This window comes from Myotis nattereri (genome assembly GCF_964212035.1).
Source record: "Myotis nattereri genome assembly, chromosome: 9".
NCBI classification, from domain to species: Eukaryota; Metazoa; Chordata; class Mammalia; order Chiroptera; family Vespertilionidae; genus Myotis; species Myotis nattereri.
Window position 1 is genome coordinate 255,104 of NC_138084.1, and position 67,236 is coordinate 322,339.

At 64.4% G+C, this 67,236-nt stretch overlaps 3 protein-coding genes and 1 long non-coding RNA gene across 33 annotated transcripts in view; 2 read left to right on the top strand and 2 right to left on the bottom strand.

The window, feature by feature from the left end:
• The first annotated feature begins 2,688 nt into the window (after nt 1–2,688).
• On the top strand, nt 2,689–41,919 carry LSP1 (lymphocyte specific protein 1). 11 transcript variants are annotated; one of them, XM_081099372.1, is made up of 11 exons: nt 2,689–2,814; nt 25,166–25,303; nt 26,868–26,987; nt 28,694–28,844; nt 29,137–29,229; nt 29,439–29,482; nt 29,645–29,726; nt 30,646–30,780; nt 31,015–31,092; nt 31,240–31,342; nt 34,740–35,180. In XM_081099372.1, exons 1-10 carry the CDS (start codon nt 2,744–2,746, stop codon nt 31,327–31,329), a joined length of 1,002 nt encoding a protein of 333 aa, XP_080955498.1. In that variant the 5' UTR covers nt 2,689–2,743; the 3' UTR covers nt 31,330–31,342; nt 34,740–35,180. The 11 variants fall into 11 exon arrangements, with proteins under 11 accessions (XP_080955498.1, XP_080955501.1, XP_080955502.1 ...); XM_081099375.1 differs by lacking the exon at nt 34,740–35,180 and adding an exon at nt 41,888–41,919 and having other exon boundaries at nt 2,708–2,814; XM_081099376.1 differs by lacking the exon at nt 34,740–35,180 and adding an exon at nt 33,272–33,406 and having other exon boundaries at nt 2,708–2,814.
• On the top strand, nt 31,270–55,612 carry TNNT3 (troponin T3, fast skeletal type). Of its 19 annotated transcripts, XM_081099393.1 has the most exons (17): nt 39,466–39,531; nt 41,888–41,926; nt 42,483–42,500; nt 43,562–43,579; nt 43,722–43,742; nt 44,588–44,608; nt 44,834–44,848; nt 46,802–46,837; nt 47,450–47,468; nt 50,336–50,381; nt 51,306–51,422; nt 51,514–51,591; nt 51,832–51,945; nt 52,087–52,196; nt 52,368–52,458; nt 54,086–54,126; nt 55,381–55,612. In XM_081099393.1, the coding sequence occupies exons 11-17, from the start codon at nt 51,339–51,341 to the stop codon at nt 55,433–55,435; spliced, it is 573 nt and encodes a 190-aa protein (XP_080955519.1). In that variant the 5' UTR covers nt 39,466–39,531; nt 41,888–41,926; nt 42,483–42,500; nt 43,562–43,579; nt 43,722–43,742; nt 44,588–44,608; nt 44,834–44,848; nt 46,802–46,837; nt 47,450–47,468; nt 50,336–50,381; nt 51,306–51,338; the 3' UTR covers nt 55,436–55,612. The 19 variants fall into 19 exon arrangements, 17 of the variants coding, with proteins under 17 accessions (XP_080955522.1, XP_080955513.1, XP_080955514.1 ...); XM_081099390.1 differs by lacking the exon at nt 54,086–54,126 and adding an exon at nt 53,438–53,478 and having other exon boundaries at nt 39,458–39,531; nt 44,588–44,848; nt 55,381–55,607; XM_081099395.1 differs by lacking the exons at nt 44,834–44,848; nt 54,086–54,126 and adding an exon at nt 53,438–53,478 and having other exon boundaries at nt 39,483–39,531; nt 44,588–44,617; nt 55,381–55,607.
• On the bottom strand, nt 32,277–33,728 carry PRR33 (proline rich 33; the record flags this gene model as incomplete). The annotated part of the gene is made up of 1 exon (XM_081099268.1): nt 32,277–33,728. One exon carries the CDS (start codon nt 33,726–33,728, stop codon nt 32,277–32,279), a length of 1,452 nt encoding a protein of 483 aa, XP_080955394.1.
• Nucleotides 55,613–60,482: 4,870 nt separating the features above from the next.
• LOC308524827 overlaps nt 60,483–67,236 on the bottom strand; it is a 13,030-nt gene continuing 6,276 nt past the window's right edge. For both annotated transcript variants that reach the window (XR_013996430.1, XR_013996431.1), the window contains one exon: nt 60,483–60,799. This is a non-coding gene — a long non-coding RNA (uncharacterized lncRNA). The remainder of the gene's footprint in view (nt 60,800–67,236) is intronic.

Here is a 67,236-nt window from a genome sequence, read left to right on the forward strand (position 1 = left end):
GATGGGCTGCTGGGCCTCGTTTCCCCTACGATGAAATGGGCGTGGAGACAGCTCACCTGCCTCAGGGGACAGACAGGAGAGGAGGGACCGCTGGCACCGCCTGGGAGTGAGCGCGCTCGTCCCTGCCCTCATGGGCACGCCATGCCCACCAGAGCCGAGGCCTGGAGTGTCGCCTGGGCTCTCCTGCAGCCCGTCCGCCCCACCTTCAGGTCCCACCACCGTCACCTCCTCCAGGAAGCCGCCCACGATGTCCATTAGCCCCGAGGGCTTGGAGCGTCTGGGCCTCCATCACCATCTATGGAGCGGACGGGGCCCCAGGCGCCGCACACACCGGACCTCCCAGATGAGTTTTCCCTCTCGCTGGGCTGCCTGCTGCCCCTAGGAGGCCCGGCCCCTTGACAACCACACCCCAGCCCCCTGCCTCTCCCCTCCCTGTCTCTGCCCCCATCTCCTAACCACCAAGGTCCTTCCTCCTGCCATCGCCCTGGACACTGCCCAGGCCCAGACGCCGCCGAGGAGGCAGAAGCAGGGATGGATGTTTGCCCGAGGTGAGGCCGTGAGGCTGAGTCCCGATGGCACCGGGTCTAGGCCTGGCCCCTGGACCTCTGCCACCCTCAGGCCTCAGCCCTCTGCCCTGCCCGCTGGACACAGAGGACAGCCGGGACTCTGGTTCCCCGGGACTCTGGGATCCGGGGTCCCAGAAAGGCCGCAGAGCCCCCTCCCCACTGCACGGGCCTGATGGCTGCTGGAGGGAGACCGGAGCTGCAGGCAGAGGGTTTTGTCACAGCAGCTGGTCCGCCTTCCCTGGCTGACACGACCCCGTACCAGGGTCCCGAGTCCCCATCCAAAAGCACCACAGGTCCTGCTGCCTCCCGGGGGCTGCCTGCCCACAGGGTGGACTCCAGCCTGGCCTGGCCAGAGCCGCTCCCTGGGCCTGAGGACTGGGCTTGGTCTCACTCCCCTGTGTCTGGCTTGAACATTTTTTTAAATTTATTTTTGTAAATCCTCACCCCAGGACAGAGAGAGAGAGGAGAGAGAGGGCTGAGAGGGAAACATCAATGGGCTCCCTCCTGTGTGTGTCCTGCCTGGGGATCAGGCCTCTGTGTCTGGGTGCAGGACGACGCCCCATGTGGCCAGGCTGACGTTGCTAATAGTGGGTGAGCCCCCAGGGCCACTGCCTTCCCCACCCTGGGCCTCGGTCCTGCCCCTTTGGCCTCAAGGCTCCTCCACGTCCCATCCAGTGGACTCCTCAGGCCCACGGCGGCCAGGGCTTGACAAGATGGCCCAGGGCTCCCCTCTTCCTGGCTCATGGGCCCAGGGGTCAGCCCTGGTCTTGGGGGGGACGTCCCTGCCATGGCACAGCTGCCGGGCTCGGATTTCGGAGCCCCTCGTCTGGCCAGTCCCCACAGAGGAGGACTGCAAAGGGTGGACACAGGCTCCGCTGGTCTCCTCAATCCTGCTTGTGCCTCCGAGGGACCCCCCACGGCCCAGCGCCTGGGACACTATCTGTCCACCTGGTCAGTCTGGGCTCCTGGAGCAGAGGGTGAGGGCAGGGGAGTGGAGGGGACCATGGAGGAGCCACAGAGAGACCTGCAGGGCTAAGACAAGCTGGCATGCAGAGCGTGGGGCGCAGTGTGCAGGTCAGGGGTGCCAGCGATGGCCCAGCCTGGGGAGGAGGTGGGCCTGGCTCTGTGCACACACCCGGAAGATGTCTCTTTCGTATATATACACACACACTAATAAAAGGGTAATAAGCTAATGAGACCGGGAGACCTTCCGGACATCCTTCCGGACAAAGCCATGGTGCCGGGGCCGAGGCAGAGGCGGTTAGGGGTGATCAGGCCAGGAGAGGAGGGCAGTTGGGGGTGAGCAGGCCTGCAGGTGGTGCCAGTTGGTGGCAAGCAGGCTGGTGTGGGGGGGGGGCAGTTGGGGGCAAGAAGGCCAGCAGGCAGGGTGGTTAGGGGTGATCAGGTAGGCAGGTGAGCGGTTAGGAGCCAGTGGTCCCAGATGTCCCAGATTGGAGAGGGTGCAGGCCGGGCTGAGGGACACCCCCCCCCCCCGCAAGAATTTCGTGCACTGGGCCACTAGTATATACATATTGATTTCAGAGAGGAAGGGAGAGGGAGAGAGAGAGAGAGAAACATCAATGATGAGAGAGAATCATGGACCGTCTGCCTCCTGCACGCCCTACACTAGGGATCAAGCCTGCAACCCAGGCATATGGCCCGACCAGGAATCGAACCATGACCTCCTGGTTCATAGGTTGACACTCAGCCACTGAGCTCCACCACTGGACCCACCCAGATTTCACTGGGTGGTAAGACGCTGAGCGTGGTGGCTCAGGGACCGGAACTGCGCCCGCCCTGGCGCTGGGGACAGCCAGGATGCACACAGGCCCTTCGAGGCCACAGCTGCCCGGGAAGGGGGTGCTGGAGGTGCATGGGGGCTACTGGGCAGCCCTGGGACTCTGGAGCACGCAAGGGTACCCCAGCCCCGCACCCCTCCCCCACCTTCCTGGGCTTGTACCCCAGGCCCCACGACTTGCTTCACGCTTCCTGGTGGCTTGTGTGTCCCTCCCGTTGCAGCAACAGACTGAAAACAACACCCAACCCCAGCCAAACCTCAACCTGCAGTGAAGGGGGAAGTGAAACCCGGGGGGGCAGGGGGGGGTGCTCAGCCGCCGCCCCAGGAAGCGCCCAGAGCCCGGCACACATAGCGGTCCCGTCCCGCTGAGCACCAGGCCATGGCGGAGGCGGCCGGCCACCCCGGCCTCGAGGAGCAGGAGGAACTCCTGGTGGACGAAGGAGGCGCAGGGTAAGGGCCCACAGGAGGCCGTGCGGTGGTGTTTCCGTGGGGGTAACGCTCAATCCCGAGGTCGACGGCCCTTGGGGCACCTTCCTGGGACCCGCCTGGGCGGCTGGGCCTCCCCGGGAGAGGCCGAGAGCAGGGCCAGGACCAGGAGGGCTGGACGGCCACTGCCAGGCGCAGGGACGCGGACTGAGGCCTGGGCCGGCAGGGCTGGTGCTGGGCCAGGTCTGGAGGAGAGGGGTTGCTCACCTGGGGACCCTCCAAGCCCATGTGTGGGGCTCAGCAGAGAGTTTGCTGGGGTGATGGAGGCTGGGGAGGCCGCAGGTCCCTGATCGGATGCAGGGCTGTTGGTTGGGGTGAGATGTGAGGGGCACGGGCAGAGGTTGTGTGTGGGTTGCTGGCAAAAAGGGCCCCATGTTGTGGCTCCCCGCCCCCCCGCCCCAGGCTGGGCCAAGAATGCTCACAGCCCCCCTGGAAGCAGCTGTGCTTGCAGAGCCCTGGGGGAAGGGCTGTGGTTGGGGGAGCACCTCAGTTGAGTCCCATGGCCCAGGGTGAATGTCCCAGAAGAGATGGGAGTGGGCAAGCTTGGGGACAGTGGGGCGTCCAGGGGCAGGGGATGTCTGAGGGGGATGCGGAGGCCTGTGGGGGTGGAGACCAGCCCAGGAGGAGGCCAGTGGGGTGCTGAACGGCTGAGCAGGAGGGAAGGAGCAGGACCGCAGCTCAGAGGGAGGGAGTGAAATGCCCAGACCTGCAGGAGGGAGGAGAGGGCAGCAGGGCCCGGAGCCTCAGGGCGGGTTTGCTGGGTTGTGACCCGCCCCCCCCCCGCCGCCCCCCCCACACACACACTCTTCCTCTGGAGGCTGGAGGCAGCAGTACCTGCCGCTGTGCGGATGCCTTTACTGACAACAGGGGGAGTGACATGTGTGCATGAGTGTGAGCACGAGAAAGGTGTGGATGTGCAGGTACCTGTGTGTGTGTGTGTGTGTGTGTGTGTGTGTGTGTGTGTGTGTGAGGGAGGGGCTGGTGCAGGGTCTGCGGCCCAGTGTGGGGTGGGGCGGGAGGCTGAGCAGCGGCCCCTGGTGGGGGTCTGGCTCAGGGTGCACATTCAGACGCCCAGCTGGTGAGTGGGGACAGCTGTGTCCTGCTCAGAAATGGCTCCTCACGTCAGTGCCATCCAAACCCTGGCCTCCCCGTGCTCCTTGGGCACCTCATGCCCATAGAAGGGCACGGCTGGAGCTGCCTGGCGGGGCACCCCTGCCTCCCTCCTTGGCCCATCCTTGGCCCCTCCTCCCAGCTGTCACTCAAGCTGAGGGAGGGTGGAGGGCAGGCCCAGGCAACAGCAGGGGGCCTGCGGCTGAGCCCGGGGTGTCCTGGTGCCTGTCCTAGGGGCTTAGGCTGCACCTGTGGGGTCTTGGGCTGGAGAGCTGGCCCTCGGACCCTCGCCCTGAGAGGGTGGCACCGCAGACACCTCCCTCCTCCCCCCCCGCCCCCCCGCCCCTCCCCCCCGGCTCCGTGCGGTGTGTGTGTGCAACCCCGACCTTTCAGAGTGAAACCGAGATCAGGGTGTGATGGGTTCTCCTTTCACAAGGTGACTTCGTGCCTGGGGGTTTTCCTAGGGGCGGGGCAGTCCCCATGCCCAGGAGAGGGTGTGCAGCCTGGGAAGCCCCACCGAGCCCCCACGGGCTGGGTCTGCTGGTCACTCCCCAACTTGCACACGCTGCCCACCAAGACCTGCCTGGGGCTCAGGACCTCACCCTGCATGCCGGCCCCACGCAGGCTGTGCCCTCCAATGGGGTACATGGGCTGCCCCCTAGGACTGCTCAGGACAGGGCCTCCTCCCTCAGACTGCCCCAGGGGTGTGAACCCCCTTGCCTTCAGCAGGGCCAGACACCACCTGGAACAGGGGCACACGGCCCGGAGCAACGGGCAGTGCCAGGGCCACAGGCAGGAGGGAGGGCTGGGCAGAATCGCCCTGGCAGGGGAGGCTGGGCTGGAAGAATCGAGGGTCTGGGGGCAGGGGCTCGTGCCCAGTCTGAGCTGGGTCAGGCCTGGGGACCCCCAGGTGGGCCACTTCGCTCCTCCCCCTGGTCAGGGGCCTGGGGCCTTGGCGGCGTCTCAGGGTGGGAGGTGGAGCTCAGCCCAGGCTCTGGGTGCCGCCTCCTGCGGGGCTGTGGAGGTCCTGGCTTCCCCCACCCTCCATCTAGACCCTCCACATTCCCTCCGTGGGTGGGGAGAGGGAGAGATGACTCAGCCCCGCCCCTGCTGATTCAGCAAGTGACAAATCCTTCCCCGCACCCACCTTTTCTTGGGGCTCATCTGCCTCCTCCTTCAACAGCCCTGGCCCGGGCAGTGCCCGGAGGGTCTGGGGACCAGGCCCAGCAGACGTCTCCCCACCTGGGTGGCATGAGGGCTGGCTCAGTGCTGTCTTGCCCTCCGAACTCACTGGCCTGCCTCTGCCTCGTTTCCCTCCGGGGGAGCCAGAGCAGTGGGCCCGTGGGCGGCAGAGGGTGGAGGCCCTTGGAGCCCCCGCCAGCAGGGCTGGGGTCGAGCCCAGGGGCCCTGCTTTCCCGGCCCTGAGTCCCAAGTGCCAGCGGGAGGAGAAGGATGGGCAGAGCTTGGGGGCAGGACTGGCATCAGAGGCTAGCAGCAGAGCCAGGACTTTCTGGACAAATAAGCCCCCACCGGAGGTCTCAGTTTCCCCATCTGCACAGTGGGGATCCTGGCCGCTTGGACTGTGAGCTCTGTCCCCAGGCCAGGCTGCCCCGATTCTTCAACCCGAGGTGGCACTTGTGGAGTCCAGGGAGGCACATCCAGACCTCCCATCTCACAGGTGGGAACACTGGCCTGGCCGGAACCACCGTCTAGGCAGCTGGGCAGCAGCGGGCCCTGGACAGGCCCTGCGGGGCCCTGGCTTGGAGGGCGCTCCCTGGCTCCGCTGTCCTACAGACTCTTGTGGGCTCCAGGTTGGGATGCCAGGGACCCAGCAAAGCCTCGGGGGACCCAGGAGTGTCTGGACTGCCCTGGCAGGTGTTCGATAACCCCACGCAGTGCCACTGGGGTGAGGGCGGCGCTTCGGGGGTGCACATGGACTAGGGCACAGCGCGGAGGCCCCCAGGGACCTGCCCAGAAAGCAGAAATGACACTGGCTCTCTCCAAGCCCCGCCCCTGCCTGTCTCCGCCCAGCCCACTGCATCAGGGATGCTTTGCCCAGGGCTTCCGAAGGGCATCTTAAAGATTAGGGGCCACCCTACCTGGTGTAGCTCAGTGGAAAGAGCATCATCCTGTGGACTGAAGGGTCCCGGGTTCGATTCCGGTCAAGGGCATGTACCTTGGTTGCAGGTTCCCCAGCTCCGGTCGGGGCACAAGCAGGAGGCAACCAATCGATGTGTCTCTCTCACATTGATGTTTCTCTCTGTCCCTCCCTCTCCTTTCCACTCCCTCTAAAAATCAATGGGAAAATGTCCTTGAATGAGAATTAACCAAAAAGAAAAGAAACGAAATGGACTTGGGTCCGAGGGATCTAGCCAGTTCATTCAGAAGAATCCAGAAAGAAGCCTTCAGCCCCTCCTGGTCCCAGCCCTAACCCGAACCCCGGCGCCTCACTCCCTCTGCCACCTGCCACCCTGCCCTCTCCCTTTGCTGGACCGAGGCACACGTGAGACAGACGGTCTTCCCTGAAAGTCAGAGCACCTCTCTATCCGGGTCCCCCAGGAGCCACGGAGGCCACCAGCCCTGACCCACTCTCCTCTCCCGCATGGGACCTGACTGCCGTGTTCCTTCACTGGGTGACCGCTCTGTGAGCATGTATGTGGGAGTGGGTATGGGTGTGTGGGGTGATGGCAATGTCTAAACAAGTGGACAAATTTTGCTTTTCCAGTCCCTGCTTAGGCTCTACGGTGGCACTCAGTCTGCTGGGCCATAAGGGTTTGCTCTCTTGTTATCTTGGGTCACAAGCTTATGAACCATGGCTTAGTCACAAAAGAAAGGAAAATAAGAGACTCAATGATGGAGAAAAGTATGAGTAAGTAGATGGGTGGATGGATGGATAGATGGGTAGTTAAGGGGATGAATGGATGCAGAGGTGGATGAATGATGGGTGATGGATGGCTGGATAAATGGATGGATGGATAAAGAATAAATGGAGGGATAGGAGAACATATCTACATATGTTTGGATGAGTGAATGGATGGGTAGATGAATGGATAGATCAATGGGTGAATGGCCAGTTGACTATATGGAAAAACAGGTGATGAATTGATGGCAGAAAGTAGTGATAAAGTATATATGATTGACTTATGAAAGGAATTAAAATGGATGTATGTGACTTTGAGCAAGTTGCTTAACTCTCTGCTCCTCAGTTTCCTCATTAAAATAGTATACTACCTACCCCATTGGGGTTTTATGAAGATTATATAATAAAGAAAAGCACTTAAAAAGTCTCTGGCACATAATTCCTCATAAATTTTAGCTAGTGGTGGTGGTGATAGTGGTGGTGATGATGGTGATGGTGATGTTGATGGTGATGGTGGTGGTGGTGATGTTGATGGTGATGGTGGTGGTGGTGATGTTGATGGTAGTGGTGATGGTGATGATGGTGGCGGTGGTGATGGTGATGGTGGTGGTGGTGGTGATGGTAGTGGTGATGGTGATGATGGTGGCGGTGGTGATGGTGATGGTGGTGGTGGTGGTGGTGCTGGTGGAGGTGGTAGTGGTGGTGGTGATGGTGGTGGTGAAGGTGATGATGGTGGTGGTGGTGATGGTGATGGTGATGGTGATGGTGGTGATGGTGGTGGTTGTAGTGGTAGTTGAAGTAGCAGTATTAGATAGGCAAATGGATAGATGTTTGGCCATCTGAGTGGATAAATGGAATACTGGATGTATATATAAATAGACGTAGACATGGATAAATGGATGGGTGGATAGATGGGTGGATAGATAGATAAGCACAGACATAATATTTAGAATACTTAACAACATATATGACACAAACATTAGCCTATGAAATGGGTACTGTTTTGGACCTGTGTGTGTCAAGCTAATAATCCGCCTTGGATGAATGAATGAACAGGTATACCAAGAGATGGATGGATGGATGGATGGATGGATGAACAAATGGATGGGTGGATGTATAGATGGACACATGGGATGGAAATAAGGATGGGTGAACTGATAGATGAAATGTAAACAGATAAATAACTGGACAGATGAATAGAAGGTTATTGGGTGAGTTAGACATATGGATGGATATGAATGACAAATGGATTTTTAGGTGGAGAGATGGGCAAATTAGAAAGAGAGACAGATGGAAAGATAGTGAGTAAATGCACATATGGCTGACGCCAGGTAAACTATTTAAGAGATAGAGTGATGAACAAACACAGCTGAGTCAGGAATTTTGCACTCACTGTTCTCTCTTTCACCCACCAGTGGGCAAGTCTCTTTTCCAATAAGGAAAGGCCGACGCCTTCCTGGGAGGCTTTCTTGACTATTATATACAACATACCAACCCCTTCCAGGTCTCCATATCCTCAGACCCCGGACTACGTTTTCTGTGGCATCTACCATCATCTGATCTATTACAGTAAACATCTACTTTTTTTTGTTCCCACAAAAATGTCCGCCTTGTGAGAGAACAGGGACTTAACTAATGCTGAATTCCCAGCACCTAAACATGTACACAGTGTTTAATAAATTTGTTGAAAAATCTATGGATAGATGGACAGCTATATGGAGATAAATGGTTGGGTGAGATATGGGTTACTGGATGGATGAAAACAATAGTAAGCAGCATTGATTCAAGGTTTACTGTGTATCAGCAACTGCTTTAAGCATTAGCTCTTCAGGGTGGCTTCAGGGTAACATGATGGGCAAATACGTACAAGGAAGGACATACGTGTATATATTTATGCACAGTAGGGTGTATGAGTTGCTAGATGGAAAGAGGGGTGGACATAGGGGTGGCTGGACAGATATATGAATGGATGTAGGAATGGGATGGATAAACACCAAAATATTTGGAGAGTTGAATAAAAGTAAGGACAGAAGAATATATGAAGAGATAGGAGGTATTTGAAGAGATAGAAGGATGTATTAAAGAATAAACAGATAATTCACTGGTTGGGTAGCTGGGCAAGTAGATACACAAATTGGTGGATGAACATATAAATAATAGTAATTGATGTATATTGAGTGGTTATTATGTTCCAAATTGATGGATAATTCGAATGCTTCGTATAAGTGTTTTATATGTATTAAGACATGTAGATAGATGGCTGGATGTATGTATGAATGCATGTATGTATATATGTATGTGTATATGAATGAATGGATAGTTGGATAGATGGATACTCGCTCAATAAAGACTTGGGAAGGGAGATAGATGAACATAGGTACATATGTATTGATAGACACTTGAATGAATAGATTGATGAAATGATATATTGTTCTTATTTTCAAGCAGCCGTTAATACATCTGTACCCACTTGCAGGATATGTTGTGTTTATATGAATAAGTGAATATCTAGATATATTGAAAAATTGATGGATTGATAAATAATACATGGAAAGACAGATAGCTATAGAGAGAGGATGGATAAATGGATTGATGGATGGATAGATGGATGGATGAGTGGGTAAATGGATGGAGGATAGATGATGGATAGAGGATGGATGGATGGGAGGATGATGGGTGATGGATGAATGGAAGGATGGATGGATGATGGATGAATGGATGGATGAATGATGGATAGAGGATGGATGGATGAAGGATGGATAGAGGATGGACGGGAGGATGAATGGGTGGTGAGTGAGTGAACGGATGGGAGGATGAGTGGATTGATGGATGGACAAATAATAGTATTGAGGTCAAATACTCGACCTTATTGTCCCTGTGAGGACATGCCCTGGTTGTAAAACTATGAGTCATGGCCACTGCACGTGAGGATCTGTCCTTGACACCTCTCACTCATCAATATTCCCGACAGGAAGCTGTGTGAGTCCGTTCTAAGTTCTTAAAATCAGGGACTTCCCATAATCCCAAGGCAGCCTTCCCCGGTGGGAATATTTTTCCTGCTATTGAACCAAAATACGCCTTGGCAGATTTCAGTCCTGGCGGCGACTGAGGTTCCAGAACTGAGAGCAGGAGGCAAGGGGGTGGTGGGCCAGCTGAGATGGACGTGAAGCCCAGGCTCACCTCCCAGGCGACCTGCTGGGTCCTGGCCCTGTGCCCCCCTCCTCCTCATTCCACCAGAGCCCCGAGGTCTCCACACTCTGGCTGGACGCAGGGCCAGCCGTGGGCACTCCCCACTTCTTAGCTCCTCCTGGGCTGTGCGGGGCAAGGGAAGAGGCTTGGGCTCCCCTCCAGGGCCCGCCACGAGACCCAGCCTGCGTGTGGGCGGGGGGGGGCAGGGCTGGGGGGACTTCCCTACCCCCACGGACTTCCTGACCCCCACGGAGTCTCCACCAGCCGCCGCCACCTGAGTCACTGCGGACCGAGCTACAGGCCCATGTGGAATTTTTCCGGCTGTTGCCGCCACCTCAACACAACCGCCTTCACACAGGGACCCGTTCGCCATGTTGCCCTCTTGCCAGGGTGGTCATTGCTTTGCTCTCTGCCCACCCACATATCCCCTAGGAGTGGCTTTGGACCTGGAGGGGCAGGCGGGCCTCAGGCACAGACGGCGTCTCTGGGCCATGCCGAGGCAGCCAGCAGTCCGCAGGCCTGGCTTGTGGTTCTGGCTCCACCGGGCCCTGGCTCTGAGACCTTGGAATCCAGTCTGAGCCTCAGTTTCCCCATCTGAGCCATGGGCGCAGTGGTGTCCACCTCTGGGGCCATGTGCATGTTGGCCCGCGGGCGAGCGCGGGTGGGAGGCTGCTCCCTCGGTGCCTCCCCGCGAGTGGGCCCGTCCCCGCCTTGTCCGGCCACTAGCCTCCAGTGAGTCACGGTGACTAAGCCCAACCAGACAAACAGTGGGCTGGGCTGCTTCTCCGGGGCCTTGGCCAAAGGGCCAGGGGCCACGGCGGCCGGCTGGCCAGGGCACCGCGCTGACCTTGTGCCCAGTGGCCACTTCTCAGGAGCCTGGACACCAACCCAGAGAGGCTGGCTGGTGGTGGCCCCTGGGGGTCTCACTGCTCTGACCGCCCAGGGCAGGCTGGGGGTGGGGGCCGGGGAGGGCAGAGCCTCCCCATTTGGGGAGCAGAGAGGATCCCTGGGGTGCCCGGCCTCCCCCTTGAGGTGATAAAAGGAGCTGAGGGCTGGGAATAAACAAAGGAAAATGGAGCACCCAGAGGGAGGGAAGAGGAGGGAGGGGAAGGGAGGGAGGGGGAGGAAGGGAGGGGAGAGGAAGGGAGGGGGAGGGAGGGAGGGAGGGAGGGAGGGAGACAGAGATAGGGACAGAGAGACACCACAGGGAAAAGAGGAGACAGGGGCTGCGTTTGGGACCAGGGAGACAGGGAATGGAGGGAAGGTGCCGAGGGCCCAGGAGCAGGCAGGGCAGGGGAGGGCGAGGCAGGGGGAGAGCGGGCAGGGCCGGGGAGGGCGAGGCAGGGGGAGAGCGGGCAGGCAGGGGAGCTGGACCCAAAAGACAGATGCAGGAGGGAGGGAGAGGAGGCCAGAACGCGGGCCAGGCCAGGCCAGGCGAGGAGAAAGGCTTGAAGGGATGGGGGGCAGATGTGGGGCCAGGCACCCCTTGAGCTAGGGGAGCAGAGGTGATGAGGAAGAGGAGCAAGTGAGGCCGGGGGCGGCTGGCAGGATGGCCATCAGGTCCCACTGAGCCCGGCTGCTGGGCTGGGAGGGCTCCTCTCTGACATTTTTACTCGCCTGGGAAGGAGGGGGCCCTGGAGGTGGAAGAGACCGAAGGGGGCTGACTGGGGGGCTGGGGGGGGCGGACAGAAAGGAAGCAGCTGCTAAGCCTGAAGGAGGAGGGGGCCCAGAGACCCACAGAGTCCAGAGGCCCCAAGAGGGGGGACAGGGGGCATTTGGAGAGCCCAGAGGGAGGCAGCCCAGGAGCCCCCCAGGGGCCAGAGGGCCCAGGACAGACCAGCAGACAGAGAGAGCAGACAGGGGAGGGCAGCTGGTGATGGAGGGACAGGGCAGAGGGTGTGAGGGAGGAGAAGGGAAGGCAGGCAAGGAGAAGAGAAGAGAAGGAGAAGGGGGAGAGAAGGGTCCGAGCTGCAGCAGGAGGAGCAGGAGGAGGGCAGCAGACCAGGGCCAGCGGGCCTTTGAAGAAGGCGCCACACGTCCCCAGGGTGGGGGTCAGGCCAGGTCGCCGGCCAGGCGGCCACCAGCAGCACCAGCAGCTCGGCACTCCTGAGGAGGAACCCGAGCAGACAGGGCCTGGACACCGGCCTGAGGTAGGTCCCTCCCGGCCCAGCCCGGGCACGGAGGGCAGGGCAGGATGTCCGCGCCGGCACCACCCACAGACGGTTGGCACCCACGGAGCCTGGGCCGAGGTGGCTGTGCCAGGCCAGCCCTGGGCAGGGTTCTCCCAGCCTTTCCCAGCAGGAGCTGCCCCTGCGCTGTGGGCAGGTGAGGGGTGCCAAGCCGGCGGGGCCGTGTGCAGGTGCGCGCACCCACCGGGGCTCCACCTCTCCCACCTGCACCCTGGGCCTCAGGAGGTGCCGCTCTGCCCCAGAGGCGCCGGGGCTCTGCCTGGCCCAGTGCTCCCAGGAGGGAGGCTCCTCCTCGCACAGCCCCGAGGCCTCGCCTGCAGCCCACTGGCCTCGGGAAGCCCCGGACACCCTTGCTTGACAGAGGGTGGGACTGGGCCCTGCCGCCGGGCACCTTCAGCACCAGCTCGGCGTGGGCAGCACCGGGGCCTTGGGGAGTGCTTGGCCTCGAACTCAGCACTTCTCCAGACTCAAATCCTGGCTCCTGCCAGCTCGGGCCTCGGGCCAGTGCCCTGTCCTCTCTGTAAAGTCATGGTGGGTGGCACCTGCCTCGCAGGGCTGCGGAGAGAGGGCAGAAGCAAAGGCCAGAGACCCCGCAGGGCTGGGCGGGAGGCAGGCTGAGAGAACAATCACCACTCCCTCTGAGCCGCCTGCAATGCCCTTCCTCCTCCTGAGCCCTTCCAGGCATCTAAGGCCCAGCTGAAATGCTGCCTCCTCCAGGTGCCTGCCAGGCTCCCCCCAGGCTGGGAGGACTGTCCTTCTGTGCCAGGCCACGCGCCGGCTCCCTGCTTCTTGTGCTGGCAAGCTCCGGGATGGGCATCTCTGGGCATCCCCAGGCCCACCGCAGCCTGGACTCTGGGAGGAGGAAGGGACGGGGTGAGCGTGGGCTCAGCAGCTCCGGCTCCAGGCCCCTGGAAACACCAGGTGACGGCTCTCTCCCAGCCCCACAGCGGCTCGGCTCAAGGACGGCCACCAGGCGGGACCGGGCCGGGGTCGGCGGGGCCCTGCTCCCGGGCAGCCCCATGTGCTTGTTCCTCGGGGGCCCCTGGAGTCCTTTGCGGAGCCTGTCCTTCCAGGGGTCACCCTGTAGCCCTCCGGGGAGCTCGCTGCCGCTGCCTGGGGGAGCAGGGGGCACGGACAGGGTGCGGATGGCACACCCCCGGCTCCGCTGAGGGTGGGGGCAGGCGTGGGCACGAGGCAGGAGGGCCTGCGGTGGCTGGCCAGTGGCTGGGGCACAGGAAGTGTCCCTGGGAACTCCTTGGGAACTCCCCCTGTGGAATGCGGGGAGCAGGAGAGTCCCTTATAAAGAAGACAGGCCATGTCTGCCCCACGACTGTGAGCAGAGCCCTGAGCGGCACAGAGGTGCCCACGGGCAGGTGCGGAGCCCACACCCTCCGGGTCGGGACCCGGTGACACCCACAGGGACTCGCGAAGCCCTGCCAGGCTGGGACCCTCCGCGCCGCGTCCTCACGGTGGGTCTGACAGGTGAGAGCCAGGACCCGAGGGGCTGCCCTCGCCCAGGGCCGCGGTGGGAGTGGGCAGTGCCTCCCGGCCCCCCGCGTCACCCCGTCTTTCACTGTGAGCTGCCTGGGCTCCCCGGAACCCACGCCCCGGCGCCGGGCAGGGAGGGGACGCCAGCGGGGACGTGGACTCTCTCTGGGACAAGCCGGGCACCAGCCGCTATTTCTCGTCTAAATCTGGCTCCTTCCTGGGGCTGCGGCCAGTCCGTGGCCGCCCAGACTCCAGCTCCTCACCATCTGCCAAGCTGGCCGCTTCTGGCGGCCCCCACCCCAGGAGTGCCCCCTGCCGCACACGCATCCCCCTCTGCCCCCTGCACCCCTCAGGGATTCGAGGCTCCCCTCGGGCTCCCCCGGGCCAGGCCACTGTGAGGGACTCTGAGAGGGAGGCAGGGGACCCCGACGGCTTGTTTCCTGAAGTCACCGAACTCTGGGCTTCCTGCCTGGTCCTCCCGTGGTGGGGCCTGGCTTTGTTAGGTGGGGGCTGGGCTGGCACAGAGCACGGAGGCTGGCGTTCGTATGGCATCCGGGCTCCCGGTCCCCGGGGAGGCTCTGCCGGCGGAAGGAGCCCTGGTGGGGGCTTCTCGGCCGCCCCCGAGGGCCCGTCCTCCGTGCCCGGCTCTCATCCGGCCACCCTGCCGGAGGCTCCCGGGAGCCCGAGGTGGCCAGCAGGGCAAGGATGGGGCCGGCAGTCCGCCGGGCTTGCCGAAGGGGCTGGGGGAGCCAGGCCTCCAAACCACAGTGTCCAAAGGGGCGTGGCCGCCTCGGGCCCACCCAAGGCCCGGGCCCGGGGGTGGGGTGGCCCCCCACGTTGGCAGGGCCGGGCGCTGGGTGGGCGGCACTGCCCTGGGACCTGGGGTCTGTCAGCCAGAGTGGGTGCTGCCCGGGAGCGGGCGAGCCAGCAGCAGGGGGCATGGGGACCAAGTGGCCCAGCCCCCTGGGCAGGGCGTCAGGGCAGGAGCCCAGCGGCTGAGGCTCAGGCCGGGCTCCAGCTGCAGCCTGGGAACAGGAGCAGGGCAGAGCGGCATGCGGCGCCAGGGTGCTCCGGGCACCTGAAGCTGCCCCAGCCCCTGGCCAGAGCGCCGGAAGGGTGCCCCGGGGCTCCTGGCCCCAAGGAATGGCTGGAGGGGCCCAGCCCCCAGGACCCCCTCGTCACCCTCAGAGCAGCTCAGCTCAGGTTGGTGGCCAGGGCTCAGCCCACACAGGTGTCCCGGGGCAGGCGGGCACCCGGCTGCAGGTGGGAGCTCAGGGGCGAGAGGCCCTTGGCAGGCCCCGGGGGGCAGGACCCCGGGCATTGAGTGGGGTCAGACCCCGGCACATCCCAGACGGTGTGAGCGTGGCCGGAGGGAGGGCTGCTGCCTATGGGTCCTGAGGTGAGGCTGGGGGCAGGGGCCTTGTGCCCTGCGGACTCTGCAGGGCATGTCCAGGTGGTGGGAGAAGGGAAGCGGTCGGGACGGGGGGCCGCTGTGATGGCAGAAAGAGGGGTCCACTCTGGGGACAGGGACCAACTGTACAGGCTGGAACGACAGGGCCAGGATGGGGCCAAAACGGGCCAGGACAGGGGCAGGAGGAGGGAGAGGCTAAGTGAAAGCAACGAGGAGAAGGGATGGATGAGGCGGGAGATGGGGTGCTTGAGGGGCCATGGGTGCCCCAATGTTGGCCGGCCCCCCCATGTTGTCCCCACTCAGCCAAGGAAGACCAGAGGGGCAGGCGGGGAGGTGGTGACCCCAGGGGGTGGGCAGCACTCTTTGGTGCAGGGGTGGGCAAACTTTTTGACTCGAGGGCCACAATGGGTTCTTAGACTGGACCGGAGGCCGGAACAAAAGCATGGATGGAGTGTTTGTGTGAACTAATACATGTTAGCACGGCTGCTGGTGAAGGAGCGGAGGGGAGAGCAAGAGAACCCTCCGCTCTTTCGGCTCCGCGGGCCGGATAGAACAGCCGAACGGGCCGGATCCGGATCCATCCCATGGGCCGGACTGGTCTAGTGCCTGCTCCTGTGCCTCGGGGCAGGTGGGAGGGGGGTGGGGGGGTGGGGGCAGGTGGGAGGGGGGTGGGGGGTGGGGGCAGGTGGGGGGGGAGGGGGGGTGGGGGCAGGTGGGAGGGAGGTGGGGGAGTGGGGGCAGGTGGGAGGGGGGTGGGGGGTGGGGGCAGGTGGGAGGGGGGTGGGGGGGCGGGGGCAGGTGGGACAGAGAGAGGGCGGCGGGAAAGGTGGGGGCGCAGCGCGGAGTCTCTGCACCTGGGCTGAGCCCCGAGTGGGGACCCGGCCTGCCCCCGCCTGCTGCCCCGCCTGCTCCTGGGGGCTGCGGGTCTGGCACCCCCAGGAAGGTGCTGCCCCTCTAAGCCTCAATTTCCTCGTCGGTGCCGGGCTGATGGGAGGGTGGCCATAGGCGCCACATGCTGGCCTGCAGCTCCGGCCGGGACCTCGGGGCCGAGGGCCAGGGCGTGTCCACCGGACCTCAGCCGGTGGGACATGGGGCCACTGTTGTCCACCCCACGTCCCCGTGTGTCTCCCAGGAAGCGAGGCCCAGGGTTGCCAGGGGCCTGCCCTCCTCTCTGGGTCTGCAGAACGAGGACACACAGACAGGAGGTGGCAGGATGGAGACCGAATGAGGGCCGAGCTGGTGGCAAAGACCCGATCTTTCTGCCCCCCCCCCCCCCCCCAGCAATCAGCTGAGGCACCGGGGAGCTGGGATGGCTTCAGAGAGAGGCTGGGGGCCAGGCGGGTGCTCAGGGCTCTGGGAGCAGATGCCATGTGGAGGCATCCGGCAGAGGGTCTGGCTGCTTCGTGCACTTGGGGGTCGAGGGCTCCCTGGGAGGGCAGAGGCAGAACAGACAGACAAGTGGTCTGGTGCCAGGTGGGCAGCCAGGTTTGGGTCCCCTGCTCAGACCCCGGGGCAGGACCAACGGGAGAAGCGTTTCGGCAGCGACTGTGGGCAGAGCCACGCGTGGGGCTCGGGGTGTGCGGTGGGTCTGGGCACTGGGCAGGCAGAACCGGGAGAGGGCTGGAGAGGCTCCAGCCGGTGCCAGCCACCAGTCGCGTGTCAGGGAACGTGCCAAGGCCTGGCCTCGTGAGCGCTCGAGAGCCGTGCCAGGCAGTCCCAGCCGGCTCCACAGCGCCCGGCTCTCCTGGAGGCTGGGCTGGACTTGGAGGTGCGGCCGGGGCTGCCGGTCCGTCGGGGGCCGTGCGGTCAGCCCCCGTCCAGTCCCGGGAGGTTGAGCCGAGCCACGCTGGGCGTGGGTGTCCGGGGGGGCAGGGGCGACGTCGGGTGCGCAGGATGCTGAGCGCAGGGGCGGGGCGCCTGGGAGGTCTCGGGGCTGCGTGGCACTCGGCCTCGGCCCTGCAGCGCGTGGTCAGTGACACGAAGGGGATGGAGAGACCTGTGCAGTGTGGAGGGCAGAGGGAGGGCCGAAGGCCGGGCCAGCCCTGCACAGCCCTGCCAGAGCCTGCAGGCCAGAGAACCCGAAGGGGGGCGGCCTGACCTCCGACCCCGAGCCCGGCCGGGTGGCTGGTCAGGGCGGATGGGGGCTGAGGTGTGGAAGAGGCTGACCACGGAGCACATCACGAGAGGTAGGACACCGGCCGGAGCGAGGGACAGCCGCTTGGCTGCACGCTGGACCCTGCTCTGGGCGGAGGTGGATGGTCCCTAACCCAGCCTCTGAGGCCCCCTCTGACGGGGAGCTTGGGGTGAAGGGGCAGGAGGCCCGAGGGCCCATTTCCAGTCTCCGCAGGGTCTCCCCGGGTCCAGGGCTCCCCACGTTGTAAAGTAAGGCCTGCGAGTGGTCCAAGTGCCTCTGAGGAAGGTTTCGGGGTCACAAGGCCCCTAAGGCTGGACCTACTTGTGGCCACCTGGGCGGGGGCTGCTCCGGGGAGGTACCCTTCCCTTCGGGCTGTTTGGGCGGATGGTGGGGGTCCGCCGGCCACTGGGAGGCCTTTGGGCTGGTGGGGGGGAGGCCGTGGTCACCCCAACAGTATTTCAGAGCCTGGTCCCCAGGACCCGCGTGGGTCCCAAGGAGGCCACCCTATCACAGGTGTGGGGGGAAGGTTGCGGCAGGAACCAAAGGCCAGGTGCATTGTGGGGGCTTGGGGGACGACCACGTCGGAGGCACCCCGGTGCCCCCGAGTCCGGGATGAGGTCTTGCTTGTCCCTGAGGGCAGCTCGCAGGGGCGGCAGACAGGACGTGGGCGGGAGGGATAGATAGAAGCTAGTGCCCCCCGACACCACTGCCTCCGAGGGCACCCCCATGGGAGGTGCAGGGGCTGCGGGTCTTAGGGGCTTCACACCTGGGCTCTGGGGAGCATGGGGAGAGAGAGGGGCTGTGGCGAGGGCTCCTTTCGGTCGCCCCTGGCCGTGGCCCCCTCGGAAGGTCTCCCAGAGGCCCGAGCGCTGACCTGCTGCCCCTTCCTGTTCACGTCGTGTCCCCTGTCCCCCCAGACCGGTCACAGGCCCCGGTGCTGCTTAGAGGACTCCCGGCCAGCTACTCCCTCGGCAAGTCAAAGCCCAGAGCGGGGCCTCCTCCGTGCCCCGGGGCCACTGAGGGTGTGGGGTTTTCCTGGCAGAAACTAACCTGCCGGGCCCGGAGGAAACCTCACCCGCTCTGGGTTCCCTGCACCTGGCGGAGGAGGGAGGGGGTGCTGCCTGGACCCGGCCTGGGGAGGAGGGATTTTGAGGACCTTAACGCGATTACGGAGCAGGTGGCAATATCGGGTGTCGCTGGGGAGAGCAGGGAGCTTGGCCTGGGGGGGGCTGCGGCGGTGGCCCCCACAGAGAGGGTTCAGAAACCAGGAGAAGGGACATAGTGGGGTCGGGAGCCACCATAGGCCGATGGGGTCAAGGCCCAGGTGAAGCGAAGGCTGGGGTGCCCCCCTGGTATTCTCTGGGGGCGGCCAGGAAAGACTTGCAGAAGGGGGTTCCTTGGCTCTGGTGGCTCTGGGTAGGGCAACCCCCCCAAACAAGAGGCCCCCAAGGGCTGCCTGCTGGGAAGACGAGGGGGTGCTGGGCGGAGGGGCCAGCAGAGCCCCACAGAGACCACAAGGTTGATGTCCCTGTGGGTGTGAAGACCCACAAACAGGCGGCCGAGCCCTCTCCCAGAGGCGCGGCTCTGAGCTCACTCCGCCCGCCTCCCCTGGGGGGCTGGGAAGGAGCTGATGCCCCTGACCCTCCTCTGGGAGGCTCCCCAAAACCAGAGATGGGACCCCATTTGTCTGCAGCCTCTCTCCCACGAGCTTAGGGCTCCCAGAGGCCTGGACTGTGCCCCTGTCGCCCCCAGCCTGGGGCTGGTGGCCTGGAGGGTGCTCCAGCCAGGGCCCGGCTCTGTGGGCAGCCTGTGCCCGCCAGGCCTTGGAGTGCCGTCACTCTGGTTGCGGGGAGCCCGCTCTGCAGACAGAGGTCCCCTCCAGGAGGCTCTCAGGGCCAGGAGGGACGCCGGGTGGGGCATGGCAGGCCTGCCCCTACCGAGCTCCAGCCTCCTCCTGGCCCAGGCCGCCCCCGCCCCCCAGCAGCCGAGGTGGGGGAGCTGGAGCGGGCCTGCCAGGACCGTCTCAGGGTCACCCAGCCGAGGTCAGGGCCCCTGTGTGCCGACCGGGAGCCAGAGGCCGGGCCTGGGGTCTTATCCGGGAAGGGGTGGGTCCGAGAGCCCAGAGCCCGACCACGGCCCAGCTCCCGTCCACCCTGGAGGCCTTCCTGTGCCCTCCCTCCCGGGGTGACCGAGGGATGGCTGGCCCTCAGCCCGCTGCACTCAGCCCTCCCTCCACCCTCCACCCACCTCACGTCCCCCTCCAGTCACCATCCACCCACACCCGCTCCCTGCTAGGAGCCTTCTGTGACCCCGAGCCTCAGCTCAGCGGATCTGCCTAGAATCTTCCCAAATCCTGGAGCCACCCTGGGAGTGATTGCAATGGAGGGGGGTGGGGGGGTCAGGAGGAGCTAGCAGCTCCCTGGGCCTCACATGTGGGGACACTGAGGCAGGCCCAGGGGTGGTGGGACCATGACTGTCCAGGAACACACTGGGCTGCCTCAGCTCCAGCCGGGAGGCGCGTGACGGGAGCAGAGAGCCCAGGCGGGGCTCCAGGCCGTCCCTGCTCCTGGGGACTCACTCCCAGAGCTCTGCCCCTCCTCACCTGCAGTCCCTCCCCATTGACCCTCTCCAGGGGGTCCCCACGCACCCCTTCTCTGCAAGCCCCAGCTCAACTCTGCGCCTCCCCCAAACCTACCCCCTCGGGCTCCCCAGGGTGTGGGGGGCAGGCATCTGGGCCTGTCCCGTCCCCTCCTCCTCATCCCTGCTGGGCCTCCTTCCAGAACGCTCACCTGTGCGAGCATGCCACCTGCCAGGCAGCTCCACCCTGGGGGCGTGGGGGGGGGGGACACGGGACCTCTGCCCATCTCCCCACAGCAGCCCCACCTGCCTCAGCACCCTGGGGTCTGCGGGCCTCTGGCCTTCCTCCTGCATTTAGTTCTCCCCACTCCCTGGCCCACAAACCCCTGCTCAGCTCTCAGACCCGAGTTTCAGGTCACTTTCCCCAGGCAGTGGGGCGCCAGCAGGGTATCTGCCTGGCCCAGGAGGCTGCCATCACCAGGACAGGGTCGCATCGCCCAGCCCAGCCAGGCGCGGGTACCCTCAGAAAGGTGCTGCTGGGGGGAGCTAGCTGGAGCGGCGCCAGGGGAATGGGGTGGGTCCCAGCAGCTGCAGCCGTGCCCACACCCCCCGCCTAGGGCACCTCGAGCTCCTGTGCCCCACCTGCCACCCACCTGCTCCCTAGCTGGCTCAGAGCTCTGCTCCCACCGCCCCCCACCCCCCTCACCAGCTGCCCTGCCACAACAGTGACAGCCAGCCCCGGGCAGTGCCACGCCCGCAGACCCTCCCCGGCCTGGGCCAGGACCCGGCATTGCACAACCAGCGAGGGGCGCCCTCTTTTCAGCCGGCGAGGTGGAGGTGGCTGCTGGCCGCCACCCCCAGAACCAGCCCTGAGAAGGCCTCTCAGAGGCCGTTTCCCTCCACTGTCCCTTCACTCGTGCCTGTTGCTCTGCAGTGTCCACTCAGCCCCTGGTGTGAGCCCCCAGGGAGGCTGGGCACGAGGCAGGGGGACCAGCCCACTCCGTAGTCCTCCCGGGCCCCCAGCCCGTGATGTCAGGGGCCTTGTGGCCAGGAGGGTCCCTGTGGGCCTGAAGGAGACGTTCCTCCTTGGTGGGCCTCCCTGTGGCCCCCGCCTGCACTCAAGCCCCCAGCTCTCCCAGGACTCAGCAGACCTTGGCCTCAGAGAGGCAGGGGGCAGCCCACTAGCTGCCTGCAGGGGGCAGAGTCGAGACAGGACCAGGGCCTGAAGCCCCTTCTGGAACCAGCCCTGCGGGCAGGGGAGGAAGGAGAGGGAGGGGGTGGGACAGCTGGGAGGGCCAGGCCTGGCCCAGAACGGGCGCTGTCAGCAGTTGGTGGGGACTGGGGGCTGTGGAGGAAGGAGGGGGGCCGTGCTTTGAGTTGGGGCCCAGTAGGCAATGGACCCGGCCAGCAGGGGCAACCCCTGAACTCAGGGACCCCCCTCAGACCGGGAGCCTGGAGCCTGAGGGCCTTGGGTCTGTGCAGGTGGTGGGGCTGGGCCCCGCGGTGGAGCCTGGCTGGGAGGGGGGCCAAGCCCACGCCCGCGCCCCCCCGGGCTGAACCCTGGGCCTCGCGCGCGGAGCCAGCACAGACACAGGAAATCGTCTAATTGCATCTGCTCGGAACAGCAAATCCCTCGCAGCTGCAGCGGCTGAGCTGGGGCCACAGGCGGCCGGCTGTCGCCAGCGTCCTGACAGCTCGCTGAGCGTGCCAAGGGGTCTGGGCCTCTGGCCGGGGGCGCCTTTCCCAGGCCAGGGGCCCCCACCCCACCCCAAGAGAGCCACCCCCATCTCAGTTCCCAGAACTGGGCCCAGCTGTGGATCAGTGAGGGGCTGAGGTCATGGGAGGGGCCAGGAGGGGCCGCATTACTCACATCCTGGGGCTGTGGGGAGGGAGAGGGGGGAGGAGGCGGAGGGAAGGGGCCCAGCAGGCTCCTTGTCCTTGGGCTGTGGGTCAGGGGCTGTGGCTGGGGTGGCTTCTCCCAGCGTGGGGCTTTGGGAAGACACGGGGAGACCCCTACCCAGCACCCTCACTCTGCCCCTCAGGAGGGCTCAGGGGGTCCCATGGAGCGGCAGGAATGGGGGGTGACCCTTGGAGGGGCTTCAGGGAGGACGTTCCCAGCAAATGAGGCTTAGCCTCTCCCAGGGCCGTTGTCAGGGCGACAGCAAGCAAACAGTAAACAGTGCTGGGACCTGCCACTCCGTGCTCACCTTGTTCCCACGTCTGATCTGCACGTGCACGTCTGTGTGTGTGTGTGCATGTGTGTGTGTGCATGTGTGTACTCAGCGAGGGGGTCCAGGCCCACATGGGAAGGGTCTACGCTCTGTTTCTACGCGGGCCTGTGTGCAGAGCTCATGGGGAATGTGTGTGTCTGTGTGGGGCTCATGGAGAACGTGTGAGTCTGTGTGGGGCTCATGGAGAACGTGTGTGTCTGTGTGGGGCTCATGGAGAACGTGTGTCTGAGTGGGGCTCATGGTGAACGTGAGTCTGTGTGGGGCTCATGGAGAACGTGTGAGTCTGTGTGAGGCTCATGGAGAACGTGTGAGTCTGTGTGGGGCTCATGAAGAACGTGTGGTCTGTGTGGGGCTCATGGAGAACGTGTGAGTCTGTGTGGGGCTCATGGAGAACGTGTGGTCTGTGTGGGGCTCATGGAGAACGTGTGAGTCTGTGTGGGGCTCATGGAGAACGTGTGTGTCTGTGTGGGGCTCATGGAGAACGTGTGGTCTGTGTAGGGCTCATGGAGAACGTGTGGTCTGTGAGGGCTCATGGAGAACGTGAGTCTGTGTGGGGCTCATGGAGAACGTGTGGTCTGTGTGGGGCTCATGGAGAACGTGAGTCTGTGTGGGGCTCATGGAGAACATGTGAGTCTGTGTGGGGCTCATGGAGAACGTGTGGTCTGTGTGGGGCTCATGGAGAACGTGTGTGTCTGTGTGGGGCTCATGGAGAACGTGTGTGTCTGTGTGGGGCTCATGGAGAACGTGTGGTCTGTGTGGGGCTCATGGAGAACGTGTGTCTGTGTGGGGCTCATGGAGAACGTGTGGTCTGTGTAGGGCTCATGGAGAACGTGTGGTCTGTGAGGGCTCATGGAGAACGTGAGTCTGTGTGGGGCTCATGGAGAACGTGTGGTCTGTGTGGGGCTCATGGAGAACGTGAGTCTGTGTGGGGCTCATGGAGAACATGTGAGTCTGTGTGGGGCTCATGGAGAACGTGTGAGTCTGTGTGGGGCTCATGGAGAACGTGTGAGTCTGTGTGGGGCTCATGGAGAACATGTGAGTCTGTGTGGGGCTCATGGAGAACATGTGAGTCTGTGTGGGGCTCATGGAGAACATGTGAGTGTGTGGGGCTCATGGAGAACATGTGAGTCTGTGTGGGGCTCATGGAGAACGTGAGTCTGTGTGGGGCTCATGGAGAATGTGTGAGTCTGTGTGGGGCTCATGGAGAACATGTGAGTCTGTGTGGGGCTCATGGAGAACGTGTGAGTCTGTGTGGGGCTCATGGAGAACGTGTGAGTCTGTGTGGGGCTCATGGAGAACGTGTGAGTCTGTGTGGGGCTCATGGAGAACGTGTGAGTCTGTGTGGGGCTCATGGAGAACGTGAGTCTGTGTGGGGCTCATGGAGAACGTGTGGTCTGTGTGCGAGGCGGCCTGGCCATGTGTGCTGGGAGCCAGCACAGGTCTGCTGGGGGCTCTGCAGCCAGGACACATGGCCAGCGGGGTGAACCAAGGGACCTCACCTGAGTCCAGACCTTGGACACGGTGCGGCCTCTGCGCCCTGCGGGTCCCAGCCCTCAGAGCTGGGTGCACAGGTCTGGGGAGCAGGAGAATGGCCCTGTGTGGTAGGGGGCCTCGCACACACCCCATCCGGGTCCCCGCACACCCCCAAACAGCACGCATTGGCCCAAGCACTGCAACACAAACAGGCCCCTGGCAGCGTGGACACGGAGCCAGGGGGCAAAGTGGCCGTCTCACCCCTCCCAGGTGTCCTCCTGGGGCGCCCTGAGCCGTCTCAAGATAGCCCCCCAGCCAGGGTAGCCCTCCCACCACCATTTGGAGGGGCTGCTGGTTTGCACAGAGGGGAGGGACTCAGGTCCCCAACAGCCCCAAGAGCACCCCAGGCTCTGCCTTCCACACAGAAGGGGCCTGCAGCCCCCTCCCAGGGCCTGGAGCGGGGGACGGGGAGGGGGGTTGGAGGGCCAGGCGCCATGTGATGGGACCAGGTGTGGGGAATCAGGGGCTCCCTGGAGCCCTGGGCGGGAGTGTGGGAGGCGGATGGATGGGGGTGCGGAGGCCAGAATCCCACGGCCGCAGGGGAGAGTGGGCCCCCGAGCTGAGGCTGTGGAGGGCCTGGCTTTTGTCTGAGAGGCTCCAAGGAGACTTAGGAGAGATTAGATCACGCTGGCGGCGGAGGCCCAGGGGCGGAGGCCCGAAGATAGCGAGCTGAGAGCTGCGGGGTCAGGCAGCGGACACAGGCAGGAGGGGCTGGGACCCTGGGTGTGGGGTAGAGGGAGGGGGGCAGTGCGCCCTGCAGAAGTGGGGACCCAGGGCTCCCCAGGCTGCAAGGGAACAAGGTGGGGTGGGCAAGGCCATGCCAGCTGAACCCTGAGGGTCTGGGTCTGCTGGGCCAGGGCAGAGGCGGTGGGTTTTGGACCCTGGTCCCAGGCCAGCCTGCTGTCGCCCTGAGTGAGGGGCAGCTCTTTTGTGCCTGGTGCTGCCGTGGGTCTGTTTTCCATCTTTGAAACAACCCAGAGACTCGACTCCATGGGGGGCTCAGAGGGGTGGTGTGGTGTTGGTGAGCGGACTCCGCGGGACACCCCCTTCTCTGTGCCTTGGGCCCTGGGTGGGCCACTTTCTCCCCAGTCAGCATGCTCCTGGGGAACCGGAAGGAGCCCCCACAGGGTGGACAAGGGCGAGGCGGCTGCCTAGTTGGTTCTGCCCTGCCTGGCCTGGCCCAGCCTGGCAGTGCCCGATTGGCGAGGCCTAAGCCCCTGACTCAGGTGGGGCAATGGCAGGGCTATCTGGTGGCCACAGCCAGGTCTCCGAACTGAAGGACCCTTGTCCACATCCTCCCTGCCTGGGGTCAAAGCCACACTGGCTCTGCTCAGGCCCAGGGTCCAGGCTGCACCCCAGGGCCCCTCCACCACCAAGGCCCACACAGATGCCAGATGCTTGCAGAACCCTGGCATCTCCTTCCAGCCGAGGGCAACTTCTCAACCACCTCCCATGGCCTCTGCCTGGAAGATGGGGAAACTGAGGCCTGGAAAGGGCCGGGGCCGTCAGCCCCCACAGGCAGCCCCCGGGGGCCCGCTTGGGTAGGAGATGCGCGCTGTGGGCCGAGGGGTGACCATGTCTCCATGTCCCCAGGCTCGCCACGCAATGGAGCCTGGACGACGAGGAGGAGGCTGCGCGGGAGCGACGTCGGCGGGAGCAAGACGGGCACCCGAGGGCCCAGGACCAGGATGGAGGCAGCCCGTCCCCGGAGCCTCCAGAGCAGGAGAAGCTGTAAGCTGCCCAGCGGCTGCCCTGGTCCTGCACCCCAGGCAGGGGGGACGCAGTGGTCAGGCTCTACCCTGGGGTCCCACAGCAATGCGACCCGGGGGGCCAGGCCCAGAGCTGCAGCAGGACTGTGGCGTGTTCGGGGTGAGGGGCGCCCCGGCCTGGGGCCAGCAGAGTCACGCACAGCCCCTCCCAGGGTGCAAGCGCTGGCCAGCTCGAGTGGTCCCAGCCCTGCATGGACTGATCCTGACCCCAGCTGCACAGCCCGGGGCCCCCAGCCCCCCGCCCACACTCCCTGCTGCCGATGACTCACATACACCGAGTCCAACTTGGCCGGCCCGAGGCCCAGGAGGCCTCCCGGCTGGGCTGGGCTGGGCTGTTTTTCCAATATCGCCCCTTTCCCAGGCCTGTTTTGTTCCATTTTCTCCGAGTCAGCAGCTCTGGGCGGGGTGGGGTCCTGCAGCGGTCACTGCCTCTGGGCCAGGTTCTAGGCAGAGCTGCCAGAGGCTGGGGGCAGGGGGAGCCGGCCTGCACCAGGATCCCGGCCTGCAAAGGGGATCGGGGTGCAGAGGCTCCCCCTGCACCCAGGGAAGGAGCCGGGCAGGGCCCTGGGGCACAGCTACGAGGGCAGATGGACACTGGTTACCCACACACAGGGACTTGGGCTGAGGCAGGAGACAGAGCCCAGCGCTCAGGGAGCCCCACACCAAAGGGGGAGACACAGCCCAGCGCTCAGGGAGCCCCACACCAAAGGGGGAGACACAGCCCAGTGTTCAGGGACCCCCAGACCAAAGGGGGAGACACAGCCCAGTGCTCAGGGACCCCCAGACCAAAGGGGGAGACACAGCCCAGTGCTCAGGGAGCCCCACACCAAAGGGGGAGACACAGCCCAGTGCTCAGGGACCCCCAGACCAAAGGGGGAGACACAGCCCAGTGCTCAGGGAGCCCCACACCAAAGGGGGAGACACAGCCCAGTGTTCAGGGACCCCCAGACCAAAGGGGGAGACACAGCCCAGCGCTCAGGGAGCCCCACACCAAAGGGGAAGACACAGCCCAGTGTTCAGGGACCCCCAGACCAAAGGGGGAGACACAGCCCAGTGCTCAGGGACCCCCAGACCAAAGGGGGAGACACAGCCCAGTGCTCAGGGACCCCCCAGACCAAAGGGGGACGCACAGCCCAGCGCTCAGGGACACAGCCCAGTGCTCAGGGACCCCCAGACCAAAGGAGGAGACACAGCCCAGTGCTCAGGGAGCCCCTGACCAAAGGGGGAGACAGAACCCAGCTTTTAGGGAATTGTAAACTGATGGGGTAGAGATAGCCTTGTCTTGGGGAACCCTGCCTTAATGGGGTGAGGTGCAGCCTTGGCCTCAGGCAGCTGCAGACTGTGGGGAGACACAGTCCTGCCCGTAGGGACACTGTGATGTTGGGCAGAACTGGTCCGGCCCTGCGAGCGCCTCCGTGGCTCATGGTTCGAGTGGGAGGAGGTGTGGGTAGAGGTTGCCTGCCCTGCACCCTGGCCTAGCTCGGCCTCTCTGCTCTCCCTCCCCCTCCAACCCCCCTCCCCTGTAGGCTGAAGGCCTCGGAGGCCCCAGAGCTGGAGGAGGACGAGGGGTTCGGTGACTGGGCCCAGAAGCCAGAGCTGCGGCAGCCCCTGCAGGGAGAGAGCCCAGAGGGGAAGCAGGAGGCCAGGCAAGTAGGGGTTAACGCCGAGAGAGAGGCCTCAGGCAGGCTCTGCAAGCCCCCCAACACATGCCTGAGCAATAGCCCTCTGCTCCCCTTCCCAGCCAGCCCCCCGAAAAGGCCCCACGACTGGGAGGGGGCCGGGGGAAAGGGAGGAAGAGAGCGAGACGGCGCGGCGGCGGCGAGGGGCCGCGGGAGCGGTGAGGAAATCTCATTCCTGGGCTCCCCAGGGCCCTGGGCCCCATCCAGACCAGCTGCGGCCGGCGGTGTTGCCACATCAGCACACATCTGCAGCCCACTTACGTAATGGAGGCTCTGGCCCCCGCGCCCGCCCCTTCCTCCCTCGGGGCTGGCTGGCCTCCATTCCCACGGAGGGGAGCAGGTATTTCCAGATGTGCGGGCCCGCGAGGCGGCCTGGGGGACAAGCTTTCCAGATGTGCAGACGTGTTTGCCGGTTTGAACCGGAGCGGACGGGGGTGGGGGCCGAGCTCCCCGGGGCCCAGGGCTGGGGGCTGTTCCCCGAGCTTGCCCCCCTCCCCAGCTCTGAGCTCTTCTCTGAGCTGTGCAGGCTGTGCCCAAGGCCCCCATGTGCTCAGGGTCCCAGCTCTGCTGAGGAGCTTCCATGGGGGAACAGGATCTCCCTTCGCCCTGAGTATCACCAGACCCCCAGCTTTCCCGGGGCCTCCAAGCAGCCCAAGCTGTGGCTGAGAGCCCTTCCCGTCCCCACAAGCAGACTCCCTCCCCTCACGAGCCGCCTGCCTAGCTGGGGCCCTGGTCCTGCCTCAGCCTCCTGCCCACCACCCCCTCTGGGCCCCGGCATCCCCCATCTGCCTCTGTGAGTTGAGGCGCGTTCTGCATTTCTGAAGTGGGGCTGGGGTCTGCAGGGCGGCCATGGCCTGGCTCCTTCCTCCCCAGCCAGCAACGGGCCGGCATTCTCAACAGCAGGGGGCGCTTTGGCTCTTCCGTAGAACCCAGGCTCTCCCCCCTGCACCCCCACACCTGCGGCCAACACACTGCGACTGAATGGGCCCTCTGTGTGCCTGCCGCTGGCTGGACCCCGGCCCACCCTGGGCGGTGGGTCTGGGTCTTGGTTGGCACCAACACCAAGGGGCCTGAAATCATGGAAAATTCGAGAATTTCCCACCTTCTTCTCCAGGTTCAGTCCCGCTCAAATGCAGAGCAACTGGCTGCCAGCAGGCTGGCCCCCCCTCCCCTGTGGCCAGCTCAGTCAGCCCCCCTCCTCAGGATGCGTCCTAGCTGGGGCCTGCCCTGGCCTGTCCGCCAGCTGACCAACCCCTAGACCACCCCCAGACCCCACCTCACTCCACGCAACAGCCGCCCCCGGGCCACGCTCAGAGCAGGGCACCTTCGGCCGCGGGGGCCGGCCAGCCTAGGCTACAGGGTGGGCGAGGGGAAGCAGGACACGAGGCAGGAGCCCATCCAGAGTCTGAGACCGGGTGAGCCTCGTTATGGGGTGGCCCTCAGTGCGGCTGTGGCAGTCGGGGCTGCTTCCCAAGGGGCCCGGGGAGAGGGGCTGGCTCATAGGTTCCTGCAGCCCCTTCACCCAGGGCCTGGGTCTCGGGGATCCTTAGCACTCTGCTGGGCTGACCAGCCCCGTCTTACGGATGAGGGAACTGAGCCTGGGAAGTGGGAAGGGACTTGAACCAAGCCATCAGATGACCCCTGGTCAGCCTGCACCCTTCTTCCTCCCACAGGCCCTGTGGACACCAGGATGGTGACGAGCTGCATCTGAACCCCGACTCCGAGCCCCAGGACGAGCCAGGGCCAGAGCAGGCAGAGCCCGTGGGCCCAGAGGAGACCGGCCGGGGCAGCCCGGGCCCAGCAGAGGCTGAGGAGGCTGAGGAGGTGACGGTGGTGTCCCTCAGGGCCGGGTTGCGTCCGTCTCTGCTGCCTGCTCATTCCGTGGCCTTGTGGGACCAGCCCCCAGAGAGCTAGCAGTGTGTAGCCCCCACATCCTTGGGGCGGGGGGTGACTCTGCATGGTTAGTCCTGCTCCAGAGAATTCCAGAACCAAAGCATGTCAGGGCTGGGAAGGACCTGAGGCCCAGGCAAGGGAGAGAGTAGGTTCCACGTGGAGCAGGAGGGGTGCGGCGGGGGTGCTCATCCAGGTCCCATAAGCTCAGTTGTTTCCTTTCCAGCACCAGCAACGTCAGCGGCCCAGGGCGCCCAGCCCCTTGCTCTTGGAGGAGACCACCGAGCCGAACTCGCCTCCCCTGAGCCCCAGCACCAAGGTAGGTTAAGCCCCAAGGCTGCTGCCTCTCCCTCCTCCCAGCCCCAGAAGCAACCACATCAGCCCAAACAGGGAGCACTGCTGCTCTTTCTCTGCCGTCCCCCTGGCCCCTGCCCTCCCCGCCACCCAGCACCCAGAGAACACCATCAGGCAGGGTGGAGGGGAGGCCTTGCTCGGCCTCCAAGGCTCCTTCTCTGTCGCCCTGCACAGCTCATCGACAGAACCGAGTCCCTGAGCCGCTCCATCAAGAAGAGGTGTGTACCCTGATGGCTTCCCAGGCTAGGACTCGAGGTTCTCCAAGAGAGGCCGAGAGAGGGGGTGGAGATGGGGGGCCTGAGAGAGCTCCCATGGGGCTCAGGGTGGGGTTACAAGCCCAGTGAGGGGACACAGGGTGTGACCCTTCTCTTACCCTCCAGCAACAGTGTGAAGAGGTCTGAGCCAGCCCTGCCCATCTCCAAGATTGATGACCGGCTGGAGCAGTACACCCAGGCCATCGAGGTATGCTTAGCCCTCCTGCTCTGCTGGGTCACCACTCTGTTCATACAGCTCTTCTCATTCACCCAACAGTCCTCCACCCAACCTACACCCCTCCATCCAGCCAACAGCCCTCCATCCAACCTATCCCCATCCATCCAACCAACACCCATCCATTCAACCAACATACCTCCATCTAACCAACACCCTCCATCCAGCCAACACCCTCCATCCAGCCAACATCTCTCCATCCAATGAACAGCCCTCCATCCAACCAACACCCTCCATCCAGCCAACACCCTCCATCCAACCAACACCCTACATCCAACCAACAACCCTCCATCCAACCTACACCCTCCATCCAACCAACATCTATCTCTCCATCCAACCAACACCCTCCATCCAACCTACACCCTCCATCCAACCAACACCCTTCATCCAACCAACACTCTCAATCCAACCTACACCCTCCATCCAACGAATAGCCCTCCATCCAACAACACTCCTCCATCTAACCAACACCCTCCATCCAGCCAACACCCTCCATCCAACCAACACCCTCCATCCAACCAACACCCTCCATCCAACCAGCACCCTCTATCCAACCAACAACCCTCCATCCAACCAACACCCTCCATCCAGCCAACACACCTCCATTCATCCCATCCTCTTCCAGCCCTATGCCTTGAGCAGCGTGAGGACAGCCCCAGGTCTGTCTCATGTCCCACCACATCACCTATGCTCTACAGAACAAGGGGAGCTTCGCAAGTACACTGGATGGAGGAGCACACACCTTTTCAGAGCCTTGCTCCTGCCCTGGGAGGGGAACGCACCGCTGGGGAGATGCAGACACAGAGGATGTCCCCTACATGCTCCCTGGGCTCTCTGATGGGTCCCACGTGGCTCTTCACTAAAGTGGCATTGGGGTCTGTCTCCTCTGTAGACTGCTGGCCGGAACTCCAAGTTAGCTCGCCAGCCCTCCATCGAGTTGCCCAGCATGGCTGTGGCCAGCACCAAGAGCCGGTGGGAGACGGGAGAGGTGCAGGCCCAGTCTGCTGCCAAGAGCCCCTCCTGCAAGGTAGGCCCCTCCCCGGGGAGGGCCACCCAGGCTGAGACCTCCAGGCTGGCCCTGGGGGTGGACGGCCGCGGGGAGAAGGGTGCTTGGCAGAGTGAAGGCAGAAGGTGCAACCTGCCCTGCCCTGCCTCTCCCTGGGCTCTCAGCCCTCCTCACGGAGCAGGTGGGCAGGAAAGAAGGGCCCAGGGCTTTGGGCTCCCAGTCAACAGGGGTGATGTGTCCTCCTTCTGTCCCCAGGACATTGTAGCTGGAGACATGAGCAAGAAAAGCCTCTGGGAGCAGAAAGGAGGCTCCAAGACTTCGTCGACCATTAAGGTAGAGTCTGTCTGTAGTGGTGGCGGGGAGAGAGGGTCCGAGAGCAACAAGGGACCATTCTTAGTGCATCTAGGAGGGCTTCCCGGAGGCAGCAGCATCTCCCTTCTGCCATGCTCACCATTTGCTCTCGGGCTCCTTCCCCGACAGAGCACCCCATCTGGGAAGAGATACAAGTTTGTGGCCACGGGACATGGGAAGTACGAGAAGGTGCTGATGGACGAGGGCTCGGCGCCCTAAGCCTTCCCTCTCGGTGAGTCCAGGGCAGCGGCCTTAGCGGCTGAGTCATGTGTGAAGTGGGCTGTTCTGGGAACATGGTGGCATAGACAGGGCCTCCTGGTCCATGTCACAGGTAGCAAAGGTGCCTGTGAGGGCCAAATGCCCAGCCTCAGAACTGGCCAGAACCCAGACGCCTCTGGGTCGTCCACCCCACCCCGTCTTACATCAGACCCGGTGGCCTCGGGCCTGCTCGGCCATTCTCCGACGGGGGGCTTCACACTCCCTCTTGGGAAGAGGCCATAAGATCCCAGCGAGGCTCCCTGGGCAGGTGAGGTGGCCTGGCCACTGCGAGGCTGGTATTGCGGAAACTGATGGGATGATGAGGCGGGGCCCAGCCACGACCTCCCGGGTGTCCACTGCCCTTCCCACCAGCGGCGCAGTCAGACAGGTGGCCCGCTGCCATGGAGGGACACACTTTTATTGGTGGCCTGGGTCCCAGGGTCCACCCACGTACAGCACCCATGATGTCCTGGGGTGAGTGGGGCCTCCTCCCCCACGCACTCCCCTCCTGAGTCCTCCCCGGGGGCGTGGCTAGAGGCCTCCCAAGTCCCTCTGTGTCCCTCTCCCATCCACCTCAGTGGGTCGCCCAACCTGTGGCCCTCCTCCCTCCCTCCCTGCCTCCCAGGAGACCAGGCAGGCACTAGGTGTGAGGTCAGCCTGCCCAACTCCTGCCTCATGTGGACTTGGGCCCTTTCCTTCCGACCTAAGCCCCCTGCCCCTCCACACATGGAAACCACCTCCTCCCTGCCCCCTGCTCCCAGCCTCGTCACTTCCCCATCCTCATGCCCCTGTCCCTCCTGACAGCCCCGCCGCCCCCGGGCCCTTCCCAGGTCCATGCAGCCTCTTCACTGGCTGTGGCCCCTCCTGTCCAGCATGGTCCTAGGCCTGGGGCCGCCCCAGCCGGCCGTTCACCGGAGCCTCCAGCCGGCCGCCGTGCGGTTGAAGTTCTTGGGCGGGGGGCTCAGCTCCAGGACAGAGTGGATGGTGGGAGGGGGCCGGGCGGCCACCTCCTGCAGCTTCCGGGCGTTGAAGCGCGGTCGGCACAGAAAGGGCAGGCGGCCCAGGCTGGGCGGGGCGCACAGCCCATCCCCAGGCCCCGCCTGGCTGTTGTGGGCCTCGGCCACTGACACGCGGTACAGAACCGCATCCCACAGCTTGGAGGCCCGGGAGGCGGGGGGCCGGGGCGCCGGGTCCACAGACGACCGAGGGGCCAAGTCCACGGGAGGTGGGAGGGCCGGGTCAGTGGGAGGCCGGGGGGCTGGGTCGGCGAGGGACTGGGGGGCTGGGTCGGCGGGGGCCGTCTTCTCCTGCTCCATCTGCTCGGGGCTCCGCTCCAGCCTCAGGAACGGGGCCTCCTCCACCTCCTCCATCAGCTGCTTCTTGAGGCGCATCCACCCACTGAGCCGGGGCTTGGGCGCAACTTTGGGGACAGGGCAGGCGTGGGGGCCTGAGGTTGAGGCGGGCAACCAGGCCCCTTGAGGGCTGGATACCTGCTGGGGCTCCGCGGCGGGGCCAGCAGTGGGGGGCTCCTCCAGGTGCTCAGCCTCAGGGGCCACAGGGGCCGGCCTGGCAGGCAAGGGCCCCGGCGAGCGATAGGTAGGCGCTATGGGCACCACGACCCGGGTGCTGGCCTGTCTGGGCCCCGCAGCAGGGAAGCCAGGGGGTGGCCTGAGCACAGGGGCCGCCTCCGGCCAAGGCTTGGCCGCCTGGGCCCCAGTAGGAAGAGGGCGGATGTGGGCGACCGGGACCCGGGGCTGGGCTCCAGGAGGGCAAGGGGCTGTGTCTCGGTCCTGGCCACCAGACCCCCCATCAGGTGCCATCGGGGGAGGCTCAGGGGCCCCGGCCCCCGGGGATGGCACCAGCTGGATGTGCACCCGGCTGATGTGGGTGTCCCCCACCGCAGGTGCTGAGACACGGGCAAAGCCGCTGGGTCCCCGGGCCGGGGCCGGGGTTGTGAGCAGGGGCCCCGGGGCCGTGAAGGGAGAGGTTCGGCTCCTGTGCAGGGGGAAGCTGAGGGCGAGCGTGGACTTCTGCAGGGGTGAGGGCACACGGTGGGTGACGGGGGCGTGGGGGGGGCGGGGCAGGGTGGTCGCCGTGCTTGGGGCCTGGGCGGGGTGTGGGGCTGTGGGCTCTTGGTCGTGGCTGGCCTCGCTCACGGGGGACAGGGAGGTGCGGAACGCCCCTGTGGGGGCCGAGGGCCCTCCCCCGGCCCCCTTTTTCCGTGCCGCCTTTCTCAGAAGCTTCTGCAGAACCAGGTTGTCCTTGCCGGGCTTCGGTAGCAGGGGCGGTGGGGGCGCAGGGGGCCCCTGGAGGCACAGGCCCACGGCTTCAGGGGGCGCCGAGGCAGCAGAGATGAGCATTGTGGCACTCTGGGTGGGGAGGGACAGCCGTCAGCCAGCCCTCCTCACCCCCGGGCCCCCCCTCCCCCGTGTCCGGAAGGACCACCGGGCCCCGCTTCCTAGCCCTGGGCCCCCGCCAGGTGCGCTCTAGCACGTCTGTCTGCATCAGCAACTCTGTGGGCGGCTGTGCTGTCACTCGGCTTAGGAACGAGCCCACAGGGGCCCCGTCGCCGGTGGGTGATGAACGAGGGCTGGAGCACAGCTGGGGCCGGGAGACCCACCGGCCAGCGCCAAGTGGGGGGCACGTGCTGGGCCGGGCGCCCGTGAGGGCAGGAAGACACCCGCCCGCAAACGCGTGAGGGGCGCCCTGCCGTCGCCGGCCCGACCACAGGCGCGTCCGCTGCGAGCCAGCGGTGAGGGTGGCGGCCAGGGGCTCTGAGTGAGGGGCTGCATCATCAGAGGTCGAGGGGCCTAGAGGTGGGAGCAATTTTCGCTGAGCTATGCTAAACGGACCTTCCCGCAGACCTCCTGGCTGGGGTGGTCCCGGCCAAGCCGCCCGCCCTGGTTTCTGGGCGCCATGTGCTAGCAAGGACGTTGACAAATGGTGTCTGGGCCGAGCCAGAGGCCGCTGGTGTGGGGGAGGAGGGAGGCCTGGGGGCCGCTGGCTCTGCCAGGCAGGAAGGGATGGGCCCGGGGAGGGGTCTGCCGGGGGCTCAATCTGGGCTGCTGTCTGCCTCTGAGAGGCTGGGACCCCAGCAACCACAGGAACCCCAGATCTATGTCTGGGGGGCTGCCAGGCCAGCAGTGATGGGCAACATACTCTGGGCCTTGAGTCCCCAGCAAGGCCCAGGGCTCAAGCGCTCAGCCTCCGGGTAGCAGACCTCCAAGGGGAGGCAGAGACTGGAGCAGGGGCTGCCCTTGGTGGGAGGGGTTGTGGATAGGCCAGGGTGGCCACCAGAGCGGGGCTGGAGGCTGGGTGGGGCAGGGTGCCCCTTGGGACTGCAGCCTAACACCCCCTCGCCTGTGTTTCAGCTGTCCTGAGCCGGGTGCAGGCTGGGGGCTCCCTCCACACTCCCCACCCATGCTCCCGGGGAGTCCAGCCAGATGCCCACCCAGCCCTGCCGAAGAAGCCGCTTCCCATTGCCTGCCTGGCTGCCCACACCCCTCCAACACCTGCCACTGCCACCACCTCTGTCCCTGGACCTCCGGCCTCTCCCCCCTCCGCTCCCTGACCCACCGGCTCTGCCTCTCACAGCCCGGGAGGAATGGGATTCTCACTGGTGCTTGGCTAAGGGGACCATCCCCAGAGGCCACACACCCACACACCCTGTGCAGAGAGCACACCAGCCAGGGGACATCCCCGTCAGGAGCCACCGATGCCTGTGCAGGACACTCCGGCCCTGCGTCCCTCCCTGCCTCCTGCTTGCAGCCCCCTCATTTGTGCAATAAAGCTCTTTCTGTCCCCACACGCTGGCCCTTCGCTGCTCACTAACTGGGGGGAGGGACACGGGAGCAGGGCTGGCCGGGGGCAAGGGCCACCCCCCGACATGGTGGTGGGACGCAGGCCTCTAGCCTCTGGATTCAGACACCCGGTCCTGTCCCGTGGCTTCTGGGATTAGACCCTTGGATCTGAGGTGTGTGGTGGCCTAAATCCCAGCACACATGATGGGTGGGGGACAGCCCCCCTCTTCCAGAGTGTCTGTGATGTCTCCCCCTTGACTGGCCTGAGAGAAACTTCATAGCACCCAAAACAGTGTGCCCCTCCGGTCTGTGTACCCCCTGAGGACAAGACCTGCCTTGGGGTCATGCCCCATCGTAGTACCCAGGAGTTGCTCAGTGAAGGTTTGATGGATGGACAGATGTCTGAATGAGGGATGATGGATGGATGGACAGACAGACCTGTGGGTGGGTGGGTGGATGGATGGATGGGTGGATGAATGGGTGAATGGATGGGTGGACAGATGGATTGATGGATGGATGCACAGAGGGTGGGATGGATACATGCATGAGGAGATGGGTGAATGGGTGGGCGGATGACAGGTGGGTGAAGGGATGGATGATGGGTGGATGGATGGGTGGATGATGGGTGGATGAATAGATGGATGGATGGATATATGGATGGACAGATGGATGATGGATGGATGCACAGACAGATGGATGGATACGTGTATGAAGAGATGGATGAATGGGTGGGCAGATGATGGGTGGATGAATGGATGGATGAATGGATGGGCCTGTAGAGGAATGGGAGGTAGATGGGCAGGAAATGGCTGTGTGAAAAGTAAATGGGAGAAGAATTGGTCAGATAAACCCATGCTGCCCAGACTGGATGGATGGCTGGGTGGGTGGTAGATACATGGGTGGAAAGATGGATATAGATGGATGGATGATGAAAAAGAAGAAGGGAGGGAGATAGACAGTGGTCATGAGAATGGATGTATAAAAATAAGTGGGTGGGTGGGTGGGTGAGTGGACATGTGTGAAGTGGGAGGCAGGGTGGGGTCCGCTCTGCTCCCCCTCCTCTCACTGGGCCTGCACTTGGCCTGACTTTGGGCCCTGCGCCCTCCGTGTCCGGGGAGCCCCCTGCTGAGCTGGCAGGACCTTGGCCTGGACCCTGGGTGTCTGGGTTGGCTCTGCTCAGAGCCTCCGTTGCTGAAGTCTTCATGGTCAAAATCTGCCAGCCTCCCAAGACAGAGTAAACATGTCGGCGCAGAAGTGTTACACTCAAAAAAGTCCTGGCACCTTTTCGCGCTCTGGCCCACCTCTGAGGCCGTGTCTGGGGACACGGTGTTCTCTCCCTTCCCGCAGCTGGATGGGGCCTGAGCTGAGGATAGCGGGCGGGCAGCACAGGTCTACACCTGGGTAGTGTGCCGGGACCAGGTGGACCACCTAAGGGCAGAGAGGCAGGTGGGGTGGACAGTGCCAGGGAGGCAACCAGCCACACCGCCCTGACCCTCTCAGCCCATCGGGGTTGTCCACACCTGGCCCAGGCTGAGTATTGCTGATGCCCACTGCTGGAGTGTCTCAGGACCAGGGGGTCAGAACCTGTCCACCACTGAGGCCAAGAGGTTCAGAGGGATCACTGCCCAAGGGGTAGCTGGCTGTCCATCCATCCATCCACCCATCCACCCACCCACTCATCCATCCATCTATTCATCTATCCATCCACCCGTCCACCCACCCACTCATCCACCCATCCATCCACCCACTCATCCATCCACCCCCTCATCTATCCATCCACCCATCCATCCACCCCCTCATCTATCCATCCAACCATCCATCCACCCACTCATCCATCCACCCCCTCATCTATCCATCCACCCATCCATCCACCCACTCATCCATCCACCCCCTCATCTATCCATCCATCCATCCATCCATCCATCATCCATCCATCCACCTATGTGTGCATCCATCCATCATCCATCCAGAGTGAGGCCCCACCATCCGTTCTCTTACCTGAGAGGCCTCATCCCACCCCCCTGCTCCGGGCACCAGGGCCCACGCGTGGGAGGAAGAAGAGCCTGATCTGTAGATTGCCCAGGCAACCGGGCATGTGGGGCAGCAGCTGCATGGGGATGGGGAAGTGCCATGTCAGCAGCTTGCACCTGGGCCTGGTAGAGCCGGAGCCCAAGGCCTGGCAGATGCAGCCCAGCTGGCACCCAGGTCAGTTCAGGGCTCTCGGGCCACAGTACCCCCAACCACGCACACTGAGGGCCAGGCCAAGATCTAGGGACCCCTGCCCTCCCCAAGGTCACTCCAAGGACAGCGGGCACCAAGACACTTGGGAGCCGCCCCTCCCCGGCTCTGCTCAGCACCCCCACACCATCCCCGGGAGGAGGCCCTGCAGTCAGCCCTCACACTCTTCCTGGAGTGAAGACCAGTCGCCACCACAACCCGGGCCGGGCCACCCCTTCCCTCGCCTCGGCCCTGCCCTGCCTTGCCCCCTCTTCGCCCACCCCAGCCCAGCCAGGCCCGGGGACGAGTGTGGATTACCTGTTGGAGGCCCTCTGAGTCCCGCCGCCTGGCCAGCAGTGCCTGCTGGTGTGTCCGGCCGTACCATGGGCCTGGCGCCTGAGGGGAGGTCACTGATGCCCAAAATAAAACCTGCCCCGTCCCTCTGACCTCAGCGCCCGCGCTCTGGCTCGGCCCACTCACGGAGAGCACCTGCCAGGGGCCACGCTGCTGCGTGGGCAGCCACCCTCCTCTGCTGGCCGAGTGGGGCCACTGCAGTTGCAGCCCTTGGGAGCCCCCTGGGCCCAGCATGGGGCAGGGGCAGCGGGCAGCTCCCTGGGTGCACGGGGCTTCCCAGGCCATGCTCCAGCAGGGCCTACAGACAGCCAGCTGCCCCAGACGCTATCCTGTGCGTGTCCCTGCCTCGGTGCTTGGGGAGGTCCTAGGGCTGTTGGCAGAGTGAGAGGAGCCCATCTGAGGAGGGAAGCACCCCCCACCTCAGGGGCGACAGCAGGGGGCGGCTCAAGGCTTACAGAGCCCACTGGGCAGAGAGTGGGTGCAAAGTGGCCGAGGGTCAGGGCTGCATGGGGCCCAACAAACCCTTGCCCACCAAGAACCTGGACCGGTGCAGGGGAGAACGTCGGGCCAGAGGGGCCCAAGTTCCACCCAGGAGGGTAGGGACGTCCCCCCCAGCTCCGGCTTCTGGGGCTCCCCACTGCCGGCCCTCCACCTGCCTCCTCTGGCTAGGGACCACGAGTACATCCCTGCCTCCCTAGGGTCCCTGGCCTTATCTCCAACTTTCAGGGGTCGGGTGGGTGCAGCAAAAGCCTTCTGAGGGCCTCTGAGGCCTGGGGTGGGCACAGAGTGGGGCAGGGCCGGGCATGCCAGCTCCCAGGCAGGCCCCCCTGCCACCCCTGCCGCCAAGGTCTAGAGTGCAGCCACCTCATCTGTCTCCCTGAGCCGGGGTCTGGAAGGAGGTGCCAGGCTGCTCTCACCCACTCCATGCCTTGGTCTCCTTAATTTGAGGGGCAGGGCCATGGGGACCTGTGGCCTCACTGTGCCCTAAGAATGTGCCCGCTGTCGGAGTGAGATGTGTGCTGGCTGGACGGTGCCACCTGGAGTCCTGAAAAGAAAGGGGGGACCCACGGGCACGAGGCCAAGCCCACTGTGAGGGGCACACCGAGCCGGGCCGGGAGCTCTGGGCTGACGGCAGAGGGGTGGCCCCTGGCCTGGGGACGGGGGGGTGCCAGGCCCAGCAGTCGCTTGTCCCTCTCACCTGGGTACTCCTCACACCTCAGTGGCCTGTGCCCAGAGGACCAGGTCAGGCCTGGCTGTGGCCTGCCTGCTAGGGGGGCCTCGTTGAGGATTCGGGGTCCTCCACTCCACGGGGGTCTCCAAGCCCTGGCCACTTCCTCTGAGGGGCTGGTAGGTGGGCTGGGGCACTGTGTCATGTGCACCCCACTGTCACCGGGAACAGAGGGGCACCTGGCCTGGGGACCCCTCACCTGGCTGGTCCAAGGAGAACGCTTGTGTGTCCCTGTGGCCACCCAATCCCTTCCTTCATCCTCCTCAACCGCTAAGAATGTGCCTGCTGTCGGGGCATAAAAATAGAAGCTGACACCTCCTGGGGGCGGAGGGCCCTTCTCCTCAGCAGACTCGCCCCGTCCTCACCTCCTTGGGCCTCCTCCTGGGCTATTCCTATACTTGGTAAGGGACCCGCATGGGCACGGCCCCGGCCACCCAGCCTTGGCCAATGGGCTGCTGGGAAAGATCAAATGTCACTATAACATAAGGGTGTGGGGCCGAGAGGGCAGCGCCCGAACCGGTCCTGTCCACAGGGAGCTGCAGCCCTTTCTCCAGACTCAGCCAGGTGGGTACGGCCCAGGAGTCTCAATTCTAAGTGTAGCGGCCGGGAGAACCACAGGGGCACACTGGGATGCCACCAGGCAGTGGAGGCCCGAGGAGGAAGGGAACCTTCTGGAAGGTCCTGGGTGAGAGGAGGGTCCTCAGGCTGGAGCTGGAGAGAGCTGAGGGATCGGAGACAAAGTGGCCAAGAAGGGTGCCTCCTGGGGCTCTGGGCTCCCAGTGGCCGTGGCTCTAATGCCGCCATTTGTACAGACGACACCCAGGCAGGGTGTCCAGGCCACCAGGAGTGGCCGCCGGGCAGGGTGGCTGGGACCCAGGCAGCCAAGGACGGGAGCGGACAGGGCCGGGGGGGGGGGTGCTGGGGGACGTGGTCAGGGCCCATGGCAGTGAGTGGCAGGGCCTCCTGTGTCCCCCCTCCCCGGCCCCCCCAGCTACGTCTTGTCACCCGGGAAGGAGGGTGTGTGTCTCCCAAGGAATGCTGACCTCAGAGGCTGTTTCTACCCTCACCCTCGAGGGCAGGACCGCAGGGCCAGCTGGCCTCCTCCTCGGCTGTGGACGTGCCATCCCCTGCCCCAGCACCCTCCTCGGCCCCTCCTCGATGGACAGGGCGCTGAGCGGCACGGGGCCGTCGGCGGGGTGCCCTTGCCACTTCACGAGGTGGAGGAGCAGGAGCCCTAGAGACTCAGTTTCCCCACGTGGAGAGTGGGCCTTGCTGCCTCCGACACCCCGGAACCCCCAGGAGCTCTGGAGCCCTCCCCGGTGCCCCTGGGGCTCCCCCCAGAAGGACAGAGGAACTCAGGCGGCACGGAGCAGGGCCGGCCTGGCCAAGACCCGAGCGGGCAGCTGCCCCGCAAGCTCCCCTCCCACCATCTTGTGTTTCTGGGCAGAGGCGTCTTGGCTGACCCCGGTGCCTATTTCTAGACACCTCAGCTGCCACCGGCTCCTTAAAAATAACCCGCGTCTGGGCTGGGGCTGTGCCCCCCCCTTCTGAAGGAGGCTGACAGGTGTTAGGTGCTGCCAGGGCGAGAGGTGGGCACGGCAGGGCCAGGCCCCGGCTCCTCCTGACCCTCCTGAGGTGGCCCCAGGGTCCAGGCTGGTGCGGGGGGCGGGGGGGCTCAGGAGCCGTGAGACCCCCCCTCCCACCGAGGACGTGGCCGGAGGCTGGAACTGGGGGAGCAGCGGATTCCAGGAAGAGAGTTGGGGATGGGAAGGGCCTCCGCTGCCTGGAGGCTCTCGGAGCGGCTGCTTAATGATGCATGGCGCTGAAATTGCTCTGGGAAAAGCAACATTCTTGACCCAGCTTTGCAGAGCTGCTCCCACCTTAGCAATGCGACGTGCATGCATTTTTCGATGATGAACGCGTGTTTTTCTTATACAAAGCTCCCCCGGGGGGGCCATAACTATTGTCTTCAAGTGAGCTGTAATGGGCTGTCAGGCGCTGGGCTGTCTCAAACCCCAGGCCGGCAATCTCCTGCAGCTGCTCCAGCGTTCCCAGGCCCTGGCCGCCCCGGGCGTGAGCGGTGGCCAGCTCACCGGAAAACGGTCCTCGAGCACGCTGGCCCGGCGCCGGCCGCACCTGGACACGTGCAGCCCGGACGCAGAGCGTCCCCGCAGACATTGACAAACTCAAGAGCCTGCACAGGGCCTGGGAACGCGGGCGGGAGAGCCGGGGGCGAGCCGGGGGCAGGGGGAGCTGGTGGGATGGGGCCGACCACTCAGTCCAGCAGCATGTGTGTGTGTGTGTATGTGGGGACACATAGGGAAATGGCCCCCATCTGTTCCCCTGAGCTCAGGGCGCGGGCGGCTGCCTGGTGGGATGAGGGAGAGACAAAGGACAGATTGGGCACCTTGTGATTCGGGAAGAGGGACCCGCAGGGGGCTGTGGGCACACGGGGGACCTCAGGGCGCGCGTGGGATAACATGGGTCCTTGCAGGAACCCATGGGTCAGAGAAGGGAGCTGGGGGCTCACGCCAGGAACAGGGGCTCAGTGGGGACGGTGGGTGGGAGGGCCAAGGAGCCCCCACCTCGCCCCAAAGGCAAGACCACCCAGAGCAGCCTGGACGGGCAAGACCCGCTTGGGCGGGGTGGACCGCACAACCTCCCAACATCCCAGCAACCCTGGGAGTCCCAGCTCCAGGCTGGAGCCAGGGTAGGAAGACGGGGTGGTAGGTCTCAGCCTGGGGCCTTGGAGGAAGCAAGAGGCCTCAGGAGGCGGCCCCCAGGGTGGGAGTGGGCCTGCCCGAGGCCAGAGCTGCGGCCCTTGACCCTGCCCGCAGATGCCCCACACACCCCCAGCCCCTCCCTACTTGAACCCCTCTGGACCGAGGCAGTCCTAACTCTGGCCTTGGTCTCCCCGCAGAAACAGCCCGCCACCATGTCGGACGAGGAAGTGTGAGTAGTGGTCAGAGAGCCCCCCCCCCGGCCTGCCTGGGGACCCCCAGGTCCTGACTATGTTGGTGAGACCCCCCCTGAGCTGAGCGAAAGCCCTCACGCTCTGCCCCTCTCTCTCCCACAGTGAACAGGTGGAGGGTAAGTGTCCTGCTGCTTCCTCCCTGCGTGGCCCCTGGGGACATGCGTGTCTCGAGGCGGGGCTCCCCTGGGGACCCCTGCCTGCAAGCCCCAGAGTGGCCTCGTTCCGTGGGCCCTAGATCACCCCCCTGCCTGCACCGAGGACGCCTCCTTCTGAACGGTGACGTCCTCGAGATGTGGGCCCTTCCGAACCCAGCCTGCACCCCACCCAGCCTGCACCCCAAGGCAGTCGGGCAGCCCGGCCCCAGGGAGCTCTGCAGGTCCCACCACTCTCCGCCATGCCCCCCAGTGGGACAGAGACGCCCAGGCTCCCGGGCCCCCCCGAAAGCCACTGTCACCCCCAGAGCCGCCTCCTCCTCTGGGGCCCGGCCAGCCCCGGGGTCGCCCCGCTAACAGGCTCCTGTCCTTTCTTCTCCCCATTGCAGAGCAGTACGAGGAGGAAGGTGAGTGCGTAGCCTCCCCCTGAACGCGACCTCTCGTCTGCTCCATCCGCTCGGCCTGAGGACCCTCGGGCCCCTTGGAGCCCAACAATTAGCCATCCTCCTTCCTCACCATTAATTCCCATTTGCGGTCACAGCTGACTTCCCATCTCTTTAACTGATTAATAGACGCACACGCATTAATCATTCATTAATCCTTCACCCTCATCGCGCCTGGCTGTGTGCAGTTAGCTGGGACTCGGCCATTAACACCCTCACCTTCGTTAATATTCAGGGTCTGCATCGCAGGCCCGGCCCTCTGTGCCTCCGTCTCCAGCTCGCTCTGGCTCAGCGCCCCCTTCCCCCACCCCATGCCGTGGGTAACCTTCGGGGCATCCTCTGGAGCCCCCTCCCTCGCCCGCCCGGCCTCTGCCTCCGTGGGAACCTCCAGGCCCTGCCTGGGCGCGCACCTGGGAACCGTGCGGGGAGGCGGTTCTCAGGCTCGGAGGGGAGGCCGCGGAAGCCTGGCACCCGCAGGGCCCTGGGAACGCTCGCCTTCGCGCACCCTCACCAGCGGGGCTCTCCCGGGAGGCCTTCGCATGCTCTGTTTTGAAAATATTTTGAAAACACTTGGCTCCCCTAACAACGCGAGGGAAACAGTTCTCTTTCTGCTGAAAGTAGAGACTTTCGGAGCGGGAAACGTGGGCCCGGGGAGCCGATCCTTAACAGGGTCCCCTTCGGGCACACCCAGAGGCCGCCCGCCATGCGGCCTCCTCCTGGGTCGGCGTTCTCTCGTAACACGCGGGTCTTGTCCCCTGTCCTCACCTCTGGGACCCACAGAGCAAGACGTAGCCAGACCCTCGGTGCGCAGATGCCTCAGGGCCGGGGTGGGCGGCAGGCCCTGGGAGGGCAGAGGGACTCGGGGTCCCCCAGAGCCGAGAGGAGGTGGCCCTGCAGAGCAGGCTGAGGCCAGGTCTCTGAGCCCCTGTCCGTGCCGCCTCCTTTCCCCGCCAGCCCCGTTCGCCGCTAATGACTGTCCTTGCCCCTCTCTCCCTCTCTCCCGCTGCCCCCGCTGCCCGGCTCAGAGGAGGCCCAGGAGGAAGGTGAGTCCGCGGGTCCAGGGCCTGGTTCACACCCTCCCCGCAGCCCACCTGCCCCGGGCCCGGTCCACAGTGACCCCCCCCGGAAGCTGCCGTGTGCCCCTGGCCTAACGCTCTCCTCTCTCCTCCGCCCGCCCGCCCTCAGCCGCAGAAGTCCAGGAGGAAGGTATGAGCGCACAGGACTTCTGGTCCCCATGGGGGGCCCTGGCCTGGCTGGAGCCCACGTGAGGGTGGGGGGCCAGGGCCCAGACACAGCGAGGCACCAGCCGGCCAAGGGGCCCCACATGTGGCCCCCACATAACACACTAACCACTCCCCACGCTGGACCAGATTGGGGGGACCCTGAGGACTGGGCACTCCCCTGGGAGGGTTACTGGGCGAGGGGGCTGCTGGACCAGATGTGAGACGAGGCCTGGCCTCTTCATCCCTGAAAAGAGCCTGAGGTGGGTGACAGTGAGGCCACGCGACCTCTGACCCCTCGTCTGGGTCAGGGCCCCCGGCCAGATCTGGGTGAGCAGAGGGCCATGGAGGCACCGCCCCTGCAGCCGGCCGCGCCTCGGAGTGAGGGCTGAGCTCCCGCCCATGCGTCGGCCCCTGGCCGCCCCTGCACCCTGCCCAGGAGGCCCTGTCCGTCCCGGCTCCTGGTGCCACCGCAGTGCAGCCCCGAGGTGGCCTCTGGGCCCCGCATGGACGTCCTCCCAGGGGCTTGAGCACTGGCTGGAGCCTCAGTGCCCGTCCCCATGGCCAGAGCATTGGAGTCAGGACAAAAGCGAGAGCCGGGGGCCGACGCTTCCCCTTGAGTCTGGGTCTCCCCGTGTGCGAGGCAAGGGTGGGACTGGGTGCCCGCGCCGGGGCCAGCACTGACCGTGTCCTGCTCGCCTCCTGCACGCCACCCCTCGGCCGCGGCCACTGACCCGCTCGTGTGGTGACGGGCTGTGTCCATTAACCTCGGATCCTTCCTCCTTTGACCTCTGACCCGTGGTCTTGCCTCTTGTTCCGCGCCCTCCTTAGCCCCTGAAGCTCATGAACCAGGTATGTGCCGTGACTTCAGTCCCGTGTGGGTGCGTGTGCACACGTGGCCATGTGTGAGTGGAACAGGAGCCTGGCTCCGAAGGAACAAGAGGCCGTGTAACCTACTCACAGCGTGTTCTGACCCCTGCCCCTGCCTGTCCCTGCCCCCGCCCGCCTCTGCCCCCGGTCACAGCCGTTCTCTCCCCTCTCTCCCCACATGCGCTGCGTCCGTCTGTCCATCCACAGAGGAGGTCCAGGAAGGTATGCTGTCCCCGTCCCAGGCTGAGCCGCTCCCTGCTCCCTGCTCCCTGCTCCCTCCCTCCTCCCTCCCTCCTTCCCTCCCTCCCTCCCTCATTGCCTGCCTGTGTGACTCTCACCCCATTCCTCTGGGCTGGGACCCAGTGGGGACAGGTTAGGCCTGCAGTGCTGGCTCAGGTGGGGCTCATGGTGGGGTACAGGCTTCTTCTTGCCCCCCATCCCAGCCGGAAGCGTACAGGGGTGTGGTGAGGCCCTTCCCAGGCCGCCAGCAGGAAGTTGGGGGTGGCCCTTCTGGAGGCCAAGCCTAGGGTACGGTCTTTGGAGGATGGTGCTGGGGTCCACTTAGACCCTCTGGATCCTCCAGGGTGGGGTGGAGAAGAGCAGGGCGGCCTACACCCTGCCCCAGACAGCAAACCGAAGAGGGGATGTGAGGCGGTGCGGGGGGTGGGCGAGTGAGTGAAGCCTCACGTGGGGCTGCAGCCCGAGTGAGCACAGCAGCACCAGAGCAGCCGGGCCTTTGCATGCAAATAGGCAAGCGTGAGTTCCCAGGGACCCACCCGTTGCCGGTGTCAGAGCCTGATGTGCCCGGGTGTGAGGAGCCCCCTGGGGTGAGGGTTCCAGCCAGGGGCCCAGGTGGCCTTCTCCTCAGCTCCCTCGCTACATGACGCCTCGATGAACCCCAAGCATGACCCCCAAACGGTCTTCCCTTCCCTGGACTCAGAGAGGCCCCCGTGAGACAAAGGGACCTGCGTGGTGGGAGAGCAGGCAGAGGTGCCAGGGACCAGGCTTGTAGGGGCTGCAGGTCCCCAGAGCCAGCCCTGCCGCAGACAGACAGAGATGACAGGCAGGGGACGGGACGCCAGGCCCCTGCTGCCCACTGCCCAGGGCTTGGCAGCATGACCACTGCCCCCCAGCTCTTGGCCTGGCCCTGCCCTTGCAGACTCTGGCCCTGCCAGCCGCTCCCCCAGCCGGGCACCCACAGATGCCCAGCCACTCAGCAGCCCTCCTTCTGCCCCTCCACCAGCTTCTGGCTCGCAAAGCGCACCCAGCACTGGCTCAGGCTCATGGTTCACCGGCCCCAGGCGCTGGGTGAGGGGGACGCTGGGCCCCTGCAAAGGGCTGTTTGCTGGTTCCTAAGCAACCATGGCGACCCCTGGGCTGGGGGCGCGCGAGGGGCAACCTGCCGAGGGCACCCCAGACCAGACCCCCACCCACTTCCAGGGGGCCTGCTGGCTGCAGCCAAGGGCAGAGGAAGGCGCTGGGGGTCCGAGCTGGCTTCTCACCAGGGCTGCCGGGCCCTCCCCAGGCTGTGGGTGCGGAGGGTCAAAGGAAGCAGCCCCTTGCGAGGGCAACCCTGTCGGGCATCTGCAGGCCCCAGCACAGCGGAGGCAGAGGGAGGAGGAAGGAGAGGCCCCTCAGGTCAGGGGCAGGCTCCCTGGCGAGGCAGCACCCCCCACCCCCCACCGGAGGGGCAGGCCTGGGCTCCGTGGCCCTGGGCACGTGGTGGATGCTCCAGCTTGGTGGGTTTAGCCCTTGCACAGGCCCGAGCACCAGCGGGCTTCACTCAGCTGATGGCTCTGGACCCACTGGGCTTCAACCCAGCAAAACCTAGAAGCCGGGCCCCAGAGCCGCCCCGCAGAACCAAGGGTACCATGTGGGGAGGTGCTCGGCCTCCCAAGGTGCCCCCCAACCAGCGGCCGGCACCCATGGCCGCCCAGGGTCGCCTCTCACTTCAGGCCCCAGGGCGGAGGGTGTCTCCCAGGCCACCTGGCCCGCAGCATGGCCACATCCGCTCCCACCCCAGCCAGCCTCCTCTGGCCCCAGCTGAAGGCACTATGGGGTCCAGGCGCTGCCCGGGTCCTGCCTCCCCGTCCCTGCCGTGTCCTCGCCCCGTCCCTGCCGTGTCCTCGCCCCGCAGCCTCGCTGGCTTCTCTCTTGCATGTGCGCTTTGCCCAGAAGACGCCGCGGAGGAGGAGCGGGAGGACGAGGAAGGTAAGGGCCTCGGTGCCGCGATGGTGCCCGGAGAGGGGAGGACGCGCTTGCCCGCTGGCCGCCTGCGCTCCGTCTCGCCAGCTCTCCATCCCTCTCCCTCCAAGGACAGGCTGGGCTGGGGCCTCACCGGCGGGCGCTGTCCCCTCGAAGCGTCTGCAGGCACAGGGGGCGGGGAGGTGGTCGTGGGGACCAGCCAGCAGGCAGGAGCGGGGGCAAGGGGTGCTCTCTCCTCTCCCTTCTTCCCCGCGTCGCCCTCCATCAGACCCTCTCCTTCCTCGTCCAGCTCCCATCCCCTCCTGCCTCTGGTCTTCCCTGACCCCTCCCCCACCCTCCCCCCAAGTGCTTCTTGCTTCTGCTTCCCCTTCTCCCTTTCACCCCTTCTCCCTCTTTGTGTCCTGGTCCGCCGCGAACTCCCCTCCCCAGAACCCACAGGGATTTCTTCAGACCCAGAGTGGGGACAAGCTCTCTTCCTCTGGTGGTTGGTGGAGTGGGTGCGGGGCTCAGCTGCAGAGCAGGAGCCAGGGGACCCCAGGGCCTGCAGGCAGGAGGGGACCCCCGTCTCACGTGGTCTCTCTCCCCTCTCCCCATGCTGGCTGGTGCGGTGGTGACCAGAGGAGAAGCCAAGACCCAAGTGAGTGTGGGGCCCAGGCCAGGCTGGATGCCGGGGTGGGGGGCGCGGGCTGGGGTGGGAGGCTGGAGAGGGTGGGAGGAAGCCGAGTGCGCAGGCTGGTTGGGGACCAGGTCACCCAGGAAACCGCCACCCCCAGGGCTGGGGCCCGGGTGCCCCCAGGGAAGACGCTGCATTTGGCTCTGTGGGGGATGCGCTGGCACCAAACCCTGAGGGAAAATGGCCTCTCCGTGGCTCCTGGACCTGCCGTGGAACATTCTAGCTGTCCTGTGCCGGCTTTCTGAGAACGGGGTGGTTTGGGCAGTCGGTGCCTCCCCCACAGCCGGGGACCAGACTACCTGGGCGCTTTGTCCCCAGGGACAGGCGGACGGACTCAGGTCCAGGGGGGTGGGCTCAGCCCTGGTCTTTCAGTGCAGGCCAGGAGGGCTTACTGCGGGGGGGGGGGGAGGGGGCAGCCCAAGGAAGGAAGGGGGACCGGGAGTTGGGGGAGAAGAAGCATCGAGAGGGGGGGTCATGGCCCTCCACGTACCCTCTCTGGGCCCCCCTCACATCTCCCCTGTGTTGTGGGGTCTCCCAGGGCCTGAGACAGGAAAGAGGCACAAAAGTGGGGTGCCCGGGAGGAGGGTCTCCCCCTGAAACCCACTTGGGAGCCATGACGAGCCCAGACCAGGCTCCGTGACCTCCCGCTGCCCCGGGGCCTGTGAGCCCCTCCGGCTGGAAGCAGGGCCCCCGGCAGGGAGGGTCCTTCCCGCCTTTATCGCATTTGTGAGATTTCAGGGATGTTTTTTTAATCCGAGTGTTCTGACTTCTCCGGCGATAAGCACGTCAGCCACAGCCCGGGGTACGTGACTGCACGTCCGCGCCTGTGTGCTCGGCGGGGCTGGAATGCGGGGCCTCCGCGCCCGCCCACCCGCGCGGGCTCTGCTGGGGGCGCCCGGCGCCCAGGGCCAGCCCTTCCCCGTCCCTGCCACGTTATTTGTCAGCAATTTTAAGTAAAGCTGCCGGATCACAAGATATTTTCTAGTTTTAAAAAAATGTTTGTGTTTTCATTATGAAAATAAAACACCTCATTAAAGAAAATTTGGAAAATACATAAAAGTCCACTGAAGAAGAAGAAGAAAAAAAAAGTCCATCTATAACTCCCACCCAGCCAGCCAGACTGCGGGAAAGGGGAGAGAAATAAAAAGGCTTATTTCTTCCTACTCTTTCCATGCATTGGGCTCGGAAAAAAAGATTTAAACCCGGAGCTGTTTTTCAAACCCTGGGCTGTCTATAGAACCTTGAGTTCTGCTTTTTTAAAAAATGTAGCACCATTCATAAGTATTTTTCCATGTTTTTACATAGTCTTCTTAAATATTTTGAATGGCCACATAATATTCCATCAATCGGACAAACCATAATTTTCCTAACCATTCCTCCAGCGCAGGACGTGCCGGCTGCGCCCAATATTTTACTATCATAAATAACGCTGGGTGGAAAGCATTTTCTGTCTTTCTGGTTATTTCCCTAGGCCCCATTCCCAGAACTGGAATTAATGGGTCAAAGAGTATGAACGCTCTTAAGGCTTTTGACATCCCTGCCAAATGGCTTTCCGCGAGGGGCTTGCCAGCGCGGTCTCCGACGTGGACGTGAGCAGGGCCTGCGCCCCACACCGCTGCGCCCAGGGAGCGCTGATGGATGAGAAGGGGCCTCTCAGGGCTGCTTTCCCTGCATTCCTTTGATTACTGCAGGCAAAGCTCCCCTCTGTTTGTTAAACTGGTCCTCTTTCTTCCTTTGGAGAATCGGTGGCTTACGGCCTCTGCCCATTTATCTAACGCAGGCAGCTGTTTTCTTAATCATCCGTTTGCATAAGGATATAAGTCTTCTCTGTATTTGCTGAAAATATTTTTCTAGTCTGGGTTGGGTTTTCTTTTCCCCCCTCTCCCATTTCTGCCTTTTTGCACATACATAAGTTTTTCATTTGCGTGGAGTCATCTGGCCACCTTTCCCTCAGCGGGACCTTCTGAGCTCAGAAAACCCTTTCCCGGTCCAGCAGTTTGATCGATATTCAGTTCCACTTTCTTCAACGGCTTGTTTTAAAAAATTGTTGTTGTCGTTTTAACTCTTTGCTCCATCTGGAATGCATTGGAGGAGGGGGAGGGGAGGCTTACGGCCGCCGGATTGGGGGGCGGGGGGCTCGCTTCTTCTTCAAACTGCTCTCTGCCCAGCCCCCCCCTCCGGGTCCCCAGAAAGAAAGATGAAAGTGGGGCCACAGAAAGGCAAAGGTCACGGAGACTCGTGACCCCCACGGCGCCTGCGGTGACCACCCTGCCGCTGGCCTGACCTCCTGGCATTGGTTTATTTGTTTGAGGGAGAAACCAAAGGTGTTCCCCTGGACAGACGGGGGTGGCAGAGCCCTTGAGATGGACAGGAGTTGGCCACCCAGAGGGACACTAAGAGGCTGAAACCTCTTCCGGGGGTCGAGCCACCCGGGGACAGTGGGTTATACATCTGTTAGGACGAAGGTCAGGGCCCGGCCGGCGAGGCTCTGTTGGTTGCGGGTCATCTCCTGGACCAAAAGGTCACTGTTTGGATTCCCCGTCGGGGCACAGGCCCGGGTTGCAGGCCTGATCCCCAGTGGGGGACGTGCAGGAGGCAGCCGATCGATGTTTCTCTCCATCCATGTTTCTATCTCTCTCCCTCTTCCTTCCTCTCTCTCTAAAATCAATAAAAACATATTTTAAAAACTTTTTTTTAAAAAAGGGCAGAGGTCATGCAATGTGCCCTCAGCCAGGTGCCAGGGTGAGAGGGTGGGAGGGCCAGTGTGGGGCCAGGCCAGCTCTCCTGGGAGGGCCCCACTTGTCCCTCTCATGAGCCTCTCTCTTTTCCAGACTCACGGCTCCTAAGATCCCGGAAGGGGAGAAAGTAGACTTCGATGTAAGTTTGTGGAACCTGGATCAACACGTCTCCATCCCCAACCCCAGGCCACAGGCCTGACAAGGTCATTTCTCAGTTATCCAACCAGGGCTTCCTGACCCCAGGCTGGCCCTCCCTTTCATTCATTCCTGGGCCAGAGGGAACCTCTCCCTTCATGACATCTCTCTCCCCTGCTCTCCATTTGTCCTTCTGCCCACCACCCACCCACTCAGCTAGTCACCAATCCATGTACTCACCTACCCATCTATCCACCTACCCATCCACCATCCATCCATCTATCCACCATCTATCCACCCATCCACCATCCATCATCTATCCATCCATCCACCACCCAGCCACACTCATCAACCCATCCATCCATCCATCCATCCACCATCTATCCACCCATCCATAATCCATCATCTATCCATCTATCCAGCACCCATCCATCCACCACCCATCCACCACTCATCCATCTATCCACCATCTATCCACCCATCCACCATCCATCATCTATCCATCTATCCACCACCCATCCACCACTCATCAACCCATCCATCCATCCATCCATCCACCCATCCATCCATCCATCCATCCTCCCATCTACCATCCATCCATCCACCATCCATATGTCCCTCCAACAAATTATCTTGCTCACCAGTTTCCTCTCTACCTGGCTCATGCTGGGCATCTCAGAATGGGGACAGGGCCTTGTCAGAGCTAGTTCATCCCAGGGGTCCTGATGACTTCACAGCTGTGCAGGGCCCGGACTCATCCACGGGTGTGTGTGTGGGGGTCCCGTTCCTACCCTGTGACTTGGGGATCCCTTGCTGCATTCAGCTTTCGTGGTGGCTGGAGGAGTCAGGGCTGCTCTGCTGGAGCACAGGGGGGCCGGGCAGGACGGAGGTGCGAGGAGGGTGGGGCTGACGGCTGCTTCGCCCACAGGACATCCAGAAGAAGCGGCAGAACAAAGACCTCATGGAGCTGCAGGCCCTCATCGACAGCCACTTCGAGGCCCGCAAGAAGGAGGAAGAAGAGCTGATCGCGCTCAAGGAGAGAATCGTGCGTGGGCGGTCCGGGAGGAGGCGGGCGGCGGTCACTGTCCGAGGGGCCAGGGTCAGCGGGCTGGGCTGACCCACTCCTCCGGCCGCAGGAGAAGCGCCGTGCGGAGAGGGCCGAGCAGCAGAGGATCCGCGCCGAGAAGGAGAGGGAGCGCCAGAACAGGCTGGCGGTGAGGCCTGTGCCCTTCGTGTCCCCCAGCCCCAGGCCCGCGGGCACGCCAGGGGCCCTGCTCCTTCTGCTGCTGAGGGGCCCCAGCCTTAGCCAGTGACCAGCACCTGCAGCACCCTTGGGAGCGGACAGGCCCTGCCCACGACCGGGAGCTTCTGGAGAGGGCGGGCCTGGGGGGCCCGGGGGCCTGTGGGGAAGGGCACCTGGCCCAGCCCTGAGTCGTGGGGCGGGGTCTCTGCAGGAGGAGAAGGCCCGCAGGGAGGAGGAGGATGCCAAGAGGAGAGCCGAGGATGACCTGAAGAAGAAGAAGGCCCTGTCCTCCATGGGTGCCAACTATAGCAGCTACCTGGCCAAGGTGGGCGCACGGAGCCGGGTGGCCTGGCTGCCGCACCGCGGCCTCCGGATCCCCGGCCTCCGGATCCCCGGCCTCCGGCCCCGGGACTGAGCCGTGCAGCGTCCCCCCCTCCTGAGTCTGGCCCCTCGCGTGTCCCCCCAGGCTGACCAGAAGCGAGGCAAGAAGCAGACCGCCCGGGAGATGAAGAAGAAGGTGCTGGCCGAGAGACGCAAGCCGCTCAACATCGACCACCTCAGCGAGGACAAGCTGAGGTGAGGGGCCGCGCCCAGGCGGTGGCGGGGGGGGGGGGGGGCCTTCTCTGAACCCACCGCCTGGGGGTCTCGTCGGGTCGCTGGGGCGGCTCTCGGTGAGGCCGGCGGAGGACCGAGGGTGGCCAGGGCCCTGCCTGCTGGGGCTCAGCTGCCCGACTTGGCCGCTTCCAGGGACAAAGCGAAGGAGCTATGGGACACCCTGTACCAACTGGAGACGGACAAGTACGACTTTTCGGAGAAGCTGAAGCGCCAGAAATACGACGTGAGTGCAGGCACCTGGGCCTTCCGGGGCTCTCCCACCAGCCGAGCGCCCACGTCCCCACGGGCAGGCCCCACGCGCGGACCCTGAGCCATGCGCCTGCTTGAGGGCCGCCCCGGGGGCAGCAGGCAGAGGCCTCAGGCCAGTTTCTGAATCACGATGTCCCCTGGCTCTGGGGTGTCCGTCCTCCACACAAGGCCTTCTCTGCCAACCCGAGTCCCAGCCACCCGACCCCCAAATCTGCTTCCTCAGAGCCCCTGGGGACCCCGCCCAGAGCAGGCAGGGTGCCTGCACCCCACCCTGCAGCTGGGGCCCGGGGCTGGGACTGTGCTCCCTGGAGGGCGGCCCCTTGAGTCTCCTGCGAGGGGCTCGCCGTCCCTGTGCCGACCCCGGCCCTGGCCCGAGTTGGCGTGGACCCGGGAAGGGTGCCGGTGCCGCTGGCTCACTTGCCGCTCGCAGACCCAGCCGCATCCAGCCTCACCAGCAGGCCTGGCACCTGCCCCTCGCTCTCCCCGGGCCCCTTGGGAGACCGGTCCAGGCTGCCATCTCCACCAGCCACTGGGCGGAGGGTGCTGGAGGGCCGGAACCACAACTGGGCAAATCCTGGCTCCTTATCAGGAGCTCTGAGCCCTGGGCAAGTCACTGGTCCTTCGGCCCCGGTTTCCTTGCCTCCAACAACAGAAGGATCACCCTACCCTTCCTGCCCCCCCACCCCACCCCCTGAGCACACACTCCTGCAGGCCAGCAGGGCCGGGCCCAGGGCAGTGCGGCCCTCTCTCCACGCTCCCCAGCGGGCTGCCTGCAGGAACGGGCTTCGCGCTCCCAGAGCCAGACCAGCCCCTCCCTCTGATGTGCCGGGCACGGCCCTGGAGGGTCCAGGGGCGGGAAGAGGCACGGGGGTCCTGGCCCGGGCCAGCCCAGGGCATGGCGGGGCCTAGGCCTCAGCCACCCACCCAGCCCGTAACCGTCTTGGTCTTTCCAGATCATGACTGCCCGGGCCAGAGTGGAGATGCTGGCCAAGTTGTAAGTAGCCGGCCGCCCAGGCCCCGGCTCGTGGTATGTGGTGCACGGCGAGCCTCTCGCATGGCAAAACCTGGGTCAGAGAGGATGTTGGCAGCAGCGGGCATGGAGGTGACGGAGGCCTCCCCTCTCCTGCCCTGGCCTCTCCCTCTGCCTGCACCCTGCTCCCGGGCGAACCTGCCCTCTTTGTGGGCAGATGGGGACGGGCCTTGCCCTCCCCTCCAGGCAGTCAGGAGGAGGGAGCCACTGGGTCAGGAGCGGAGGGCGGCTCTGAGCTCGGCGGCCACCAGAGGCGGTGGCTCCGTCTGCAAGCCTCCCTCCCGCCATGCCTGTGGCCCACATCCTGCCGAGGCAGGAAGGTAAGTGCCAGCTCCGGAGCTGCTGTGTGGCACGGCCCGGGTCTCAGTGCGCCAGCGACAGTAAGTCAGAGCCCTAGGGCCATGGCACAGCCGGCGTCCTCCAGCCACAGGCACAGTAAGGGAGCGCGGCCCGTGCGGGCACTGAGGCCGCCGGGGCTGCCGGAGAGGCCTGCGGTGCGGGCGGGCGTGCGGCCCGTGCCCGCGTGGCCCCGTCCAGACTCGCCACGGTAAGTCGTCCGTGTTGTTCACAGATCACCAACCTCAGGAGCCGCATCGACCAGGCCCAGAAGCAGTGAGTAGCCTGCCGACGCCTTGCTCTGCACGGGCACACAACCCACGGGCACGGCTGCCCCCCCCCCCTGGGGCCTGGCGAGTCAAGCCAGTCCCAGGGGCAGCCGGCCCTCAGCAGAGCAGGGACACGACCAACTGGCCACTCGAGCTAGCATGTGGGGCCCACGCCCTGGACCCCAGCCTCCTGTGCACACGGCCCCAGCCCAGGAGGACACCATGGGGGAGGCCAGTGGCGAGCCTGGCAAGGCAGCCTGGGCTCCTGGACATCCAAGCAGTGTGTCCTGTCCAGGTGGCCTGGGACAGGAGTGAGGAGGCCTGGGCCTTGTCACCAGGCCCTCTATGACCCTGGTTCCTCAGGACAGTGAGCCTCTGTCTGTAAGATTGGCCCCCAAGGTCCAGGGGACCCATGGCCACACTGCTGGGAAGCCCAGAGAGCCAGTGCCCACCCTGGGCCTGGGGGCCGCGGCTCTGGGCTCTGGATCCTGAGCAGCCACACTCCAGGGAGTGCAGGCGGCTTGGAGGTGGAGAGTTTAAGGGTGTTTTCTGCCCCCTTGCTGCTCCCTGGGATGGGCCTCCCTCCCTAGCTCTGTCGTGTGGGGCAGGGGCTGATGCAGGCCCCCGAGAGCGGGCCACTCAGCAAGGTGTGCGTGTCTGTGTGTGCAGGCACATGTGTGTGTGCATGTGCATGGTGTGTATGCGGGGACATGCATGTAGGAGCTCCCAGGCTGCTTCCCGCAGGACATGGCAATGAGGGCGCGGCCTCTCCAGGCCAAGTAACTGAGACTCTGAAGCGAGACAGAGGCCCCCCAGGCCCCGAGTCCATAGCCCAGACTGTCCATCAGCTGCCCAGGAGCCAGGAGCAGGCGGCTTGTTCTTTCCAGAGCAAAGTCGCTGGGGAGCCCGCCACCCTCTGCAGAGAGCTCCGGGCGGGCGGGCCGGGTCGGCCCCAAGTCAGGACCCGGGGCACAGAGAGAGCTGGGGGTGGGGGTCCCAGTGCTGCGCCAGCCCCTCTCCTAACACTCTAACCGCCTCGGCACGAGGCCGCCCAGGCCTGGCCCGGCCGGCACAGGTGAGTCGCTGCTTGGATGGCGCCAGGAATGTGTGCTGGGGGCTTCGGGCCGAGCCAGGCCCTCGCCCTGGCAGCAGCCTGGGTGGCAGAGCTGTGAGGGCCGGGGGCCGGCCGGACAATGGGGCAGGGGTTCGGCCAGGGCCCCGGACACCCTGACGCTCAAGCCAACTCGCTTCCCCTTTACAGCAGCAAGAAGGCCGGGGCCACGGCCAAGGGCAAGGTCGGCGGGCGCTGGAAGTAGAGCAGCCAGAGAGGCCCCCCGAGGCAGAGACCACGCGCCAGGGCAGCCCCCGTGGTGGCGTCTGGCCCCCAGGCCTGGGGGCGGGGGGCTGGCTCCCGAGCACCCCCCACGTCCCTGTCCTCGCGGCCCCCCTCCCCTGGGGTCTGTGAATAAAGCTGTCAGACTCCCCTCCACCAGGTGTGTGCTGGCTTGTGGGGAGGCACTGGGGGTGAGGAGGGGGCAGAAGCATCGAGGGCCCAGGAGTCGCTGGGTGCTCTCCGCAGGGGTCAGCCCCAGAGGCCACGGGGCTGTGGCCACACTCTGCCGCGGGTGCGGGGCCGGGGAGCCCCCGGCTCTGCCAGCAGCCTCCATCCCGGGAGCTCCTTCGTTCTGCCCTTGGACGCCCCTCACATGCTCAGTGGGTCTGTGGGCCCCACAGGAAGCTCCTGGGCCCTGGGTCAGCTCTGAGGCCAGTTTGGGGGGCTCTGAGGCAGTTTGGGGGGCTCTGAGGCCAGTTTGGGGGGCTCTGAGGCAGTTTGGGGGGCTCTGAGGTGGTTTGGGGGCACTGAGGCTGGTTTGGGGGCTCTGAGGCCAGTTTTGTGGGCTCTGAGGTGGTTTGGGGGGTTCTGAGGATGGTTTGGGGGGCTCTGAGGCGGTTTGGGGGCTCTGAGGCTGGTTTGGGGGCACTGAGGCTGGTTTGGGGGCTCTGAGGCAGTTTGAGGGCTCTGAGGCCAGTTTGGGGGGCTGAGGCAGTTTGGGGGGCTCTGAAGCCAGTTTGGGGGGCTATGAGGTGGTTTGGGGGCACTGAGGCCAGTTTTGGGGATTCTGAGTTGGTTTGGGGGGCTCTGAGGCCAGTTTTGGAAGCTCTGAGGATGGTTTGGGGGGCTCTGAGGCCGGTTTGGGGGGCTCTGAGGCGTTTGGGGGGCTTTGAGGCGGTTTGGGGGCACTGAGGCTGGTTTGGGGACTGAGGCAGTTTGGGGGCTCTGAGGCTGGTTTGGGGGGCTCTGAGGTGGTTTGGGGGACTCTGAGGATGGTTTGGGGGACTCTGAGGCTGGTTTGGGGGGCTCTGAGGCTGGTTTGGGGGCTCTGAGGATGGTTTGGAGGACTCTGAGGCTGGTTTGGGGGGCTCTGAGGCTGGTTTGGGGGGCTCTGAGGTGGTTTGGGGGACTCTGAGGATGGTTTGGAGGGCTCTGAGGCTGGTTTGGGGGGCTCTGAGGCTGGTTTGGGGGGCTCTGAGGCTGGTTTGGGGGCTCTGAGGATGGTTTGGAGGACTCTGAGGCTGGTTTGGTGGGCTCTGAGGCTGGTTTGGGGGGCTCTGAGGTGGTTTGGGGGACTCTGAGGTGGCCTGGGGGGCTCTGAGGCTGGTTTGGGGGGCTCTGAGGCTGGTTTGGGGGGCTCTGAGGATGGTTTGGGGGGCTCTGAGGTGGCCTGGGGGGCTCTGAGGCTGGTTTGGGGGGCTCTGAGGCTGGTTTGGTGGGCTCTGAGGATGGTTTGGGGGCTCTGAGGATGGTTTGGAGGGCTCTGAGGCTGGTTTGGGGGGCTCTGAGGCTGGTTTGGGGGGCTCTGAGGCTGGTTTGGGGGGCTCTGAGGATGGTTTGGGGGACTCTGAGGATGGTTTGGAGGGCTCTGAGGCTGGTTTGGGGGGCTCTGAGGATGGTTTGGGGGGCTCTGAGGATGGTTTGGGGGCTCTGAGGATGGTTTGGAGGGCTCTGAGGCTGGTTTGGGGGGCTCTGAGGCAGTTTGGGGGGCTCTGAGGTGGTTTGGGGGACTCTGAGGATGGTTTGGGGGCTCTGAGGTGGTGTGGGGTACTCTGAGGTGGTTTGGGGGCTCTGAGGTGGTTTGGGGGCACTGAGGCTGGTTTGGGGGCTCTGAGGCCAGTTTGGGGGGCTCTGAGGTGGTTTGGGGGACTCTAAGGCCGGTTTGGGGGGCTCTAAGGCAGTTTGGGGGGCTCTGAGGCTGGTTTGGGGGCAATAAGGCAGTTTGGGGGGCTCTGAGGTGGTTTGGGGGATTCTGAGGCAGTTTGGGGTGCATGAGGTGGTTTGGGGGGCTCTAAGGCCGGTTTGGGGGGCTCTAAGGCAGTTTGGGGGCTCTGAGGATGGTTTGGGGGGCATGAGGTGGTGTGGGGGACTCTGAGGCTGGTTTGGGGGGCATGAGGTGGTTTGGGGGGCTCTAAGGCAGTTTGGGGGGCTCTGAGGATGGTTTGGGGGGCTCTGAGGATGGTTTGGGGGGCTCTGAGGTGGTGTGGGGGACTCTGAGGCTGGTTTGGGGGGCATGAGGTGGTTTGGGGGGCTCTAAGGCAGTTTGGGGGGCTCTGAGGATGGTTTGGGGGGCTCTGAGGTGGTGTGGGGGACTCTGAGGCTGGTTTGGGGGGCATGAGGTGGTTTGGGGGGCTCTAAGGCAGTTTGGGGGGCTCTGAGGCTGGTTTGGGGGGCATGAGGTGGTTTGGGGGGCTCTAAGGCAGTTTGGGGGGCTCTGAGGATGGTTTGGGGGGCTCTGAGGATGGTTTGGGGGGCTCTGAGGTGGTGTGGGGGACTCTGAGGCTGGTTTGGGGGGCATGAGGTGGTTTGGGGGGCTCTAAGGCAGTTTGGGGGGCTCTGAGGATGGTTTGGGGGGCATGAGGTGGTTTGGGGGGCTCTAAGGCAGTTTGGGGGGCTCTGAGGATGGTTTGGGGGCTCTGAGGCCGGTTTGGGGGCTCTGAGGCCGGTTTAGAGCAGCTCTATACCGGTTTGGGGCGGCTGTGTTGGCCGTTGGAGGGGTTCTGGGAGGAGGGGCCCGGCACACAGTGGGAGACTTTACAGAAATGCGGGGGCTGAGGGAGCTGGGGGCCGGGTGGGGGGCGCAGCCGGAGGAAAGCAGCGGAAAGGCACGTTTCGGGGAGAGCGGCCGGCAGACAGACGGCTCTTTCTATGTTATAAGAGAACACAGTGCGCACTGTGTAATAAATTTGAAAATCCTGACCCAACGGAATTATGGAAAATATAAATCAGAGAAATTGGATCAAGACGCACAGCCTTGCACAGCCAGGCATTCACGGAACGGCCTCCAGGAAGGCCCTGCGCGGGGGGCGGGGGGCCAGGACCCCACCACCAAGGCGCACCCCAGAGAGCACGGGCGCACGTGGAGCACCCCAACACAGGCCCCCTCCCCACACGGCCTCCTGCATGCGGACGCCCCCACACAACTCACACCCGTCGGCACACTCAGACCCCGTCCCCCACCCGGCCCCTCCCCACACACGGGGCTACGTGCCCCGGTGCAAACGCACGACGTGACCGGCACGCGCGGTCGCAGCGAGGGAGACACACGGCGCTGTGCTACGTGCCAGGCCCCCGGCCTGTGCCATCACCAGGCCGTGCGCCCGGCTTGTGTGACAAGGCAATTGAGCAGCACCGTGCTGACAGCAGGCAGACGCTGCCCCCGGGGCACAGCGGCACCCAGGGGCGGAGGCGGCTGGCCAGGGCTCCGCGGGCTCAGGGTGATGTGGGCTTCGTGGGGAAGGGCAGAACCATGGGGGAGCGGCAGCTGGGAGCAGAGGGGGGCTGCAAAGCCACCTGGGAGTCCCTGCGAGTGGGGAGGCCCCGGGCCACGGGGGCCTGACCGCAGACGCTGACCGAGGGCCGTGCCTGGGAGCGTGTGCCGTGGAGACGAGGACGCGGAGGAAGCTGGGTCTCTAACAGGCGGGCCCCAGCCACGGTCCCCCCTCCGCAGCCCCTGCAGAACTGGGGGACGCTCATGGGGGGCAGGTGCTCAGAGACGCAAAACCACGGCCGGGTAGTTCCAGGGTCAAAGACGGACTCGAACGCAAAGTAGGAAGCACTTTTGACCCCAAGGACCAGACACGCTGGGGCCGCACGGCTGGGCAGGTGGGAAACACTGGGGCCTGGGGCTCATGGCAGGAAAGGGGAAAAGGGCCCCCGGTTTTAACAAGTTCGGCATCGACTGCAAAACATCAGACAATGAACCCAACACCTCAAGTTTAAAAAAAAACAACAGCAGGCAAATGATAAGGAAAAGGAGATAAAACAAAACAAAAAAAACGCACGAACCTCGCGGACAAGACCAACAACGTTAAAATGGGTTCTGCAAACGAGCTCACGCTGCAGTAACTAACCAGGAAGGGAAGGCGCGAGCGTGAGCATGACGAGGGGGCACCCCGAGGCACCGCAGGGCGAAGGGGGAGTCCCAGGGCGCCACACGCGGCTCCGGACAATCTCTGGCAAAACTAGATAAAATGGCCAGCTTCCCCGGGAAACGTGACCACGGCCCGACTCAGTGGAGGCGGAGAGGAGCCGGAACAGACTGGTTTCATTTTAAAGATGCTGAACCAGCAGTTAAATATCTCCCCGCCACAAAGCACTGAGAACTTTTTTAAAATCACGTCCTGACCGCGGGGTGCCTCTCGGACGCTGAGATAGCTTTGTATCAGCAAACGGACCCTGTGGCCATCCATGTAAGACACCGTCTAAAGGCCGGGGGCCGGGGGCGCGGGCGGGTGATGGGATAGAGCAGAACACAGCAAAGAAAATTCCCAGCCAAGCTCCTCGACCTCAGGAAGGCAGCTCCCAAAAACCTACGGAAAACCTCTCGGGGGGAAATGTTAGAAGATTCCCATTGAAATCAGGAGTGAGGCAGGACTGTCCGCTTCCCAGTTCCCACCTCACAGTCACTGTCGGGGAGGAACTTTACCCGCCCAGGTTCCCGGGACGCTCTCACCATCGCGTGGACACGGCTGCACGACTGGCCAGAGCAGTGGGAGGAGCACGAATCAGTGCCCACGGACAGGCAGGCACCTCTGGACAGCGCACCGTATGGCGGAGGCCACCCCGTGACCCGCCACGTGCCCCTGAAGATGAGAGGATATGGGGGGGCAGTTCTGGGGCAGGACATGGGGTCCCCAGGTGTGTGTCCAGCCCTCTCCTGAGCTCAGCGGCTGTGCACTCGGGCATCGGCCCTCCCTGGGCCCCGAGGGGGACCCTCCCAGGAGAGGTTTCCCTCCCAGACGTCAGTGTCCGCTCACCAAGGCCAACTTCACTTGGGGCTCAGAGTCTTTTTTTGTTAATATGTTTTTTTAAATACAGTTTTATTGATTTCAGAGAGGAAGGGAGAGATAGGAACATCCATGATGAGAGTCACGGATCAGCTGCCTCCTGCACGCCCCCCACTGGGGATCCAGCCCGCAACCCGGGCCTGTGCCCCGACTGGGAATCGAACCCTGACCTCCTGGTTCCTAGGTCGATGCTCAGCCCCTGAGCCACCCGGCCGGGCGAGAGTCTCGCAGAACTGCTGTTCTTCAGATTTATCCACTTCGAACAATCACTGCCCCTGAAGAGGCACCTTTCTGAGTGGCCAGCTCTGCTCGCCTTCACCCGGGTGTGGCAGCCGGAGCTGTGGAACAAGAAAAAAAAACTTAAAACGAAACCACTCGTAGGCAAGAAAAACACACTCTCCTCTGGGCCCCTAAGGTGGGGTCCCCAGGGACATGGGAACACCCCCACAGATTCAGGGGGGCGGGGGGGCCGGGCGCCTGCAGCAGAGATGGTGCTGGAGCAGCCGTGGGGTCGAGGATGAGAAAGTGAAGGCGCTGCCCCCATCCACGCCCCCCGCCCGCTCGACCCCTGGCCGTCTGAAGACCTACATCGGGCCTTCAGGAAAGAGATGGCAGGAGAATGCCCCAAGGCCCCGCTCACAGGGCCCCTCCCGGGACCAGACACAGAGCCCCAGCCCGCAGAACCGAGAGGAACCGACGCCAGGAGAACGCGGTGAGGGACCGAGAGCTTCTCTGGGTCAGAAGGCCCCGCAGCCACGTGGTGGGGGCGTCCGCACGGCCCCCAGGAGGGTTGGCCCCCGCGCCCGCAGGGGGAAGGTCAGGGGCCCGTTAGGAAAAAGGCCACCAAGCAATATTCCGGCCCAAAACCCGTGAAGACGCCGCCCGAAACGCCTGACCGCGGGCCCCTCGCCACGACAACGGGCCTGGGCTGTGCCTCGACAGTGCCCGGGGCCGGGAAGAGCCACACGCGCAAGAAAACCGTGGTGGCGGGGGCCGGCGCATGGCGCCGGGGTCAGGGGGCTGCGGGCTCCCAGCCGGGCCCATGTGGCTGCTGCCCCCACACAGGGACCCCCACACACGGTCCGAGCAGCTGCCACCCTCCTGCGTGCCGTGCTCCTCCGGGGCCTGCAGGGTTAAAACAAGGACCCGCAGCTCCCGCAGCCTCTGCCAAAATCTTGAAAGCAGGGCCCCGGGTGGTGAGCGAGCTGCTGGGACAGGGGAGCGTGCTATCCCTGACACACCATTTCTCAGCCTGACAGTGAGTTATGTGCGCCTGGATGTGAGGAGCACACGGCTCAGATGGATGGGCCCCTCGGGCGGGCGGGTGGGGTTCGCCCAAGCGGGCGTGGGACAGGGCTGGTCACGTCTTGTTCGTAGGGCTGGGGGCCCGGGGCTGGGGGTGCAGCAGTCCCTTCCTATTCTTTTTATTTTTTTCCCTTCCTATTCTCATCCTCCCTCCCAGAGCAGCTCGCGCCGCTCAGGGCAGTGAACCACCGGGAAAGGGCCTTTGCTGAGGGTCAGCCCTCGCTTCTGAGCACAAAACCTGCAGAAACGAGGGAAGGCGGTGGCCAGGCGCTTCCGCTATCTGCCTGTGCGGCCGACCGGCCGGCGCATTCCAGGCCGAGACAGGAACCCAGCAAGGACGCCTGCTTTTACCATTAGGGCTCAGGCCGGGGCTGGAAACCAGAGACAATGCCGGCGACGTGAAACGGAAATCAGACGAATAGGCCTGGGAGGAGGGGGCCCGCAGCCCTTCCCGCCCCAGCACCAGCGGAAGAGCTCTCAGAATGATGAGAGGCCGCAGGAAAGCCGCCAGACGCAGCACACATATTTCACGTCCATATCGCGGCCTGCCTTCCAGCCGGCCTGTGCGGAGATAAAGTGGGTAACACACTTCACTCCCAAACAAAAGCCGGCGGGGCCAGGCGCAGGGAGACACAGCATGGCCCTCCCCCTCCCAGGACCGGGGCTGCAGGAGGGACAGGACACCCGCTAATGAGAAACGTATAAACAAACGGGAGAGGAGGGAACGCACACATCCTGCTCTGGCAGGAAGTTTACGAGAATCGGCTCTTCCCGATCAATGTATAGAGCTGCCAGCTTCCCCAGCAGATTCTGATGAGATCTATCTGGGGCCAGGCTGGGGGGTGGGGGCGGGCGGATGAATGTCAGACGCCTGGGAAGGGAGAACGGGCAGGAAGCGCGAAGACCGAGGTGAAAACCAAGAGCGGATTCGATGTGAAGGGAATGGAGAGTGGATTCAAAGGCGGGTGCTGGGTGCCCGGCACCAGGGCCAGGCCGAGCTTCAGTGCCTTTGCCCGAGGTGGTGATGCCCTCACATCTGCATTTTCCAGGGGGGCCAACGGGGGCACAAGTGTGTGCCACAGGGACACGCAGCCAACGGGGGTGCAGAGTGGGTGCCACAGGGACACGCAGCCAACGGGGGTGCAGAGTGGGTGCCACACGGACACGCAGCCAACGGGGGTGCAGAGTGGGTGCCACAGGGACACGCAGCCAACGGGGGTGCAGAGTGGGTGCCACAGGGACACACAGCCAACGGGGGTGCAGAGTGGGTGCCACAGGGACACACAGCCAACGGGGGTGCAGAGTGGGTGCCACAGGGACACACAGCCAACGGGGGTGCAGAGTGGGTGCCACAGGGACACGCAGCCAACGGGGGCACAAGTGTGTGCCACAGGGACATGCAGCCAACGGGGGCACAAGTGTGTGCCACAGGGACATGCAGCCAACGGGGGCACAAGTGTGTGCCACAGGGACACACAGCCAACGGGGGTGCAGAGTGGGTGCCACAGGGACACGCAGCCAACGGGGGCACAAGTGTGTGCCACAGGGACATGCAGCCAACGGGGGCACAAGTGTGTGCCACAGGGACATGCAGCCAACGGGGGCACAAGTGTGTTCAACAGGGACACACAGCCAACGGGGGTACAGAGTGTGTGCCACAGGGACATGCAGCCAACGGGGGTACAGAGTGGGTGCCACAGGGACACGCAGCCAACGGGGGCACAAGTGTGTGCCACAGGGACATGCAGCCAACGGGGGCACAAGTGTGTTCAACAGGGACACACAGCCAACGGGGGTACAGAGTGTGTGCCACAGGGACACGCAGCCAACGGGGGTACAGAGTGGGTGCCACAGGGACACGCAGCCAACGGGGGTGCAGAGTGGGTGCCACAGGGACACACAGCCAACGGGGGTGCAGAGTGGGGGCCACAGGGACATGCAGCCAACGGGGGTACAGAGTGGGTGCCACAGGGACACACAGCCAACAGGGGTGCAGAGTGGGTGCCACAGGGACATGCAGCCAATGGGGGTGCAGAGTGGGTGCCACAGGGACACGCAGCCAACAGGGGTACAGAGTGTGTGCCACAGGGACATGCAGCCAACAGGGGTGCAGAGTGGGTGCCACAGGGACACGCAGCCAATGGGAGTGCAGAGTGGGTGCCACAGGGACACGCAGCCAACGGGGGTACAGAGTGGGTGCCACAGGGACACACAGCCAACGGGGGTGCAGAGTGGGTGCCACAGGGACACACAGCCAACGGGGGTGCAGAGTGGGTGCCACAGGGACACGCAGCCAACGGGGGTGCAGAGTGGGTGCCACAGGGACACGCAGCCAACGGGGGCACAAGTGTGTGCCACAGGGACATGCAGCCAACAGGAGTGCAGAGTGGGTGCCACAGGGACACGCAGCCAACGGGGGCACAAGTGTGTGCCACAGGGACATGCAGCCAACAGGGGTGCAGAGTGGGTGCCACAGGGACATGCAGCCAACGGGGGTGCAGAGTGGGTGCCACAGGGACACGCAGCCAACGGGGGTGCAGAGTGGGTGCCACAGGGACACGCAGCCAACAGGGGTGCAGAGTGGGTGCCACAGGGACACGCAGCCAACGGGGGTGCAGAGTGGGTGCCACAGGGACACGCAGCCAACGGGGGTGCAGAGTGGGTGCCACAGGGACACGCAGCCAACGGGGGTGCAGAGTGGGTGCCACAGGGACACGCAGCCAACGGGGGTGCAGAGTGGGTGCCACAGGGACACGCAGCCAACGGGGGTGCAGAGTGGGTGCCACAGGGACACGCAGCCAACGGGGGTGCAGAGTGGGTGCCACAGGGACACACAGCCAACGGGGGTACAGAGTGGGTGCCACAGGGACACGCAGCCAACGGGGGTACAGAGTGGGTGCCACAGGGACACGCAGCCAACGGGGGTACAGAGTGGGTGCCACAGGGACACGCAGCCAACGGGGGTGCAGAGTGGGTGCCACAGGGACACGCAGCCAACGGGGGTGCAGAGTGGGTGCCACAGGGACACGCAGCCAACGGGGGTGCAGAGTGGGTGCCACAGGGACACGCAGCCAACGGGGGCACAAGTGTGTGCCACAGGGACATGCAGCCAACGGGGGTGCAGAGTGGGTGCCACAGGGACACGCAGCCAACGGGGGTGCAGAGTGGGTGCCACAGGGACACGCAGCCAACGGGGGTGCAGAGTGGGTGCCACAGGGACACACAGCCAACGGGGGTACAGAGTGGGTGCCACAGGGACACGCAGCCAACGGGGGTACAGAGTGGGTGCCACAGGGACACGCAGCCAACGGGGGTACAGAGTGGGTGCCACAGGGACACGCAGCCAACGGGGGTGCAGAGTGGGTGCCACAGGGACACGCAGCCAACGGGGGTGCAGAGTGGGTGCCACAGGGACACGCAGCCAACGGGGGTGCAGAGTGGGTGCCACAGGGACACGCAGCCAACGGGGGCACAAGTGTGTGCCACAGGGACATGCAGCCAACAGGGGTGCAGAGTGGGTGCCACAGGGACACGCAGCCAACGGGGGCACAAGTGTGTGCCACAGGGACATGCAGCCAACAGGGGTGCAGAGTGGGTGCCACAGGGACATGCAGCCAACGGGGGTGCAGAGTGGGTGCCACAGGGACACGCAGCCAACGGGGGTGCAGAGTGGGTGCCACAGGGACACGCAGCCAACAGGGGTGCAGAGTGGGTGCCACAGGGACACGCAGCCAACGGGGGTGCAGAGTGGGTGCCACACGGACACGCAGCCAACGGGGGTGCAGAGTGGGTGCCACAGGGACACGCATCCAACGGGGGTGCAGAGTGGGTGCCACAGGGACACACAGCCAACGGGGGTGCAGAGTGGGTGCCACAGGGACACACAGCCAACGGGGGTGCAGAGTGGGTGCCACAGGGACACACAGCCAACGGGGGTGCAGAGTGGGTGCCACAGGGACACACAGCCAACGGGGGTGCAGAGTGGGTGCCACAGGGACACACAGCCAACGGGGGTACAGAGTGGGTGCCACAGGGACACGCAGCCAACGGGGGCACAAGTGTGTGCCACAGGGACATGCAGCCAACGGGGGCACAAGTGTGTGCCACAGGGACATGCAGCCAACGGGGGCACAAGTGTGTTCAACAGGGACACACAGCCAACGGGGGTACAGAGTGTGTGCCACAGGGACATGCAGCCAACGGGGGTACAGAGTGGGTGCCACAGGGACACGCAGCCAACGGGGGTGCAGAGTGGGTGCCACAGGGACACGCAGCCAACGGGGGTGCAGAGTGGGTGCCACAGGGACACGCAGCCAACGGGGGTGCAGAGTGGGTGCCACAGGGACACGCAGCCAACGGGGGTACAGAGTGGGTGCCACAGGGACACGCAGCCAACGGGGGTACAGAGTGGGTGCCACAGGGACACGCAGCCAACGGGGGTACAGAGTGGGTGCCACAGGGACACGCAGCCAACGGGGGTACAGAATGGGTGCCACACGGACACGCAGCCAACGGGGGTACAGAGTGGGTGCCACAGGGACACGCAGCCAACGGGGGTACAGAGTGGGTGCCACAGGGACACGCAGCCAACGGGGGTGCAGAGTGGCTGCCACAGGGACACGCAGCCAACGGGGGTGCAGAGTGGCTGCCACAGGGACACACAGCCACTACCCCGTGGACGCTGCCACCAGCCGGGGCTCACAACCCCAACACCTCTACTTTCGGAGGCTGCACAGCTTCTCCCTGGGCCAGTGTTCACCGGCATGATCACCCGGTACACAGGAATCTGGGGTGTCCTCACCAAGGACGGGGTGGTGGCGGGCTGGTTACCAAAGGCGGCTGAGGGCACCACATGTGTGTGCAGGACAAAGGCCAGGAGCGTGTCCCTCCCTCCGCAGCACATACCAGCACGTGCCGGGAGGGGAGAGAGTTCGACGTGGGAGGAGGCTGTCAGAAATGAAACCAGAGGAGAGAGGAGGCGGCAGATCGGCGTTCCGAGCTCACCGGCCGTGGAAGGCCACGGCGAGCTCCGTAAATTTCTCTGCTTAAAACGGTCCAGTTGCCGTACATCAAACAGTGTTCACTGCTGCCAGACGAGGTGGGGTCACGGGGGCACGTTCATCCTCCGGCCGAAACACCCCACCGAGCAGCTAGCAAGACAAACCGGTGAAAACCACACAGACCATTAGGCAGTGAGCAGCGAGGTCGCCGGGAGGCGGAGAAGGGTCGGGGCGCGTCCCACAGCTGCCCGGCTCGCTTCCTGGGGAGTGTTCAGGCCTGGGTGCAGGAAGGGGGCACGGAGGGGGAGCCCCACTGCACCCCTGAGCTGACGAGAGAGCACGGAGGTATAGGGAGACCAGACAGGAAAGCTCATCGGATGGAGGATCCGCGAGGAGAGAGCCGCGGGGGTCCTCAGGGCAGCAGAGCCCGACTGACCGGCCTGTGCTCAGAGGAAACTGGCCACGACTAG

Bases quoted from the DNA above. Each gene is read 5' to 3' on its own strand.
- LSP1 (XM_081099372.1), top strand. From the start codon at position 2,744: ATGGCGGAGGCGGCCGGCCACCCCGGCCTCGAGGAGCAGGAGGAACTC. The intron at 28,845-29,136 runs GTGACGGTGGTG...TTTCCTTTCCAG, and splicing joins AGGCTGAGGAGGCTGAGGAG to CACCAGCAACGTCAGCGGCC. The intron at 29,727-30,645 runs GTATGCTTAGCC...TCTCCTCTGTAG, and splicing joins AGTACACCCAGGCCATCGAG to ACTGCTGGCCGGAACTCCAA.
- TNNT3 (XM_081099390.1), top strand. From the start codon at position 44,611: ATGTGCCGTGACTTCAGTCCCGTGTGGGTGCGTGTGCACACGTGGCCA. The intron at 50,382-51,305 runs GTAAGTTTGTGG...CTTCGCCCACAG, and splicing joins GGGAGAAAGTAGACTTCGAT to GACATCCAGAAGAAGCGGCA. The intron at 53,479-55,380 runs GTAAGTAGCCGG...TCCCCTTTACAG, and splicing joins GTGGAGATGCTGGCCAAGTT to CAGCAAGAAGGCCGGGGCCA.